The 72,089-nt window shown below is 38.8% G+C and overlaps 3 protein-coding genes across 14 annotated transcripts in view; all 3 read left to right on the top strand.

Moving 5' to 3' along the window:
• LOC141592079 (pentatricopeptide repeat-containing protein At5g48730, chloroplastic-like) overlaps positions 1–2,798 on the top strand; it is a 4,772-nt gene extending 1,974 nt beyond the window's left edge. The window contains exons 2-3 of the mRNA XM_074412657.1: positions 553–959; positions 1,775–2,798. Coding sequence (XP_074268758.1) covers positions 553–959; positions 1,775–2,483 — 1,116 coding nt within the window. The 3' untranslated portion in view covers positions 2,484–2,798. The remainder of the gene's footprint in view (positions 1–552; positions 960–1,774) is intronic.
• Positions 2,799–13,169: 10,371 nt separating this feature from the next.
• On the top strand, positions 13,170–29,153 carry LOC141592077 (chromatin modification-related protein EAF1 A-like). Of its 3 annotated transcripts, none has more exons than XM_074412655.1 (23): positions 13,170–13,482; positions 15,641–15,830; positions 15,903–15,957; positions 16,058–16,155; positions 16,238–17,522; positions 17,628–17,747; positions 17,925–18,155; positions 18,799–18,993; positions 19,617–19,697; positions 20,198–20,255; positions 20,337–20,851; positions 20,967–21,020; positions 21,974–22,031; positions 22,129–22,322; positions 22,729–22,782; positions 22,866–22,946; positions 23,324–23,461; positions 23,646–23,762; positions 24,318–24,418; positions 24,543–24,722; positions 25,042–25,414; positions 26,631–27,955; positions 28,705–29,153. In XM_074412655.1, the coding sequence occupies exons 2-22, from the start codon at positions 15,688–15,690 to the stop codon at positions 27,876–27,878; spliced, it is 5,379 nt and encodes a 1,792-aa protein (XP_074268756.1). In that variant the 5' UTR covers positions 13,170–13,482; positions 15,641–15,687; the 3' UTR covers positions 27,879–27,955; positions 28,705–29,153. The 3 variants fall into 3 exon arrangements, with proteins under 3 accessions (XP_074268756.1, XP_074268757.1, XP_074268755.1); XM_074412656.1 differs by having other exon boundaries at positions 13,345–13,482; positions 15,650–15,830; XM_074412654.1 differs by having other exon boundaries at positions 13,390–13,482; positions 15,619–15,830.
• Positions 29,154–34,684: 5,531 nt separating this feature from the next.
• Positions 34,685–43,259, top strand: LOC141592076 (transcriptional corepressor LEUNIG_HOMOLOG-like). Of its 10 annotated transcripts, none has more exons than XM_074412652.1 (19): positions 34,685–34,982; positions 35,150–35,211; positions 36,034–36,131; positions 36,236–36,345; positions 36,977–37,127; positions 37,231–37,282; positions 37,385–37,460; positions 37,575–37,680; positions 38,165–38,214; positions 38,311–38,559; positions 39,323–39,394; positions 39,993–40,211; positions 40,302–40,437; positions 40,523–40,629; positions 40,778–40,927; positions 41,015–41,170; positions 41,244–41,360; positions 41,448–41,639; positions 42,704–43,259. In XM_074412652.1, the coding sequence occupies exons 2-19, from the start codon at positions 35,180–35,182 to the stop codon at positions 42,842–42,844; spliced, it is 2,214 nt and encodes a 737-aa protein (XP_074268753.1). In that variant the 5' UTR covers positions 34,685–34,982; positions 35,150–35,179; the 3' UTR covers positions 42,845–43,259. The 10 variants fall into 10 exon arrangements, with proteins under 10 accessions (XP_074268753.1, XP_074268751.1, XP_074268750.1 ...); XM_074412650.1 differs by having other exon boundaries at positions 38,308–38,559; XM_074412649.1 differs by having other exon boundaries at positions 37,575–37,686.
• The last annotated feature ends 28,830 nt before the right edge of the window (positions 43,260–72,089 follow it).

Genomic DNA, 72,089 nt, shown 5'->3' with positions numbered 1-72,089 from the left:
GGATGGTTTTGTTTCCATTTTCAGTTATTTTCAATAGAGTTATCAAGTATATGAACCTTGATTAATCTGATAATTTAGCAGACAACTATTTTGCAATGCTCATCAACGTTTTGTCTGACCTAGGTTGAGTGGTCTACAACTTCTATCATAACTGGCCTAATTTGACCCCTTGATCAAAGTAGCATTACTCTTTGGTTATAGATTATGATGGAATAAATCAAAATAGCTCACTAAAGTGGCTGCGCTTCTTTCTCTTATGAAGTAGCGGTCCTTTAATGCAGTTCTCGACGCAATTTTCATCTTGGGTCATTCGGAAACAACCTCTTTGTGTTGCTAACACAAGGGTAAGGCTGCGTACATCCGATCCCCTCTTACCTCGCAATTTGCGGTAGCCATTGAGACACTGGGGTAATGTTGTTGTTGTTGGATCAAAATAGCATTACGCTTCATTCTTCAGTAACTGTGGATCATTACTAATAAGCTGGCAAATCTAACAAGAGCTTTGACAATCTACTATGATTAATAAGATTGTCACCTTGTCATACAATGCAGGTTTTTGAGCTCCTGCGGGAGCAATTGTGGTATAGGCCCGACTCTGGCATATATGTTAAACTAATTGTCATGCTTGGAAAGTGTAAGCAACCTCAAAAGGCACAAGAACTATTTCAGGCCATGGTTGATGAGGGATGCTTCATAAATCATGAAGTATACACTGCTCTCTTGTCAGCATACAGTAGGAGCGGTCAGTTTAATGAAGCATTCACATTGCTCGAGTACATGAAGAACAATCCTAACTGCAGACCTGATGTATATACGTACTCGATCCTTATAAAATCGTGTCTGCAAGTCTCTGCCTTTGATAAAGTCTCTATGCTGCTTTCTGATATGGTATCACAGGGAATCAAGCCTAGCACAGTCACTTACAACACTCTGATTGATGCTTACGGAAAATCAGGAAAGTAAGAGATTTGCTCTTTCTCTTGTCATCTCATGCATATGCATTAGTGGTTAGCTCTGTGCAGTTAACTATTGCTTGGTTTAAAATTCTTGTCTGGATGACTGACCTACAACAAATTCTCCACATCTCTTATTCAACCATTATATCTATTTGACATTATCAATTTTCTTGTGCATACAAAGTCACTCACTGTCTATTTCAACTCTTTAGTCCTAGGCTCAGTTGCATTGGCAATGGTAAATATTTATTGGGGCTCGCTTGGCTTGGATCTAACCGTTGCGGTATAAAAGAGGTCAGGAGAAAGGAGAAAGATATGAAAATGATGGTGGTGTAGGGAAGATAAGGGCGGTGGTGGAGGAACTATTATTCTTTTAGGAGGGTAATACACTAATACATCACCCTAGAGGGAGGCGAGGGAGAGGTGGGTATTACTCCTTTATGAGGTATGAGTAGTAATTACTCTCTTCATCTCGTTTCTATCTCTACCACCATCACAATCACCACCACCACCACCTGTGAGTCCCCACTGTATTTCCCTCCACTACCTCATTAACAATTTCCTCAAATCCAAGCAACCCCTTATTTTGACTTTGATGTGTAGAATCCTTATTTGGTCCATTAAAATTATGTCATGTATCTTCAACAGGATAACCAAATAAATCAAAGACATTCGGAATGGTACACACGCGTATAACTGCTTTAGAGCAATCATCAGTAAGATAGTAACCCTATGATTTTCTGCTTTTCTTCTTGCAACCAGATGTTTTGACATTGTGATGATGCACAGTATATTCAGTTTCTCCTATTTTATAAAAGGTTTGCAGAGATGGAGTCAGTATTAGCAGAAATGCTTTGCAAACGGCATTGTGAACCCGATTCTTGGACGATGAATTCCACACTCAGAGCATTTGGTGCCACAGGTCAAATCGAGATGATGGAGAAATGCTATGAGAAGTTTCTGGCCGCAGGAATTGAACCCAACATTAGGACTTTTAACATACTCTTGGACTCATATGGTAAAATTGGAGATTATGAAAAGATGAGTTCTGTGATGCAATACATGCAAAAATATCACTTCTCCTGGACACTTGTAACCTACAATGTGGTAATAGATGCATTTGGCAGGGCTGGGGATTTAAAGCAGATGGAATTCTTGTTTAGATTAATGAAATCTGAAAAGATAAAGCCCAACTGTGTCACATTCTGCTCACTTGTGAGGGCTTATGGCCGGGCCGGGAAACCAGAGAAGATAGACAGCGTTTTACGGATTATTGAAAACACTGATGTGACTTTGGATACCGTGTTCTTCAATTGTTTGGTCGATGCATATGGGAGGATGGAACGGTTTGCCGAAATGAAAGAAGCTGTTGAGATGATGAAGAGCAAGGGATGTAACCCTGATAGGGTTACTTATAAAAGCATGATTAAAGCGTACTCTATTGCTGGCATGTCAACCCAGGCGAAAGAGTTGCAGAATTTCGTCAGATTTTCAGAGGATTCTAAAGATCGGGGTAGATATCAGTGAACTTTGAAGCTCTTATGGCTATGTTTCTCCTACCCAGCTAGTCGGCTAGAACCTAGAAGTATTTGCCTACCCTAGTATCAGGCTTAGCTATTTTACAAAAATCCCCGTGTGTTCGGTTGCAAATGAACTATTTAAATGTCAAATCATACCTATATGAGGAGTAACATACCAACATAGCTTGTGTGTTATTTGTACTTATAAACTTCCTGTTGAGCTTAATCTAGGGAGGATGTTTAGAAAACTTAGGGATGTGAATCTCTGTATACTTTTACATTTGAACATATAAGCATATAATGTAAGTGGGAATTTGTAACTTTACCCCTGTATGCGCAACTTCATGACGGCTCACACAACTGATAAAATAGAAGTGGAAATTAAAGAAAATTGTGAGAGATTTTAAGTTAAGACCATTTAAGAAAAACCTACCATTTTTCCTAATAGGGATGATAAAGGGACTAGATAGAGGCAACGAGGGTTAGGTTGGGCCCTGGAGCGATAAACTGGCGAGTGATGTCAACAAGGGGTGGTCGGCGATTTTATGTTGAAGTTGAAAAGGGTGGCGATGGCTAGTTGACCGCATTTGAACACATCGTCAAGTGATCATACTTGGACACATCATTGAAATTTTAAAAACTTCCTAATATGAGCAAATTTGTTGTTGATCTAGGTAGCTTATTTGACAAGACACTTCAGATAGCTTATTTGACCAAAGTGGTTTAATTGGCCAAAATTTTAGGTATCGGATTTTTTTGCAAGTGTTTGGTAAGTAGCTTATTTGACCAAATAAGCTATCTGAAATAAAATGCTACCTCATGTAGCTTGAGAAATAAGTTGTCTTCCATTTTTTTAGAAATTTTTTTCTAAAATGGGGCTTAATAACAAACATTTTAACGAAATGGGGTGATTTTGAAACTAATTACCCAAAATGGGTCCACGTAGGCTCGATTTTTGGCGATGCTAGGTTCAGGATTAAGGTCGCTCACCGGGAGAGCAACTTAGGACAAAGTCGCTTAGGGTCGGTGTCGCTCGCTTAGGGTCGGTGTCAGCAACTTGGGTCTTTGCAGGGAAAAAAGAATGTGATTATGCGGAATTGAACACAAGACCTTCTACGAAACTACCACTTACTCTGTAGAACTTAACCACCAGTACAAGGAAATTTTTATGTTAAACTAAAGTGTTTAAACTTAATACTTCGTAATTATTGTTCCATGTCCCAATACACATTTATTACTCGCTGATGTACATATTATAATTCTAATCGCCTACAATAGTCATCAAAGTTATCTTGGTTTGTTGGTTATTGGTTTAAGTACCTAAAGTGGGATGAAAATCACGGGTTCGAAACTCTCTGAGAAAACTAGAAGACAAGCATTGGAGATGAATATTCTTATTATTCTTAATCATCAAACGTAATACATCCTTCCTGCATATATACTGAAGCTAGCTAGGTCATATCTTTGACTATGCACAAAATACTCCTACTTCTATGGTAACTAATTATCACCAAATATTCACAATATACACTAGCCACTAATATAATGCTAATCAAATAATATGGTTACCATATAAGACGGTACCCATATTCTAATACTCCCCCTCAAGTTGGAGCACGGGGCAAACCGAGACCCAACTTGTACGATAAGTGATCAAATGACTCTCCTCCAAGAGCTTTAGTGAACAAATCCGCTATTTGTTCCTTACTCGGCACATGATGCGCTTTGATCACTTTGGACACTAAATGTTGACGGACAAAGTGACAATCAATTTCAATGTGTTTCGTTCTATCATGAAACACGGGATTTTTGGAAATGTGAAGTGCAGCTTGATTGTCGCAAAACATGAGCATGGTATTCGTGTGAAATACCCCAAGTGATACGAGGAACGACTTCAGCCACAACAATTCGCTTGTAACCGATCCCATGGCTCTATACTCCGCCTCAGCCGTTGATTTAGCCACCGTAACTTGTTTCTTCGCCTTCCAAGAAATTGGTGACCCTCCAATCGAGACAAAATACCCACTCAATGACCTCCTGGTGACGGGACACCCGGCATAATCCGAGTCACAAAAGCCACGTAGTTGATAGTCCGAACTAGCATTGAGTGTGATTCCCTTACTCGGATTCCTCTTAACATATCTAACCACCCGCAAAGCAAAGATCCCAATGTTCTTTCTTGGGCTCGTTGACGAATTGCGACAACACATGAACAGAGTACACAAGGTCGGGCCTGGTTATCGTCAAGTAGACCAATCTGCCGACGAGTCTTCGGTACTTCATAATGTCCTTCAAAACAGGCCCCTTTGCAAGTCCTAAATTATGCCGACTTTGAATAGGAGTATAAGCTGTCTTCGCACCTGCCATACCACTGTCTTCTACGATGTTTATGGCATATTTTCGTTGGTTAAGAAATAACCCATTAACTCCATGAGCCACCTCAATCCCAAGAAAATACTTAAGTTTACCCAAATCTTTAATCCCAAATTTTTTGTCAATGAATTTCTTGAAATTGTTACAGGCTGCTCGATCACTTCCGACCACTATCATATCATCAACGTATACTAGAACGCCAATAAACACGTCTTCTCGGTGTAATGTAAACAATGAATAGTCCGCCATTGATTGAACAAAACCATAATTCTTCAACGACTCAGTTAATTTCGCGAACCAATTTCTCGAAGCTTGCTTTAAACCGTAAATAGAATTCAGTAATTTACATACCTTTCTCCCTTTGTCTCTTTCAAATCCCTGTGGAATCTTCATATACACGTCTTCTTCGAGGTCGCCGTGCAAGAAGGCGTTGTTGACATCTAATTGCTCAATAATCCACTTCTTCTTTACAGCTACAGCAAGTAAGCATCTTACACTGGTCATCTTCGCAACCGGCGCATAAGTCTCATGAAAATCAATGCCTTCAACTTGTGTAAAACCTTGGGCTACAAGTCTCGCTTTGTATCGTTCTATCTCTCCATTCGCATGATACTTTATCTTGTATACCCATTTACACCCTATTGCTTTCTTCCCTTCCGGTAATTCAACAATTCGCCAAGTTCCATTATTTTCTAAAGCATTAATTTCCTTTGCCATTGCTTCACGCCATCTTGCATCTGTAGCTGCTTCACGGTATGAGCCTGGTTCTTTATGTTTATCAATTTTGGCAAGAAAACAGGTATGTGACTTCGAAAAATAATCATTAGTAACATAATTGATTAATGGATAACGAGTACCTGGTGTAGAGGAAGCTGACTGTGTGCGGTGCGCATCTTGATTCGGGGTGATTACTCTTGTTGACTTACAGTAATAATCCTTTTTCCATGCTGGCTCATATGTTTCTCGAGCTCCACGACCCATTCTGTCATCTCTGTTTTGCCCATCAGCATTTGTCACTGGTAATGCAGTCTCCCTTATCTCGCCACTGTCAGCAAGTTCATTTTCCACATTCGCATCACCGATTGCGCCACTGTCAGGGACGACTTCAGTCATGTCTGGTGATGTATCATCACTCTCACCCTCATCAACACTCCCCCTGTCTACCCAAGTCCTCTCATTTAATGACTCATCAGTATGCAATTTCGAATTACTGTCATCAATAGTCGCATATGGGTAAACATGGTCATAGAACTTAACATCTCGAGAGACAAAAACACGTTTCTCCTTAAGGTCATAAACCTTTCATCCCTTCTTACTATGCGGGTATCCTATAAAAATACATCGTGTTCCACGCTCCTCAAATTTATCTCTCGGTTTTTCATTGTTGTGTACGTAACATAGACATCCAAACACTTTCACATTCTCAAAATTTGGCCTTTTTCGATAAAGAATTTCAAATGGAGTTTTTTCATTCAACAACGGTGTAGGGGTTCGATTTATCAAATAAGCAGCGGTCAAAATGCATTCCCCCCAAAAATGTAAGGGTAACCCTCCTTCAAAACGTAGGGCATGAGCTTTTTCTAATATGTGACGGTGTTTCCTCTCAACCCGACCGTTCTGTTGGGGTGTACCAGTATTGCTAGTTTGGAATAAAATCCCATTTTCCTCATAATATTGCTTCATTGATCCCGACAACAATTCCGTACCATTGTCGCTTTGAATTTTCTTAACATGGGTCTCGAATTGGGTTTTTATCATTTGACAAAAAAATTTCATAAAATAACCAGCCTCACTTTTATCTTTCATAAGGTAAACCCAAACGGCTCGACTACGGTCATCAACAATGGTCAAAAAATAATGGGCCCTTGTCAAACTAGCAACCTTATACGGTCCCCAAATATCGCAATGTATTAAACCAAACAAAATATCACACCGTTTATTATTCAACTTAAAAGGCGCACGAGATTGTTTTGCCCTACAACAAGAATCGCAAACTGTATCCGATGTCCAATGTAAATTATTGCCAACTAAATCAGAAAAACTAAGAAAAATACTCTTGGATGGGTGTCCGAGCCTCTTATGCCACAACCGTGCTTCCTTTGTGACGACAGTTCGAGCCACTACTTCTTCCTTTTCCAATTTGTAGTAATACACCCCATGACGATGCTCACCGCGTCCAATCATCATCCTCGTACTCAGGTCCTGTATTTCACAAAAATCGGAATGAAATGTTACTGTGCAATTATTTTCACAAATTAATTGCTTAACGGATATTAAATCGCAAGTAAGGGTTGGTACAAATAAAACATCCTTCAACACGAATTTCTCGCTCAATTTGATTTCGCCATGTATTTTTGTTTCAACCCTCCTGCCATCGGGTAGACTCACAGTTGAACTCCCATTTTCGACCCAAACATTCTCCAACAATTCTCGCTTTCCTGTCATGTGATGGGAACATCCACTATCTAACATCCATTCAACATCAATAGTCACTTTCATACCTTTCAACTTGTCATCTCCTTCGGGGCTTCCTTTGAGCAATAATTTCAATCGCTCGAATTCTTCACTGGTAAACGAATAGCTTTGTTGAGTCGAACCTGATTCTTTTGTTCCGGAAAATTCTCGACAGACATTCGCTTGGTGAGCCTCTTGATCGCGGCCCCTTCCTCTCGCCACGATTGCCACGGCCCGAGCCTCGCCTTCCTCGTCCTCTTCCGCGTGCTATCACGGTATCATATCCATGCTTATCATAGCAATTTTCTTGATATGATAATACTTTCCGCAATGAGAGCACCGTGGTGGTGGGTCTGCGTCCTCATTCTCAGATTTTTGACTCCAATTCCTGCCTTGTCCTCCAGTACTTCGAACTGCCATGGCTGCCTCCACTCGATCTTCCTTGTTTTTCGTGATTGAGGCATGCGTCTCTTCCCTGAGAACAATAGCATAGGCCCGATTTAAATCCACAATAGGATCATCCATTAATAAATTTGTCCTCACATGTCCATATAATCTGGAATCCAATCCCATAAGAAATTGGTGGACTTTCTCCTCTTCTCGTTCTTGGGTGATTGATTTAGCCGCTCCACAAGTACAAGCCTTTATTTTGCTATAATTTCCCAACTCATCCCATATAGTTTTGAGTCGAGTATAATATTCTACTCTTTGTGTCGCTCCCACTTGCACTCTCGCTGAGATCGGCTTTTAATTGATGAACTCGTGGTGCGTTGCCAGTAGAATACCTAGCACGCAATTCTTCCCAAATCTCTGCCACTGGTTGCGTAAATGTGATACTCGGATGTAATTTCTCATCGATCACATTACGTAACCACGCTCGTATCATTGCATTGCACTGCCGCCACGCGACAGTTTCGACAGTCTCCTCCCCTCCTTATAATTCGGGTTTGACAACTTTTCCTTTCAAAAAATCTAATTTGTTTTTCGCATCCAACCCGTTCTTAACTGCCTCTGCCCACAAATCGTAATTTTTTCCATTGAATACAATTTGTGTGACATTGAGGTTTGGACTCTCCGAAGGGTGGAGATACAAAGGCGATGTTGTTGGGATGATCTTTGGACCACCACTGTTAGTTCCCTTCAATTTATTTTCACCTGTCATGGTGTTTAAAAATTATGTGTATGTGTGTTTTCGAATCGAATTCTAGCTCTGAGATACCATGAGAAAACTAGAAGACAAGCATTGGAGATGAATATTCTTATTATTCTTAATCATCAAACGTAATACATCCTTCCTGCATATATACTGAAGCTAGCTAGGTCATATCTTTGACTATGCACAAAATACTCCTACTTCTATGGTAACTAATTATCACCAAATATTCACAATATACACTAGCCACTAATATAATGCTAATCAAATAATATGGTTACCATATAAGACGGTACCCATATTCTAATACTCTCTCATGCTACATTTTCTTCGTTGACCAGCTAAGCGACTTTGTCCCAAGTCGCTCTCCAGCAAAGCGACCAATCCTGAACCTAGCATCGCCAAAACCGAGCCTACGTGAACCCATTTTGGGTAATTAGTTTCAAAGTCACCTTATTTCGTTAAATTGTTTGTTGTTAAGACCCATTTTGGAAAAAAAAAATTCCATTTTTGACCCCCTTAATCTATAATATTAAATAATTATTATATCCTTTTACGTCATTTTACCAAAATCATCTATCTTTTCAGCTAGTTTGTCAAACACATTTTTATATAATCAGTTACCTTATCAGGCCCTAATTTTCAACTATCTTATCAGTTACCTTTTAGGTTTCAGTTACCTTTTTAGTTTTCACTTATCTTTTCAGTTAATTTTACCAAACAGAGTCTAAATGTTACAATGAAAGGGTACTAAATCAAAAATATTCCGTACCTCGGTAATTTTAATTTTAATTTATCTCATATATTTTCTTAGTCAGATAATTTATTTTCCTATGATTAAAATTTTCAAATACCCATCACAAAGAATAGAAAAAGTTCTAAGAATGAAAATGGACGAGGTAAATATTTACTATTAAATCATCTCATATACGTCTTTCGACAAATCATTTGTTTTTCTTTGATTAAAATCAACAAATGCAACACACGAAGAATAAATGAAAAAAGAAAAAAGAAAAAAAAAGGTAAACAAATAATTGAGATGGTAGAGGTAGATTTTTTTAGTCGGGGTCGTTTGATTACTTACTAAATAACACGGGAATTCCAATTCATGTAAATTGAAAAATGTTTAAGTTGTTCGGTTACCCTAAACCACACGACTTGGAACTTCACATGAATTCAAATCTATATAATAATATAAAAAGGCTTCTTGAGCCCCCATTGAGTTGCCACGTGTCACCCCTCAATTGTCCGCCACCTATCACTTAAAAATCTTCCCATCTACCTATTAACATAAACACCCTTAAAAAATAAAAAAGCCCAAAAAAATACCGACATAACTCTCACTAATTCATCTTCCTTACCTCTATGACTCTTCGTATAGCTTCACTAAAAAATAACTGCAATTTCAGATTTAACGTCTTAATTGATCACCCTTTATTACATCTTCATTACCAACCCATTATGTATTCCATCCATTAATTGGACAACAACTCTATTAAACGTTCCTACCTATATATTGGGATCGTTCCCTCGATCAAATTACGTTCCTACCTATTTCACGATCAAATTTGCGTAAACAATTGGCATGACACACGAAACAATTGGCATTCTCCTACTATATAGATTGGTATGACAACTTCTAGCGCCTTCCCAAATCCCAATTAATTTCTTGATTTTTCAATTGAAGAATATTAGTAGATAAAAAATGATTGTCGTTGTCGTTGTGGGAACCGTCAAATGTGCCACACTTGACATTTTGCTTTCAATTTCTGCAGGACCAAGTTATTTCATATTATAAGGTATAGGAACTAATGATTAAGGTAATTACTAATTACTAATTGGGTTTTTCTAGATTTTCCTATAAGAAACAACTAGAATGGTACCGAGTAGAAGAGTACTTTATAATTCTGCAGTTACTCAGTTACTATTTGTTTTGGTTATTTTGCAGGCACATTTAGATTTAAACCGTAACTTCCAACATTAAAGGGTACGAAGTAATAGTTACCAACGAGTATCTCTTTTCTAATTTCCATGGAAGAGTAGGACGTTTCAAGTTGTTGTGTTATGTAAGGCAACTATGAAAATTGCCGCCTTTCTAATATCAACCTCTATTCTAAAATTTTCACATTAAGAAAAAATTGGAAAAGAAAAGAAAACTCTTTTATTTTAGTTCAAACCGTTTTCCTTTAAGCTTTTTCGCTATAGGTCTCATGAGAGATCGTCTTCCACTAATTTAGTGGGGAGACATAATAGGGGACAAAAAAATTCTGTGAATCCTTCACCTCATCATGTGAGAGGTCTCTCAATAACGCTATTGAGAGACCGTCTCTCCAGAGTTTTTATTTCAAATCGTTTTCCTTTAAGCTTTTTCGCTACTAACCTTGGTAAATTGCAGATAAAAGGTAACATTAACATCTACTGCGTGTTTAACTTGACCCCTTTTTTCTTCTTTAGCTTTCAAAATCAATGTTTTAGTAGGTGTATGATTAAGGTTTGTTATCTACCGTATAGCAAGATAAAGGTTTGTACATTTCATTCGAGTCAAAATCCTCTCCATTTCCTCAAAACAAATGGAGAGGCCATTACTAATATTAACCCAGTTGTATCTGGTCAACATCGAACGGTTTACAATTTATGCATAAAAATAAAGGGTTAATGAGTATAAAGGAGATAATATTATTGAATGAATTTGTGAGAGGAAATGGAGAGGATCTTTGTTGATTTCATTCAATAAATATTTTACCGAAAGTACAATTCTTTTAGTCCTATGTTTGCAAACTATTGGAAGCTTACAGGGTACCATCTACTCTCTGTGTGTGATTCTTCCAAGTTATATGTAGATCAAATGACCAATAACGATGTTCCTAATTCCGAATTTCCAACTTAATCGTCGTCGTATCATTAACAAGGATATGGCTATTTTACCAGAAATATTTTTCTCCACTTGTGTATTTGGAGTAACTTTTTTACATTTTACTTATTTTTCTTTTAAAGTCCACTTGTGTGAGACTGACCTTACTATGATTGAATTGAGTTTCATAAAATGCATTATGGCTTTATAAATTTAGACCGTCTTAGACAAATTGTTATGAAAGTATGATTTGGACAATATTTGGTACCTAAAGTCCTGACTCTGCACTGTGAAGTGTGAAGTAGTGGTCTTCAGGCAGTAAACACGTGGCAACTCAATGGGGCTCAAGAAGCCTTTTTATATTATTATATAGATTTGTATTGAACTGAAAATTGGATAATTGTATCAGTATATTGAAATTTAGGGTTGTAAACAAATAAAAAAAATGAAGAGTTGGGGTTCAAAACTCACAAATTCGATGCTACCCATCAAAGAATCGAAGTAAAGATAGTTTTAGGTAGTTCCACATTGTCACTCATTGAGTCATTGGTAAGTTATCTTTTTTTTAGTCATTGTCAAGTTATCTTTCTTTTTTTCCACATTGGAAAGATTTGATATAAAGTACGGACTTCAATGTATTTCATAATCGTGCTAATTAATTACCTCCTCATTTTTCGGGGAATGGATGTCGGCTCACTCTATCTACCGACTGTTTTACTCCGGACTTGCAATCTTGCAAATGTGCTTTATTTATACCGACAAGAAAACCAACCATGACACTATGACAAACAACATTATAACGTGTCTCTCTACAAACCAAAAAAAAATATGCATTGACGAACATAATCATGCTACAAAAAAATGTCATCAACTAGAAATGAACCCGTGAATCTCACGAGTAATAGAACTAGTTCTTCTATAATAGAGTAAATTGTTTACCTAGTCTCTCTAGGCAAGTGGAAACGCCTATATGAAATGCATTTAACATGAATTCTAAAATCGTGTGATCTATCACTTTCTAGGCTGCGAAAGTGACAATTTACCTCCTTAATTTTGTTAAATGATGAAATTAGGACCTTTAAGTTTCCTTGTAGTAATTAAGCCTCTTAACTTTAACAAAAAAATTTAGACCAAAAAAAAAAAAAACCTTTAACAAAAAAATGAAATTAGACCCTATTATTTTTTTTTTTTATGAAACTCCACCAAAATTCATTTTTATAATCCAATTAATCGAATAAAAAAATTAATTTAATAACCTAATAACTTTTATATAATATATAATTGTAATACTAGGTATTGTTTTTATAATTTTACAATTTTTAGACAATTAGTTATATATGTAAGAATAGTTTATAAAATATTATCATATTTTTATTTAGTTTAATATGGATGAGTGTAAAATTATTATTTAGATGAATAATTTAATTTATATATAATTTTAAAATTAGTAAGTTTTATGTGTTATTAGTTGAAAAATATAAAATGATTTTTTGTTGAGATTTAAGTGAAATGTAAAAATTGGGGTTGAATTTCACTTTTTTGTTAAAATGAGGGGGTTTGATTGTAACAATTGGAGCCTAATTTCACCAGTGAATAAAAAGTTAAGGGGACAAATTATCATTTTGAGACAATGCAAATTCCTTAAGTGCAACCAAACGACTCCGGTTGTTCCTAATATTTTCTTAAAGTTCCCCTCCACATTTATTCATTTAGGAAGCCAAGAAAAAAAAAAAACGCACGAGGGGGAGAATATAATATTCTTAAACAAAGGAGAAAACAACGTTAAAGTCCGAAAATAGCCTTTTATTTTTTTCTTTGACCCAACAAAAAAAAAGGAAAAAGAAAAAAGCAGCAAAACAATTGTTTCGATTTGGGAACGTGATTGCATGCTTCGACATTTTTTAACCCTAGAAATTGAATTGAATTAAATCCCTCTTTTCTCATTTTAATTTCCCAAATTTTCCCTCTCAATTGATTTTTCACTCAATTGATTCCAACATTATACATCCTTTCAATCATGTCGATTTTCTGAATCGATTTGTAAGCCCTAAAAAAAAAACCCTAGTTTTCGAAATCAATTAGGGCACGGATTTTCCGACACTTGATTGATCGAACTTGAACCCTAGCTTTCGCGGGTTCGGATTTCGCGTTTGCGAGTGGTTTGATTTTGCTCAGGTGATCTTCTCGACTTCCAATTTTGACCTAATTTTCGCAATTGATTGTCGGAAACCCTAGAATGTGGAGAACTAGGGTTGTGAAATTGGGAATTGGTTTATTTTAGTTTAATTTCATGGGGGAAAGTCAATTGGCGTGTTGAATGTTGCTGAAATGGGATTATTTATGCATTGTGTTGCGCAATTGTTGCTGAGATTGTGATGGAGTGTTTGAGTTTTGCTTGTATTTGTGGTCTGTGAGCTTGTTTATGTGTGGCATTTGTTTCAAAGTGTTAGCATCAGTATGTTCGTGTTCCGAAATGAAGTACTCGATGTCTAGGTTTTACTTTGATCACTTACTTTATGAAATGTGGACTTAATATCAAGCTGGTATCGCTGTGATTTTAATTTGTGTGGGATTAGGTGACATTGTTTGGTTTATTGGTGCATTTGCGCCTATGATTACTTCGTATTTGAAGTTGCATTTCAGGTTCCATTGTGTACTTTGCTGGTAATAAGTATTCATTTTCTGCAGCTTCTGTGGGCTTTCTGGCTACAGTATTGTGTCAGTCGTGTTAACAATCTCGCCATTTAAAGCTGCATTGGTAATCGGCATTTGATAGATGCGGTCATACTTCTTATTTTCCACATATGTCGTAGAAGTACAAAATCTTACCGTTGCTGAACGTTCTTTCCTCTTATATATACAGATATACCATAGTTGGGCAGTGCTTGATGCATTAAACTATGTTTGGCCCCGCTAGAAGGATATTATCGAACTAATGGTGTGATATTATGAACTGAGAACTTGTTAGTGTAATTTGTTGATTGGGCTGCCCGCCGACCTATGTTGCTCGGACTCGTTTAGAAGTATTCGACATGGGTGCGTGTCCAAGTGTCGGATTCGGCTATTTTAGGAAAAAAATTCAGGTGTTTGGTCTTAAATGAAGTGTTCGAGTGTCCTACCCATATCCGAGTGTTGAGTGTCCGACACGGGTACGTGAGGTAATATTCAAGAGTCCGAGCAACATAGCTGCCGACCGTATTTTTCAAGAGTATATGTCTTGAGCTTGATGAGAATTCTTTGTATTTTGCTTGAGTCGTATTATATATGTCAAATTTCCATTCAACTGAGTATCCAGATGATTTAGCAAAGGAGCTTTAAACCCCTAACTCATTTATTGCAGGATCAATTCTAGATTTTAGGGTGCTTCTGTTCATCTCACACCATTGATGATGCATAAACAATTGAGTGTTTTGGATTTGTTGACTGGATATACTGATTTTTTTTTTCTTTTTTGCATAAAACAATAGTTTTTTTTGTGTTTGATGTAGATCATGCTTGTCATGCCGATAGTCGGATGTCCAATAGACCTAGGATATAAATTGCAAAAAATGTTTTCCGTTAACTGTGCACAAGTGAGGAACTGGAGTGGAAAGAGTTATCTTTCCTTATAAGCATAGGCATGGTTTTTGTTGAATTCATGAAAAGATTAATCAACAATGAATGTAAGGGTCACACTATACTACGTAGTTCTTTTTTTTATTCTTTTCTGTTGCGTTTATACTTTATTACCGTTGATATTTGATGATTACTTAGTCTTCCACGTGTGTATAGCTCCTTAGGCTTTTAAAGTTATAGTAGTGAATAAGATGATGATAATGCTTGGGATTAACAACCAGCTTTTGATCCATCAACAGCTCGAGTTCTGAACATATTGTTTAATGGCTTCTTTTTCGATTTCATTTGATTTTATTGTGCTTTGTAACACTCAAGAAACCTCAGCAACTATTATGTAATTTGATTTTGGCGGTGACAAATGTAGAGTCTATGTCTAATTGAAACACTGCAATTTTCTCTGTACAACTTCACTTGTCAAAAAAAAAATCATTGTACAACTGTTATTTTCCCTTAAGTAGTGCATGCAATTTTTCACCTTTTATGCCCTGTATTTTTGCTTTGACCTGGTCCTTGTAAGTCTTCTATTAGCATACTTCTTTGTCCTTTGTCATCGCACTAAATCATAACTTTCATTGAATATGTGCTTTCCTTTCGTGTTTGGCGCGGCAAGCACCTATTAGTGTAGCGTCTGGTTGAGTACTGGGATTTTTCCCTTTAGGTTTATTATCTGGTTTTGAGATGTCTGCTTTCTGTCAGTTTTTTTCTGAGACCTGTCCAGATTCTATAGGCAATGGAAGGGGAGAACTTATAGCTTTTCTTAGAGGAATGCATGGATTTAGTTCAGGATCTACTTCCCTCATAAATGCTGAGCCAGATGCCATGGGAGGAGTTCTGGACGGCGATGTTGGTATTGGCACCAAGCCCTCTCCGCGCCGCGCAGCAATAGAGAAGGCACAAGCTGAGCTAAGGTAACAAGGATTTTTTTCTTGACAATCATGATATCCGTGTTGCTTTACGTACAACTTTTGTGTTCATCGCAGACTGGAATATGATATTCGAGAGGAAAGGAAAAGAGAGCTCGAGTTTCTTGAGAAAGTAAGATTAGCTCTGCTTTTTATTCTGTATGTCAGCATTTTTTTTGCTGTGCATTCATATTTTGCTAAACTTTTGGAGGGTTGACTCCCTTTTTGTGCAGGGCGGAGATCCTCTTGATTTCAAATTTGGTCATGCAGTATCAGTCAGTGTCCAGTCTACATCACACACTGATCAACAGCTGGATCAAAATTTGACTAGGTAATTTTCAAGCTTGAATTTGTTTCTGCAGGTATGCAAATTGTGAACTGCAATATCACTGGCTACTGTGTTCTTGATGCAGTGAAGCAAAAGGTAGTTTCGCATTGACTCCATCGCCTCATGGAGATTCAGTCGAAAGTAGCGGGCGATTGGGGGTAACTACTACATGTGAACCAAATAGTGCTGATAACTTTGATTGTGAAAATGAGATACTTCAAAGTGATATGAAGCCACTGTGTCCTGGTAGAAGCAACATTCCTTTGTTAGAGCATTTTTCTCAGCTTGGTAGGGGCCAGACTGTGAAGAATTTAGAAGATTGCCAAGCATATAGACGAAGGAATCGATCTAGGCCAAATCATGTTGACCTTCGTTCTAGTTCTGCTGATATGCCTTCTGGTGAGGGGCATGACTCTTCTATGCCTGCTCGTCATGGGATACTTTCTAAACCTGTCGCATCTGAGAATCAGATTGAAATGGAGGTTGATGGCACACATGTGATGCATCCTATGACTTCAAGAGTCACTAAGTTTGCTGAAGGGAAAAATTCATCAATTCAAAAGGAAAAGCTGGAGGAAGTGCGAAATATGTGTTTAAAAGCCAATGAGGCTCTTGATACCGTAACAAATGTTGAACCTTCTATTGATGTAGGAAGGGATAGCATAGTTAATTTAGATGTTGATTGTCCTCCCTTCCTGGGCGCAGAAAATACAGAGTATAATGCTGCTGCTTCACACCTGAATGAGACTGGTAAAGTTGATGGAGATGACAAGCGTACGACAACTGATGCTCTTAATAACAAAGTGCCTGGCGTAACAGAGGGCTTATTTTCCGAATCCACTTCCAGCCACACTGCCATTTTAAATGGAAATGGGAATATCGATAGTGATTTGCTTACTAAGTTAGATAATGTAGATAGTAATGGAGCCCTTAAGGGACAAATGGTATCAGTTGGAGAGAAGTCAGTCAGCAAAGATATGCCAAGTGAGGATCATGTCACTAATGCCATGGAAATTGCTCCTTTTATTAATGAGGGCCAGGGTCCTACTAGCCACCAAGGAAATGGGTCTATCAAACAAGATCATGCTGAAGTTGATAAGGACAAATCTTTTCTGCAGGATGAGGCTAAGGGCGTCCCGTGTGTTGAAGGACAAGAAAAACATGATAGTGCTGAAATAAAATCAGAGAAAGAGCTTGGCCAGCTTGATAACTGTGGTCCCGAGGTGGAGACTTCTTGCCCTGTGAGACCTATTCTGGATCTTGCTTCCGATTCATCTGTGTTAGAAATTCTACCTTGTACTGAAAACCAGTCTAAGCCACTGGACAGGGCACAAGAGGATAGGATCTTGGAAGAAGCACGAATGATACTGGTGATTTTGAGTTTCTTCTCTTTTTCTAAATGATATCTTTTCTTTTTGATGGCGGTATATTGTTTTCATCTGGTGCTAACGAATTGTAGTGGCTTATTTTGATAGGCAAAACGAAAAAGGATTGCTGCATTATCTATTGGTTTGTTTCCGAGAGAGCACCGACAGAAATGTCACTGGGACCTTGTGCTGGAGGAAATGTCTTGGTTGGCAAATGATTTTGCACAGGTTGGTAATTTGTCACGGACCTCCCTCCCTCTTTCTTTCGCCTGCATTTTAGTCTTTGCAGTGTTTTTATCTTTATTCGTTATATGTAATGACGTACTGTATACATTGTGTTGCTAATCAGCCGACAAGATAATTAGTCGCTATTTCCAATTTAAAAGTCTCTGTGCTAATTTCCAGGAGCGTCTCTGGAAGATGACTGCTGCTGCTCAAAATTGCCGCCGTGTAGCTTTTGCTTCTCGAATAAGATTGGAGGAACAAAATAAATTTTCAAACCAGAAGAGTGTAGCCCATACCTTGGCAAAGGCTGTGTTGGAGTTCTGGCATGCAGCTAGGCTCAGTGTTGAGAAGGCCGATAGTTCTCAGCTTGAGAAATGCAAGCATGAACTTCCACTGGAGACTATTGATATGGTACAGACGAAAAGCAAGGGTGGACATTTCACTACAGTTCTGATTATTGTTGCATAACCCATGAATGCTTGGGTTCATTATCCTCCAATTTTTTTTCCCAATTTGGTCATTTCTCAGATTTAATCATACGAATCCTTTACTGCTGTTGTGACAGAAATTATAATGTCTTATCAACTCTGGACTAACTGTTTATAGTGTTTAGTATTAGGCATGTATGTGACATCCTAAATGCATAGTAACTATTTTAATCTGTCAGCTTGGAGGGTCATACACGGGTGCATGATTCACTTTTGGACACAACTTTCTCATTAGATATAATAGTTTTTGGCTTAACTGAAGTGACAAAATTGTTGTGTTATGTCAGAGCATCACTCATAGAAATGCAATTATGTGAGGGTTTTAGAAAGTTCTCACTACCGTGATAAACTACAGAGAACATAACTTGAAAATGAAAGCAAAATTTGATTCTGAAAAGCTAGTGTAATTGTTCATTTATAATTTTCTAGCATATCCTGCATTCCCATATCTAAAAATTGGGGAGTGTATATCATTTTGCTGCATAAGATCTTAATTGTTAATGTTGAATAATAGAGACAGCTATGCCTTAAGAATGTTCTCTTTTTTTGTTGCATGTTGCAATCAGGATAATAAGGCGTCTTCAGATATGATGAAGTCTACTAAAAGGAAACAGAACCATGCTATTTATGGATATGCTGTGAGATTTGTACAGTGTAATAGCCTTTCAAAACCTCTTGTAGAAATTGAAGTTCCCGAGGTCACAAATGTTACTTGCGATATTGGCTTACCTGAACTTTCTTGGGAGGATCAGTTTTCTGAAGTATGCTTTATTTGTTCCCTGCCTTGCATTTTATTTATTGTTCATGCTGTTCCTGAGAATGATTAATTGCTAATTTGCTACTTCCGTTGTCCGTGCACATTGTTTATGTTCCGAGCCATTAGTTCATTTCCTTCCCAGGCACGCTTGTGTGGTTGAGTGTGAAATGCGAACCCTTTTTATGGACGTGGGGCACTCTTTTGTTTGTGCTTGTTAAGTCAGTTGTTAGATTATGCAGTTATGATTCCTTGTTCAAATCAGAGCAACTTGGTTGGCGTTAGGATTTTTTTTACCTTAAACCATTGTGGTCAACTGTATATGTCTGCTCAGATATGAATCAGCTCTGTGGCAAAATGAGTTTGTAATGATGTTTTTCTTAATCTCTATGCCGTACTGGGATCTATGTTTGAATCAAGTATATATGTCTGCTCAGATATCTTCAAGTTGTTAATTAATTAATTTACACCTGGAACTCTGTGGTGTATGCTTGCAAACCAGATGCTCTTTTTCCTTTTATGTTAGGTGACATGCTTTTTAATATTCAGGACATAGTTTTCATTCGTAACATTGCATGCTTTGTGTACGGCAATTGTTTCTATATCTTATTTCCTATTTACTATTATCAGGAAAATCTTTTCTATGCGGTTCCTCCGGGTGCAATGGAAATGTACAGAAAATCAATTGAGTCGTGTTTGGAGGAGTTTGAGGTATACACCCATTATCTTTGCCATTTGCATACTAGATCCACAAAAAATAAGTTAGTCCAAATAAAGCAATCAGCTCGGATGCTCGGTTTTGTTCCAGAAATATTCATCAGATTTCTCTTCTTGATTTTGGATTTTTTTTCTTTTGATCGTGCTACTCCAAATTCAAGGATCTGGAGATTTTGGTTGCACGTCAATCTCTGCATGAAAACAAGCAATAATCTACTGTACAGCAGACTCATTAAGATCATAGGTTCAACTGTTCAAACCCTAGTGCTACCACTGCTTTCTGTAACCCCACAAAAAAAGAAACTTTCCCCAGATGCTTATTATCTCAAGATAGCTCCAACTAGTTTTAGGGTCCTTGAGCTTTGGACGACAAATCACTTGCTACTTTGAGATATGTATCATGGATACAGCTTCCAGTGAGTCTTTTAGTTTCCATTCGCTGTTGTAACCTTTTACTTTCTTTTTCATGTGCTTTGTTTGTGGACTTTGTGCAGAGGATTGGCAACAGTACTCTAGAGGAAGTTGTTACATCAACCCATAGTGCAGCAGCAGGTACATGATTAGGTTGACGAGTTTTCTTCTATTTGAATAATAATTTGGCATTCAATTTTCATTCTTGGCTTACTGTTGTAGAATGTGAATATGAAGATAAAGACTGTGAAGAAAATGAAGGGGAAAATTTGTATTATCAGCATGGAGCATTACATACTGGGAAGCCGTCAAAAAAGAAACTGAAAATTATAAAGTCTTATGCTGCTAGATCTTATAAATTTGGAGATGATTTTGGCTATGGGCACTGTGCAGAGACCAGGAATGGGCCCACACAGTTGACTGTAATGGGAAAAAGGCCTGCCAACAATCTTCATGTCGATCCTATCCCCATCAAAAGGATGCGTACTGCCTCTAGGCAAAGGGTTGTGGGTCCCTTTGGTACCGGCTCTGTTGGTGTTGCACCAGTGCTAAGTAGAGCGGACGCTTCCAGTGAAGATACCAATTCTTTCCAGGATGATCAGAACACTCCGCATGGTGGGTCAGTTGGCCTAAGAGGGTTAGAGGTTGATTCAACAATGAACTATGAGAACCAGTCTATGTTTGATTCTGCAGAAAAGTCGGCAAAACCTAAGAAAAAGAAGAAAATTAAGCATCAGGTATGTTGAGTCTCAAACCACAGAGTCCTGGTCTTTCGGTGTTAATTGAGTAAATCTATATTTCATATTCCGAAATTTGTCCTTGCTCATTGTTGGAAGTCTGTTTATGATACAGAGTTTATCACACGACCAGAGATGGCAGTTGGACTCCACCATGCAGAATGAACAGGTGAACCGTCTTCTAAATTCAAAGACCTTCATTTGTGTCTAATTTTTATGTGGCCGTTAGTAAATATAAGTGTACAACCCTTTTAAAAGGATGGAACAGAAGTTTAAGTGGTGGAGGAATAGAACGTAAGAGAGTCCCAGCATTTCATAAAGCAAATGCTTTTTTGACATGAAAACAATGGCTATAATCTATGCTCCAGATTGCCTTTTCGTTCTGTTGTGGTAAAGAGTATTCAGTAGACAGATTGTTCATTAGTTGATATCCTAAAATTGTAAAAGTGACAAATCTAGACATAACAAAAATTAGTTGTGCTTCAAGTTCCATTTATCTTCTTGGAGCATCCCCCGGTATGAGTAAAGATCTTCTTCCTTAGCCACCTGCTAAAGGTAGCAACAGAACAAAAGCGTGAAGGAACATGTACTGGCTTTATTAGTTTAGGGAAGAATAGAGTAAGCATTGAAGCAAAGGGTAATTTTTCATTATAAGAATTGAAAGTAAGCAGGGTTCATACCATAGAAAATCAAATGAAGGCCAAGCGATGATAATTTTATAGAAACAGAAAGAGTGTGTACTGAAGAACACGGTGATTTAACCTGTTTAGCTATTAGCTATCTGCCAGAGTGCCAAGCTGCCAACTAATATACATGAAATTGGCTCCCTAAGACATTGTAAAAGTGATTGAAAGATACAAAAGCAAGATTCTTTGGTTGTGTTCTTGCAGTTCATCTGTTCATGAGAAGTGTTTGCATGTATTCTTGTAATCTTGTTTAGTCATCCTTTTCTTTTCAGTAGATTGTAAAAGTAAGTGGCAATATTTATCTTAGAATGAGATTGTTGTTAGCTTCTATGTTTGTACTCTGTGGACTTAACCTGCATATCTTGTAAGGTCCTTCTACAAACTTCTGCCTGTCGTCTCCCATTCTCAAACATATGGATGATTTTTGATGATGCAGAATGATCTTGTGAGAAAGCGATCGGTCAATCACCAGCCTGAATCCAATGGAAATAGCAGTAAGGCTTATTTTTTCCTAGTTAAATTTGTCCGTTCATACTATTACTTTTTCGAGCTAACTAATTATTTTCAACCTGCCTCCTCCTCCATCATTAGGTTTATTTGGTCAGCATGCTAAGAAGCCAAAGTTAGCAAAGCACTCATTGGATAAATCATTTGATAATGCCACCCTCATGAGTGGGTCAGCTGCTTCACCAGTGGCTTCCCAAATGAGTAACATGTCCAGCCAAAATAAATTGATTAAATTTATTGGTGTTCGAGATAGGGGTAAAAAAGGCAAAGGACTCAAGGTAATGTCTTTCTCGAGTTGCATGCTTAATTATTAAATCAAACGGACAACAGAACCTTTAAGAGGAACACTCCCCTTTCTAATTTCAACTAGTTTGGGCATCGCTAAATTTTGTTCATCAAGAGTTCTCAGACTCCACATATTTTGGGTTTTGGTTGTTAAATTATGATTTCCAGTTTTGGTGGAGCCGAAAACTCAATAATCTTTGACATTGTTTGGAATATGATTAAAGCAAAATGATTACTTAATTGTTTGCACTTATTTTGTAATAATTGGTCACATAATTTTGACATGGGTAAAGTTGTGTACACTTAACCTTCATACATGGCCATATGCAAGGCACTGGGATAATGTTGTTATTATTGCTTTAGTTATTATAAGAATTTAACTCTGAATTCTACTTGTAGGTGTCTACAGGACAACTTGGTTCAGGAAGCCCATGGACTATTGTCGAAGATCAGGTTCTTTTTCTTCCTTTTGGGTGTACGATGCCTCCATTTATGTTCGGAGTTTTCCTGAGTTCTTCTATCCTCTCATTCCTCAGGCCCTTGTTGTGCTCGTTCATGATATGGGTCCAAATTGGGAGCTTGTGAGTGATGCTATAAACAGTATTCTGCAATTCAAGGTACAAACCCCTCCTCCCTTTCAATAGCCTTTTCTTTCTGTCTGGCAACTGCGCATTTAGATTAGTTTTTTTAAATTATCTAGTGTGGAATATATCCTTACGCAAGAACCTCGATGATAATATTAAATCTAAAAAGGGTTTTGTGCAAGTTTTTTACGATTGTGAGGTGAGTTCTACAATAATCGGATAATTTGTGAATTCGTAATCATAAATGAATATTGCTGATTATGTAAATACTCAAAACTTTCGTCAAAACGTTTAAACTAAACATGTTTTATCCATTAATTGTTGTGTTTATTGTAAATTTTGTTTTTACTTCTTCTATAGAATAATGGTAGAGGAGGTGATCAGTCTATTGTTGCCTCTTTTTTATGCAGTGCATTTTCCGCAAGCCTCATGAATGCAAGGAGCGGCACAAATTTTTGATGGACAGGCCTTCCGATGATGGTGCTGACAGTGGTGAAGATTCAGGATCTTCCCAACCTTATCCTTCTACATTACCTGGGATTCCAAAGGCAATCTCTTCGTATTTATCCCACTTTTTTTTCATTTTTTTTTTTTTTTTTTTTTTTTTTTTTTTTTTTTTTATATATATCGGGCTTCACCATCTTCGTGTAAAATTGGATTTACCCTATCTGGTTTGTACTCTGGTTTTAGAAGCCTGGCTTCTGCTCAATTTGTTATATTTCATCTATTCAGGGTAGTGCAAGGCAATTGTTCCGAAGTCTTCATGCACACGTGGAAGAGGATAACATTAAGTCCCGTTTTGAGAAGATTATTCTTATTGAACAGCAACTATTTTTTCGAAAGAAAAAGGTACTATGTTTGTTGATGAAGAGATTAGAAGAATTGTTTTTGTTAACTTTTGGTCAACTGGCAAATATGGAAGCATATGATTGTATCCTCTTCAGTCCGGTCAATAATGTCTTCGTGTACTAAACACATTTGTGACGTATTAATCTTCAGCTTGCAAATAAAGTACTTAACTAGAAGCTTTTTTGGAATGTGAACTTAAATTTTAATTCTTCATTACTGTGCTCTTTCTCGAAATTAGTGGAAAATGGTGAGATAATTGGCATTCCCTCTTCACTTTTTGGTACTTCGCTATTGAGTGATTGACCCATCTGATGCAAGTTTTCGAAAACTGCCCTGTTAGGGAATTTCCCGAAACTCCCAGAGAAAAGGGAAGTGAATCAGACACCCATAAATCTCTTCTAAGGATTCCAATCTGTAACTTATGGTGTATTACTACTTCAAAATAATGAAGAATGCAAGCTTGTATAGTGTGATGATGCTTTTAGACTTGTAAGCTTAAGCGTATGCCTATGGGCTTGCCAGTTTTTTTTTAACTCACAAATCCCTGTTTTGAAGAATGATAATCAGGATTTGAAGCATATAGCACCTGCTCACGGTTCACATGTTCTCTCACTCTCCCAAGTCATCCCTAATAATTTGAATGGAGGAGTACTGACGTGAGTTGTTACTCTATCTCTCAGTTCATTTGGTTATGTGCCAAGGCTGGAATTATCTTTCGAAGAAAATCTTCTAATTTGGCACAAGTAACTCAGAACCTTTATGTTTTCTCCTTTTTCACAGACCACTTGATCTTTCTGATACTGCTACATCCAATCAAGAGAATCTCTCTGCTGATGGGTTAGGCAGTACACCTGTAATAAACTCTACTAGCGGGCTCAATTCGCCGCTCCAAAGTCCTCAAGGTTCACAAGGCATGTCTTTAGCAAACAATCTGGCATCCCCTCAGCTCACTAGTTCCCGGTAATTTGTTCAACAATTTGAATTATTGGTATTGTGTAGAAAAATGATTGACCAGAGAAAACCGACCCAAACTTCCCTGAACTTGACCCTGTAAAACATGAAAAGTTTGTGAAGCAGAACTGTCGTGACCAATAGGCCAAACCGACCCAATAAGACCCATGACCCAATAATGCCAAGGTTTACTCTTTCCTAGACTTGACCGACAAGACAAGAAAAATTGGTCACCGGAACTGACCCAATTTTGCTCTAGTGTGGTGGTCTGCTCTTTTATATTTGATATGTTTGCATACTTACGAGTTGAGTCTCTTAATCTTGTTAGGGATGCTAGATACTCAGTTCCTAGGCCCATTGAGGAGCAGCAGAGACTCCATCAGTTTAATTCCATGCTTCCTGGAAGAAATGTTCAGACACCAAACTTCTCTTCTCCTGGATCGCTTTCTGGTTCTGATAGGGGTGTGCGTATGCATCCTGGTGGAAATGGTGTTAACGTGATGCCTGGTATAAACCGAAGCGTACCAATGGCAAGACCAAGAGTTCAAGGAATTCCATCGACACCAATGCTGAATTCATCAAGTATGACCTCCAACGTGGGAGGGATGCCTGGTAACATCAATGTGCACTCTGGAACAGCTTCAGGTCGCGGAAATGGAAGTACTATGTATAGACCTCGTGACTCACTGCATAGTGTGCGGGTAAGTTTTCCAGTATTTGCTTGATCCCCCCCTCCTCCTCTGTGGATGTGCTGCCCACTGCCCAGTGACACTAATGTATTGTCTATATAGTATGTTTTGTTCTGATTGATACTCTCTCTGTTTCAAAACTACCTTCCATTTTCATATTTATATAAGAACTAAATAGAGTAGGATTAGAAATATCAATATTTATGTTTTTTTTGTTTTTTTTAGCACCTCTATAACAAATATAGTATATTATTCAAAAGTGCAAAAAAGAACAAAAGTACAATTATTGATATTTCTATGCGACTAATAAATTCGTAGACCGTATGAAACAGAGGGAGTAAAGTACACTGGAGTAGTTGATTGAGGACATTAGGATTAGAGTGACTAAAGTCTATTATGCTCTAAGATGATTAGGTTATGTTCTGTTTTTCTTAATTTTACTGAAATTATATTTGCTGAAGCTGTTTTTTTTTTTCAAAAAAAAAAAATTAGCAACAAAAATTGAAAGAAGACCGTTTCGTAAATCTTAAGGTAGAACAAAATATCAGTGTGTTAACTCTTCAAGTGGTGTGGCTCAAGTAACTACATAATAACTCACTATCCGAAGAAGAAACTTGTTAAAAAAAACTCAGGTCTTTCATCCTTTTATATTGTCCCCATTTTGACTTGACTGGTCAAACTATTTCTACTTTTACCGATAATTTCTCAAAATATACAATAGTTACAAATATTAAAAAAATTTAATCCCTCTCTCCAACCACGATTTTCTTACGTAAAAATTTTCACTCGTATATTTTGATTTATGTGAAGATTATTCTTGGATGGAGAGAGTAATTGTTTTTGTAAAGCAAACAGTACAAATTTTACATTCTATATCTATTCTCGTTATATTTGGAGAAATTAATGGTCCAAATTGACATTGGTCAACAGAAACAATAATTTTGGGGTGGAGGTAGTAGCATTAGCCAATAGCCTTTGGGCCAAATGGCTATGACTATTTAGTATTCCTTGTTACTTTCCTTTTGGCCCTTAGGAGGTTGGGGATGCCTTGATGGTGGAGTTTTGAGGTTGAAAATGTTGATTTGTCATTTGTTATATTACCTAATTGATACTTATACATCGTGCATTTCCTGGACATGTGGATACTTCTAGTAATATTCTGTTAAAATTACTGATTACCTTGCTAACTCTAGTATGCATCGTTGGCCATTTCGCTCTTGTTAAATAGTCTGGTCAAAGTTCAGAACATCAGAAGCCGATGGCTTTGCCAGGAGTCCCTGCCTTTGGAGGTCTCAGTCCTGGATTCTCTAATAATCAGGCAACTTCACCTCTTCAAGCATATCCTGGCCATCAGCACTCTCATGTGCTTAACAGTCCTCAATCTAATCTATCAACATCAAATCACGGTGCCATTCCTGAGCAACAAGCCTATCGCATTTCAAGAGAGAGGCAAATGCAACAGAGAATGTTGCACCATCAACATCAACAGCATCCTATGTCATCTCCATCTTCATCTCAACCTGTCCCATTGCCTTCTCTAACCACCTCACCTCCAGTGACTCATGTGGATCCGGTGCCACATCAGCAACATAAGAACGTGCAAGGACTTGGGCGAAGTGCACAAAATGGTCCCAGTGGAGCGATAAATCAAGGGGGTAAGCAACGGCAAGGGCAAGCGCAGCAGTACCAGCAATCAGGCCGGCAACATCCACAACATCGTCAACAATCACATTCTCAACCGACTTCTAAACTTATGAAGGGAACTGGAAGAGGTAACATGGTCATACATCACACTCTTACTAACGATACATCACATTTGAATGGGCTTAGTTTAGCCAACTCCGCAAGCCAAGTTGCTGAGGAGGTATATTCAGGGTCTACTCTAGATACGCTGCCACCATCAAAACCTCTAATCCCGCACTCAACTAAGCCTGTTCAGCAAATATCTTCTCACTTAGAGGGTGTCAATCAGGTCAAGGTTTTAGGTTCAAACCAAGGTCCTTCGTCGACAGTTGTGCTTTCTCGTAATCGTCAGCAGTTGCAAGGAAAGCCAACATTAAAAATGGTGACTCAATCTCAGGCTTCTCTTCAGAGAATAAGTCAACAAAATCGTCAAGTGAATTCTGATTCCTTAACCAAGTCTCAAGTCGATCACTCCTTAACAGAGCACAAGTCTTCAAGCATTGGCCCACCATTAGCATGTGTTGATTCTGCTGGCAATGTTGGGGAAAGAAGTCGGACTTCTGTGTGTGATTCTTCAATGACTAGTGAATCCCCACTAGTAGGCCCTAGTACCAGCCAAGGTGTCACAAATTCATTGGGTATTGAGCCTTTTTCGTTAGGAAGCCAAGGTCTTGTCGTGGAGAAGCAGCCATCGGGTAGCAACTTGATATCTCATGAGCTTGAAGCACAATGGCAACAACAAGAATCACAATTGCTACAAAAACAGTCACAGATTCAAGGTGGCTTGACGTAAATCAGAGACTGAGTAATTTGCAGCACACTTGTTCCCTCCTTGATCAAGTCTGATTCCCTTGTAACAGCTATGTACAGGTATGGAAGATCTCATATCCCATATTGATTTGATCAAGTCTGAGTGATTAGATATCTGAGCGTGATAGCAAACTGCATCTTTGCTTTGACGTTAAGTAGCATACCCATATTTTTTTTCTAGGATGAAGCATGCATTGTGTTTGTGCCATCTTGACAGCATTAAGAAATATGACCTCATTGACCCCCGCCCATCACCCCTTCTCGTAATGATAAAGTTGATACTCATCCATGAATTAACTTCTTGATTTTCGTGGATGACGATGAACAGAAGTACCACTAGGAATCTTCCCTTTTGTGTGTTATGTGTGGCCATTATGATTTGTGAGTTGTGAGCCATCATCTTTACTCAACTTGCATTTTCGAGCACATTTTAGTTCTTACTATACTTGTCAGTTTTGATGCACAAGAAACTGTAAGTTTATTCATGAACATAGGAAGTACATTTTGTAACATCATAAACCACCATGGTCCAAAGAACTCCGTATCCCGTTGCTACATAGTACTGATTACTCTGTATTTGACAAGTGCAGTCTAATTTTGGTTAATAGTCCAATAGTATTAAGTCTATTACCTTACCGGCTTACCCTTATCCCCCAACCTCCTCTCGCTCATAGAACTCCTTTGTTCTGATGAAGCTAAGGGTGCCTTGTTTTCCTGTTTATGCTTTGAATTTACGATGTCCGTTACCTGACTGACATAATGGTTTTGTTTAATACTTGAGATACTCTTTCTTCCCGGCTATGTTTCAGATGAAGCTGCTAGTTTTGCAAGGCCATTACAAGCAGAAGCATATCGGATGATGATGATGATGATTGTTATTCCCAGGTTACTGACTTGACAATTTAGGCGAGGCTTTTTTTTGGGCTAATCTTATTCTTGTATATTATCACTGCTTAGAGCTTCGTAATGATAGAGGATATAGAGGTAGGTACGTGTACAGACAGGCCTACTACAGGGTGTTGTCCCTCTATATCATTAACCCTTCCCCCATCCTTTTTCTCACACCCGATTTTGGGTTTCCGGCAACTTAGTTTAGGGCACCATTCCTTTTCAACCCAATAGTTTAGTTCATGTATTATTCTTTTACTGGGATCAAAGGGGGTAGCTTACATTGTTATAGGCAAAGGCCCATGAAAATTTTTGTGAATATAACTGTGTAGTGTTAATGATATCCTTTTAGTCATCATCTTGGTTTCTGTTCGAGCCTATGTTGGTATTGTATAAACCTCTACTCTTCATGCACTCTGTTCATGTAATTTTAGTAGGATTGCTTATGCTATAGCTACGTCTATAGCCTAAGACAGCAATCTTTTTCACTCTGACAAAAAAAAAAAAAAGGTCTCAAATGCCTTCTGTTGCCTTTTCTTTTTTTTTTTTCTTTTTTTTTTTTTTGGGGTCAAGGGAGCAATGAACAATTTTAATATTGACGGGTTTCAAATCTCGGGTCGAGTACCGTCATTCCTGGACTTTATTGGTGAATTTATCTGCATCAAACACCTTGTGATTTTTGAAAAATTGATCCGTTCAACATCGCACTTGTTCGAATTATGTCACCAACCCTAAAGAAAAGGGTAGTGTTATTTCCAAGAGGCGAAAGCCCATTCACCACTATGGACTATAACCAGCTTTGGACATGGGTTCGAGTGTAACCGTAGCCTTAAAGTCAGGGGATTGTTCGTGATCATGTTGGACCTCTCATAAAATACGGTAGAGACTAGGTTAACATTTTACTCGAAATTACCCTCAAAATAATGCTATATATGACGAGGTGGTATTCATAAATCATTAACTGAAAATTAAACCTGGCAGACATATCGAGTCATGTCTGGTTTGTTTTCGCGTCACATGTAAGCAGGTCATGAATCCTTCAAACCAAACTCAACCAAGTTAAATCTCGTGTTGTGTTAGTGCTCATGTCTACCTACTTAAATAAACGGGTCATTAAATCCCAACCCTAAATCGCTAATTTCATGTCTGGTTCATGTCGTGTTTCGTTTCATGTCAATATTTGGAACATGTAAATTTGTTTATGTGATGGACAATCGAGAAAAAATAGGATTTATTTAGTAAGTAGGCCTTTCGTGTCAAGTTCGTGTTTAGAGAGCTCAAGTCAAACTCGGCCCACTTAAATATTGTGTCGTGTTTATGTCGATCCATTTATATATGGATAATTAAACATCAACCAAAACTCGTTAATTTCGTGTCGTATTTGAGTCGCGTCATTATTTGTCAACTCTACTGAAAATGAGTCTTCGTTTAATCATGAAAGATTGCAAGCGAATTTTTCCATGATGCTAAACTTTTGGGGATTTCATAAAATTTCATGACGAGTTTGTGTTTTTTGGCAGCTTTGTACAACTTAAAAGGTGAAATTATTATTGAATAATTGGTCTATCTTAAGACAAACATATCCTTTCTATGATGACTTCATGAGAGCATTTAGTTTGGACCTATACAAAATTTAAACCGATCTTGTGATTTAAGATTTGTAAATGACCTTAATACGTTGCGGTGTTTGATGTTGTATAATTCTAGGTCTCCATTAATTTTAGTCAATATGAGTGGTAAGGGCCATCTCTTAAACTGTTTAGGGGTTTGATTCTAGACTCTCATAATGTATATAGGTTGTTGCACTGTACGATTTTATGGAGATAAATAGGTTCTTCCAATGAATTTAATAAGTTCTTTTAATTAACGGATTTTTCCCATGATACCCTTATGTTTTGTCACTTTGTCCATGGTACCCCTCTTTTTAAGACGTGTCTATACTCTATAGTGCCCCTAAGGTTCAATATTTGTGTTAATGATACCCTTGTTGGGTTATGCACATTAAATTAGGAGTAACGGAGTTTGATTAAGGCAAACTAAATTTGGTGAGAAAATTAAGATTTTATCAATTTTATTCAAAAATAAAGTTTGTACCAAATACCCCTGAGGTTTGCAATATATACACTTTTCCCCTTTAGTAACTACTCATTATCTATTTCATACTATAATACACATCCAACACCTCCTCATAATACATATCCAATACCTCCATTCAACAGTTATATTCAAAGTTCATTCATCCAAAAAATTACAACAAATCATATGCCACCAAGAAATTACAAAGTTCATCCATCCAAAAACTACAACATATGCATCCAAAAATTGAACCCCAGGGTACCATAGACACATTAGACGAAGTTTGAAATCAAAATTTACTTTTTTGGTTTGTGTTTGTGATAAGGACTACAAGTAATTGGGATAGGTGATTAGGAAGTATAAGAGTCATTAGATGAAGTTGTGCCGCTCAAATGTAGGATCATAACGGAAGTTGTAACGATAGTGACACACCAGGCACAAATATTGAACCTATGGGTACTATAGACACATTCTTAAAAAGAGGGGTACCATGGACAAAGTGACAAACCACAAGGGTACCATGAGAAAAAACCGTTTAATTAAAGTTGTCTTAGCCTTTCTTTGGAAATAAATTGATTAAATGGTCGTGAACTTGTGATTTATTAAGCAACTTAAATAGTTAGCCGATTTTTAATTAATGCTCACATTTATAAAGATGCACGACTTTGAGTTTGTGCAAAATTATAGGCACCTAAAATAGCTGATTTAGATTACTTAGACCTCTATTACCTAATAATTTTGTGATTTGTGATTAAGCTTAAACATCCCAACAACCTTTTATTTGTTTATCGGAATTAGGACATTACTAGTACAGTACTATATACCCAACTTCATTTTGGAGTAAACACAAGTAGAAGGACCTAAAATATTATACAATGTGGCTTTAAGGACCTCAATTTTTATTGAGTAGCTTTAAGGACCTTAAAATTGCTTGTGACTAAAATACCCTTGCATATTGACATATATATGCAATTTTGTGGTATTAGCTTTATTTTCGTCAGACACCATTATTAGATCACAAAATCTCATTGAAGACGAACACTATCCGTCAAAAGTTGAAAACGGATAGTGTCCCTCTCACAAGATGCAAGTGGCAATATGCATGGGTGCTTCATTTTCCCTCCCCCTTGTCAACCCTGATAGGTCTTCCGCTTGTGACGGATATTGTCTGTCACAAGCAAGACGCTTTGTTATTAGATTGATAATCAAATCGAAACATATATGCTATATTTTGTGGTATTAGCATTATTTTTGTCGGACACCATTATTAGATTTATAATCAAATCGAATTGCGACGGATTTATTTTTTATATGGATGTTTGGATTTCGTTACGGAGTATTTGGTATTCCTGGGACATTTTGGCTTGAGTGGAAATTTACTACAGACTATATGAAATAACGACTGATTTTCCGTCTAAATTTGTCCCACATCGGCAAGGAATGTTTATAAACCGTCTTTAACGTACTTGTTTGAAAAAAAAAATTGTCAAAATTTAATTAATACAGAATTTTCTTAGAAAAATAGTAAATTGTAGCAAACTCGTATTTGTAAGGGAAAATCATGATTGACCGTTTGCGACGACTTTTCTATCGCAAAATACTTTTAACGATGGATAGGGTCATTTTGTAGCGGGAACGATCCGTTACTTTTAACGCTTTTCTTAATAGTGAATATATGATGATTATTTTTAACTTAAATTACCAAAATATTATTATAAATCACGTAACATCTTTTGTTCGAATTTGGCAATATTATTTTATGATGTAATAAATATGCTAAATATTTAATTTGACAACGTATATAATTTAGTCTGATAAATGAAAATTTGTCCAAAATACATTCAATGTTTTGTCTAATCCCGAACAAGTGATTTGGCTCTTCGTAGAAAAATAAATCCGTCACATTTGCTCGATTTTATTAGTGTTCAATCTGATAATGGTATTGAATCAGAAAAATCTAGCAAGTACCACAAAATATAGAGTATATATGTTAATGCACAAGGGTAGTTTGGTCAAGAAGTAATTTTGAGGTCCTTAAAGCTACACAATGAAAATTAAGGTCCTTATAACTACTTTATATGATATTTGAGGTCCTTCTAATGGTGTTTACTCCTTCATTTTGTTGACTAGCATCATCGTGCAAAGTAGCATTATGGTATCTGTTGAAGGGGTTATCTAACCACCGAACCTCAACTTTTGCGGTCTCTAACCAAATTCGTTTGTCTTATACTCCATCAAAACCCGAATTTGGCTTATATCCAAAACCCTGAATTCGTCATCAAAACACGAATTCGTTAGTTTTATGTCTAAAACCCGGCGTTGTCCGGCCTATATTCACAACCTTCCACTGCCACCACCTTGGGAATTGCATCAAACAACTACCATCCTTATGGTCACCATTAAAATTATGGCTACAACCCTTTCAGCTATCAGCAAAACCTACAAAACCTGGTCACAACCCTCTAGGCCAGAAAAACCTAGCCACCCACAACTCGTTTGGCTATTATCAAATTTATCTCATCATCGTTTTGTCACCCACCTGGCGAGTTACGCACCCCATTATGCACTTGCAAAATTTATCATCATCAACAATGCAACCAAACAACTCATCATTCTAACTAACACCTTGGAGTCACTTCTTTTGTCCAAGACTGCACTTACTCTCCGATCGTACGTCTTGCGGGAGCGTATTGGAAATATTACCTAAATTGTCTCAAAGACTATTTCCTAGTATTTTGTTAATAGAATTTCTTTATCATATCTTTACTTTTCTTATTGTGAATAATTGTATTATATTAGGAAAACTACAACTCATGTGAATATTGTATTTCCTTATTAGATTAGGAAACTAGGTCTCTTGTATTAGCATAAATAGATATCTTGTATCACATTGTTATTTATGCAATTTCTCAATAAAACCTATCTTGGTCTCTAACTAAATTGGTGGCTCTGATAGTGCTTATTGACTTCATTGCAAAAGCTCATATATCCTTAAAAGCAAGCAACCGACTAATCAATCATAAATAAAATGAGGTTTTATTCTAAAATCACTTGGTAATAAAAGTGTACTCTGCTAAATTTTAAACTGTCTTAGAGCTCTTAAATCTGACGATGTTGAAAAATGCCTTGTTATACACATTGGAAAAGAAATCTCAATATGTATCGTAAACTAGATTAATAATATCCCATGATCTATATTCTGCTCATTTAATTTATGATAAACAGATTTCCACGTTAAAATGAGGGTCATACAGTCATTAAGTCCTGGTCATGAAAGTTCAGGCTCCACCAGACCTAGCCCACTCTTGACTCTACCTAGGATTTTCCCATAAAAGGAACAGAACTGAGCCAAACTAACTCAGGTTAACCCAAAATCGGCATGAGGCTTGATCAAGCTAAGCCAAGCTGGACAAATTTTTTGGTAGGTCACGCTAGGAATCTGGGTTCGTAACTGCCCATGATCGGCTAGGAACAGGTCACAAGGGCCGGGAAAAGTTGACATAAATTCGGGTATGTTCGGACCAGCTTCTCCATATAGTCACCTCTATTGTCATTTATATATCTCACATTCTGAATAAATCACGTGAGTCGAAGGAATTGATCATTTAGCCCTCCTTTTTTAGAAACAGAATCTCCAATTTTTAAAGAGATTACCACTAAACTAAACTAAGAAATATTCATTTAAAAACGAAGTATTGGCAGCATCCCACATAGCATACCCAATGCTTAGGTTTATAGTCACACTCGTCTTAACCACTTGACTAAGAAATCTACGTCCCGGAACAAAGTTGTGGCAACACCCCACAGGACACACCCCACACTCGTGACTAGTATTAAAATAGACTTAGCTGTACCACATCACACAAACACCCTTGATATTATTTTCCCACATTATTCTTCCTCACTTTAATAATTTAATTATCACTTTCTGCATTTTTTTTCCAATTTCCTCAACAATCCCATGATTTTCTCCCAATTTTAATTTTTTAATCACACCTTTTTTTTAGAAATAAATCTACATAAATACACACATAAATACATAATCATCATCATCATCATAATAAACAATTACTTCTTCACTCCTCTTCCTCTCTTTTCAGTGATCATCTTACTTCTATTTCAGGTTAAGATCTTTTATTATTAATTTTTTGTTACTTAATTTTATCGTGTTTTGTTTTTGTGATTTGTGTTAGTGGATCTTGTAAATTCATGATCTTTTTCGATTTTTATTTGATTTTGATATGTAATTGTTGATTTTACTGAATGTTGCAAAAAGTTTAAATTTTTCAGGTAACAGATTAAAAAATAGGTGGAGAAATAATGTCGCAGAGTAACTGGGAAGCTGATAAGATGTAAGTAAAACTGATTTATTTACACTTTTTTTTTGTGTTACAGAAGTTTTAAATTTTGATTTTTTTTCGTTAAATTATTAGGTAATATTTGTTTTGTATGAACATATGATTGAAAAATGTATTAATTATTGTTAGGTTTTCGGGTTTTGAGTAGAATTTTAGGAAATTTTAGGAAATTAGGGATTTAGAAGTCAAAATTTAGTTAGCAAGTAATGAATTGATGTGACTATTTAAAGAAAGATGCAAGCTTTTTCTGTTTCGGTTCGAAACGAGGGATTAAAGGCTTGATATGATTAATGTAGAAGGGGTTTTGAACGTGGAGATATCGTACCTTAGTCTTAACCACTAGGTGGAGACCTTGTTGTTCCAGATTGATTTTTTATGAAGTGCTTTCACGATATCGTGTAGTTCCAGAATGTCTGTATATGTTTTTTTAATGTTTAAGACTTAAATGTTTTTAGCCTGGTTTTGGGAGGAAGGTTCGAGGTTGGCTTCTCGTTGTTCAAGATCGATTTTTTATCAAGTGGTTTGGACTATATTGTGTTTTTTCAGAATGTTGATCTGTATTTTTATTTTCTGTTTAAGAACTTTTTTTGCCTGGTTTTGGGAGGAAGGTTTGGCGTTGGCTTTAGTTTTATTAGCTTCCTTGATGCTCTGTACATATAGTATATGACTAATGCACGACATTTTTGAGCTATAAAATACACGGAATAACTTTGTTTGGTAATAGTATGTTACATAGGGTAAGTTGCATTCATCTTCAGCCCCCAAAACTGTACTAAAACGCTTAATTCACGTTGTTTGACTTGCGCTACCATGCAGGCTGGACGTATATATCCATGATTATTTGTTAAAAAGAAAACTGCATAATTCTGCGAAAGCCTTCATGGAGGAAGGGAAGGTGGCTACCGATCCAGTTGGTAAATTACCATCATTTACTTCCAAATTATGTAGATTTGTTGTTGTCCATTAAGTTTGCAGTCATCACCGGCTGCAACATGTTTAATTCCTTAAGGTTTTGCAGCTATTGATGCTCCTGGTGGTTTTCTTTTCGAATGGTGGTCTGTTTTCTGGGATATCTTTATTGCTAGAACAAATGAAAAGCACTCTGAAGCTGCAGCAGCTTATATCGAGGTGTTTTTTCTTCTACAGTTAGTGCTCACCTTTTTAGTCTTCACCTTTTTGCTGTATAACCTATATATATATATATATATATATATATATATATATATATATCTGAGCTTTTATGAATTTAATTAGAAATCTAACTTCTAATTTTGTAGCATTTTAAAGGATAGTTTCTTACGTAGAAAGCATGTTGCTATTTGGCTGAGGATTTGTTTTAATGGTTTAGAAATAGAAGGAAGGTGATCTTTAGCAGGACCTTTTTCACCTTGTGCTAGACTGCTAGCTTTACTTACCTGAGAGGCTAGACTGCTAGCTTTACTTACCTGAGAGGCCTCTCCCCGACACTATTAAAAAATTGCTACTATTTTACTGTTGAAATCTTCAATATTTAATTTTTTATTCTTATGGATCATATAACCACATGCACTATTTTCAACACATGTACAATTTACTGTGTTTTTGGGAGGGGGAGGAGGAGGGTGATTCCTAAGAAATAATCCTGGCTACTATTTAGCATTAAATTTGTGTATTTTTAGATGTACCCCAAAGATGGCAATCCTCGGATACAGTAGCTTCCATGCACAACTGTTCTGTTGAAACTGGATTGAGTTGTTTTCTCCTATAAATTTATTATCAGACGCAACAAATGAAGACCAGAGAACAGCAGCAGCAGCAGCAGCAGCAACAGCAGCAGCTACACATGCAACAGATGCAAATCATGCAGCAGCGGAACGCTCAGATGCAGAGAGGTGGGGCTATTCACCCTCCGCTTGGTGGACCTGTTAATGGTATGAACTTCTATTAGATGACGGGTTTATCTTAGTTATGTGTGCTTAGAATTAGTGAAGGTTGCGCGAACTCTCTCATCAATTGATTCAGATGGATTTCCAGGTATGATGGATAACAGGATAGCCCTTCTAAAACCAGCAGGCAATCAGCAAGGGTAAAAATGTCTCTCCTTACCAAAATTTATGTGTCTTAGCTTTTGCAAACGCCTCTTCTTAGACTGGAAAGCTTGTTATATTTGCCATTGTTCTTGATTCAGCCAGTTGGTTCAAGGCAATTCTGGGAACATGTCTGCAGCGTTGCAGCAAATCCAGTCACGACCTCATTTGGCCACGGTAAGTAGCAAATCTTTCTTATTTTTCACATATACTAACTATTTTTTTTCTTAACATTGACAAGCATCCTCCCAAGTATGACAAACTATTGACTTGTAACGTATGACATAATAGGAGATCAAGACAGAGGTGAATGTAGGTGCATCTCAAAAATCTATGCAGATGGATCCTTCATCAATCTATGGACAGACAATTTTGCAATCCAAATCTGGGCTTCCAGGTGCAGGTCTTAATATGATGACTTGAATTTGTTTTCTGTCTTCCTATTTGTTCTTGCAATTATTACTCGTATTAAATTGTCAAGAGCATAGAGCAAATAGGTTTAATGAGGCCATGTGAATAAACTAGAAGGAGAAAATATGATTTTAATTCTTTAACAGATCAATTTGGTTCCTACATGTCTTAATTATTACTCTGTATATTTCTTTTGATTATACTCTCTCAATTTTTCGTTTTTATTTTATTTTGTACTTTCACCAGCACTTGCCTATTCTCTTTTTATGTAGACGAGAAATACGAGATTGCTTATGATAGCTTAAGAGCTTAATCATCGAGCTCGCCTTTTGCATAGGTTGTCAAACCCTTAGTATCTTTTGTTGGTATTCCATGTTATGTAAAAATATTGTTTACTGAATAGTTTATCTTTCAGTGTCTATTTATCAAATACGGCTTTTAATTTTAACTATGACGAGAACTTTGCATAGGTATAAATTCCGGTATCAACAATCTACCTCTGAAGGGTTGGCCCCTAACTGTAAGTTTCCATTCTTTTCAAGATCATCTAACATGTTTGGTCTGTGGTCATATTTCTTGATATTTACTTGGGGTAAGTACTCTGTATTTTAAGCAGGGAATTGATCAGTTAAGAATGCAATCACAAAAGCAAGCACCACTAATGCAAAATCAAATTCTTTTGGCGGCACAGCAGCAACAAGTCATGTCACAGGCTCAGGCACAAAATAGTCTTGGAAGTTCACCAAGTTATGGAGATAATGATCCTAGGAGGTTTGGTGGACTTCCTAAAGGTACCTTGAATATCAAAGAAGCCCAATCGACAAGAAGTGACGTTTGCTCTCCGATGCAATCTAGTTCACCACAGGTCTGAAAGCTCTTTTCACCATTTGCTTTAATTTGCACTGCTTCCATCCAAAGTAGACTGATCACTATCTCATCTTGGTTTGTCCCAAATAAATGGTATTACAAATTTGTAATTGTCTTATATCACCCTCTATCAAAAAGAGCATACTGCAAGGGATCAAATGAGAATAGAGCTGAACTTTGTGTAAAGATGGCTGTTAGGGATATTAAGGATGTTTTCATCAATCTCTAACCCTACATCTCATGTTAGATATTGCACTCATGCTATGAATGTTTAACATCGCTGTAGCCGAATTACTGACATTGGCAACAAGCAGTTGGTATGTTGGAATTATTCAAATTTGTGGGTGACCAAGCAAGTTTCCTACTGACTAATATAGTGGTATTATGGTAGTAACCTGGTTATATGCAATGTCAATATAGCATTTTTCAAAAAAAATTGACAGCTATGTGATCAGCAGGCACATGTATCATTTTTTTTCCTGTTTTTTTTCAGTGAATTTAAACACGTTCTCGTCTCTTCAAATCTCTGTATTTTTATTTTTCACCTTATGGAACACGTTAAGCATGGAAATGCTCTTCTGTCTATCTTTTGGAAAGCAAAAAGTAGATGTAGACTGATGTAGCATCATATTCCTCTGGTTAATCTTCAGCATACACTGTCATCTTTTTCACTTTTAGTAGAATTTTGGATCTTTTATTATATGTCCATCTGGTTTTCAATCATTATTTCATTTCCCACATTCTTTATCTTTATTTCACAGATGAAGATGAGCCAAATCCAACAGCCTCCTACACAGCAGCAAGAACAGTTACAACAGCAGCAAGCTCAACAGGTTGTGCGCCTTCTCATGGAACTTATCATAATTCTCTGTTAATATCATATTTTCCTGTCTAATTGTTTATTTTCAAATTGAGACCTTTTTTGCATTTATGATACTGAATTACTGACTCCAATCGTACGTCTTGTCCACCTTGTACCGGATATGATCCGTTTTTATAGGGGGTATCCGGGTATGGCGTATTCTTTAAAATTCTACTTCTCTCTCATTCGCCGTTTCTAGCTAAGATTGGGTACTCCCATGTCCATACAAAAATAGCATATATAGTTCAGTCCTCTTAAATTGTGGATATAATGTCATTTAATGTAAACAAACCAGTATATCTTTTGTTCCAACACTCGTTGTAAAAGTTATGCTCTCCTCAGAAGTAGCCTATTTGTGTAGCTCATATAAATGAAGATGTATTTGTGTATATGACTATATGATATGACCATATGGCCAAACTGTATACCTCACTTCTCCATTTTTATACGCAGTATGATGAAACGTAATCATACTTTAACAAGTGGACTTTTTCATTTAATTTGCAAATGACATGGAATGAAAGAGCTATTTTGCTCCAAGTCTTTTTAATATTATTTTTATGCAACAGAATAGAAAAAGGAAACAACACTCTTCATCTGGACCGGCAAATAGTACCGGCACAGGCAATACAGTAGGTCCTTCACCTAATTCTCCCCCTTCAACGCATACACCTGGTGATGGCAGTGGGACAGCCAACAGCCTCCAGCAGGCCAACAGCATGCCTAAGAGTTTAATGATGTATGGCGCCGAAGGGACTGGAGGATTGGCTTCTTCTTCAAATCAGCTGGTATCTTCTTAAATGAATACCTTACCTGTAGGTGCTGCGTTTGACTTATATAATCTCTGCATGTCGACTGAAATTTTTCTTTTGGTTCAGGACGATATAGAGCATTTTGGAGATGTAGCCCTTGAAGATAATGTCGAATCATTCTTGTCACATGATGCAGGGGATGGAAGAGATCTTTATTCGACACTTAAACAAAGTCCAGCTGAACCAAAGGAGGCCCCCAAAGGTATGTGGATTGTATAGTAAATAATGCATTCCTTGCAATGGTTTTGAAATTTTGAACTTCATGTAGAAACTATTTTTTTTTTCAGCCTTTTCATTTGCTGAAGTGGGCTGTATACGTACAAGGAACACTGTGACAAGCTGTCATTTTTCATCAGATGGGAAGTTTGTAGCTAGTGCCGGCCACGACAAGAAGGTGTGATACTTTCTACTCAACTTTTTCTGTCACTAATATCTCTGCACACCCAATGATAACGTTGGTAGTCAGGGAACATGGCACACGCAATGGTTTATATATGTTTGCAATAACAATGTAATTTCTGTTATATCCTTTTGTTGCTTAGGCTGTCCTCTGGAACATGGATACCCTGGCAACAGAGAGTACTCCGGAGGAGCACAAATCTGTAATTACAGATGTTCGTTTCAGGCCAAATTCAACCCATTTGGCTACAGCTTCATTTGATGGATCTGTGCGGCTATGGGATGCATCTAATGTTGGTTTTCAAGTTACACTTAGCTCTTTTCTGATAATTTGCTTGAACTTCAATACCTAGTTGACTTTTTTTGTCGTCTTCATGCAGCCGAGCTATTGTTTGAATGCCTACCCTGGGCGAGGTGCTCATGTGATGTCTCTGGATTTCCACCCTAAAAAGAACGACCTTTTCTGTTTTTGTGACAGTAACAATGAAATCCACTATTGGGCCATGAGTCCATTTTCCTGTGTTCGTGTGTCTAAGGTTAGTACTCCATATCTTTGGCTTTGAGAATGTTTTTGCAGTGGTTTGAGATACTTATAGTTGGACATATCAGGGTGGTACTGCATTAGTGAGATTTCAACCCAGAGTAGGACAGCTTCTTGCAGCTGCGTCAGACAAAGTTGTGTCCATCTTTGATATCGAATCAGACAGACTGATGCATTCCTTCCAGGTTAGTTTGAGTTTACTTGTCATTTGTTGGCCAAGCTAACACCTTTGCTAGACCTAACCTGTCCACATGGTTAATGTTTGAAAATAGGCACATACTGATGTTGTAAACTATCTTTGCTGGGATGCAAGTGGAGAACTTCTGGCGTCAGTTAGTCAAGATTGTGTAAAAGTTTGGTCCTTGACATCAGGAGACTGCGTTCATGAGTTGAGTGGGAATCAGTTCAATTCATGCGTCTTTCATCCTAGTTACTCAACCCTATTGGTTGTCGGAGGGACACGGGTAAGTTGCTTTTTTTTCCTTCCTCGAAAGATCTTATAAAATCATAATTCAGTGAAACCTTCAACAATGGCTTTTTGTGTGTCCAATGGACTAATGGAATGCGAGTGTTATCGTTTCTGTTGTATACACATGGTATGCCTGAAAATACCCTTCCTAATCAGTGATGTATTGAGAAAATACCCTTGCTAATCGATGATCTATCTGTATTTAGATTTGAATAGGTCCTATCCCTAAGGCTCTGTTAGATTCGGAGGAAATATTCCCACGGAATATTATTTGCTTCAATGTAAAAAGTTATCACTAGAAAATAGAGTTCCAGGCTTTCTTTGTTGCTTAAGAAAAATGGGTGGAGAAGGGAATGATTGGCATTTTTTGAAGGACAATAGGCTACACTTGGGACAGTTGGAAGGATTTATATTTTTTGTTTTCAATTTTTTTTCCCTTCATTTTACCCTTCATCAAACAAAGAGAATGGGGGAAAATATTAAATAACTAAAAATTTGGTTGTTGAAGTCATTTATGTGTGTAAATGTATGAAACAAAGGAATATTAGTCAGTAAGTTGTAATACCAATACCCTTCAGGAGGAAAATCAATGTTACATGGATGCCTGGATGGTTGATTAACATAATAATTCGACATGATTGGTAATGAAAGAATACCCAAAAAAAGCACCAGAACATGAGGGCCTTGATCCCAAAATGGTTTTCTTTATTTAGTGTTGAACAAATTAATATAGCTTTTCTTTATCCTATATCTGATTATCTGATTCGAGCTGCTAATCCATTTGTATCCTATCCGAAAAAAATAGAATTTAAAATAGAATTTCCGAAGTGGCTTGGATCGGACAGTGAAAAGTTGGATTTTCGAATATGGATATCCGGTACAATAGTCAGATTTGGATAGGACATTCAGTCCAAGCGCTTTCTACTTGCAGCACATGTGAGATTGGCATTGTCTCTGAAACTAGAAATTGATGAATGGATGAATTTATTCGGTTTCTAGTAAAAAAAGGCATCAATAATTTATCCATGAATAAAAGTTTGGTAATTTCAACTTGATCAGAATTTGGAGTTATGGAACATGGCTGAAAACCGGAGCATGTCAATTCGAGCGCATGAGAACATTGTATCAGCGTTGGCAGCGTCTTCCACTGGAATGGTTGCTTCAGCAGGACATGATGGCTCTGTTAAACTCTGGAAATAATAGTTATATTCAAATTACATATCCTTAATTCATATTTAGTAATATAATCCTGAAATTTCAGACAAGTCTGAGAAATAAATGTCCAGGTGGTAAGCCGGGATCAGCAATAGATACCGTGGCCCTGACCGCAGGCTTCTGTTACTATTTATGGCATTCAAGTGTGGTCAATGGAGGTGGTCTAGACATGAACAATGCAGCTAGTGTTTGATAATGAGAATATGTAGAGCCGGCAATTGATGTTTATGTTGATTTATGTTCGTGGTGCCTAAGGCAAATATATAGTCGTCCTGTTGTATTTAGTCCATCCAGTGTTTTTAGTACATCTGATCCACTTCTCATAGTATTTTTGTTCTGGTCGAATTTCCTTGTCGAATTCTCTACATCTTTTAGCATTATAGCAAAGGCTTTGTTGAAATTCTTGTCGAATCCTCTTAATATTATTGGTTTTGAAGCAAAGGTTAGTTGATGCGTTGGATACTGACAACGGTTGCTGTGTCCGCATTTTGATGCCACAGTAACCTACTTTAGATGCGGTATTAACTCATACTTGAAAAATCATATTGAGTACTTATAATTTTTTCACTGAAGCAAGCCAATGTACTGAATTTGGTATCCCTATCTTCAAATAGTCAGATTCGAAATATCGTCATGTTCCTAATCCTAAAATCCTAAAAGCCTCCAACGTTACAAGTTCTTCGCATAGCTCTGTTCATGAAATACTAGATTCAAGAATACTGGAAAGGGTACTGCGCAGTCGCGCAGAGACAGGAAGACGAGATGGTTGGGTTTCGAGTAAGAAAGAAGCCCTTGCAAACCCTTCCATCAGTGAAAATGCCTGTGCAAAAGGCTGAACCAAGGAAGACTGTTGTGTTTCACTTTAAACCAAAGGTCTGTTCAGCAGTTCAGGGCACGTGTTGAGCGCTAACCAAGCTCCTTTTGATCCTCTTTAGTCGAGTTAGACCTCTGCTGAGCTATTATAAGTAGGAGGATGACGGATTTCCCTTTCAGAGCTGATGGAATCCCCTTCAGTGAGCTAACGGATGAATTTAGACAGCATTTAGAACATGTATCTGGTACGTTGGAATGTCCTAGCCAGAGCTAGTGACTAGTGAGGAATGCACACACAAGATACATTTCTTTTCTTAAATCCATTGAACATACATTCCTGAGAGCGACGGAATTTACTCTTAGAGATACATGTGCATTATGAAATATACATCGGAACCATATTTAGCATTTGGTCGTAACTGTCTTTCAGTCTACTGCAGGAGTAATCTCTGAAATCTTTGTTACTTTGTGATATATCCTACATTTTCTCTCTCGTAAAATAAGTCACAAGGACGATTTTAATGCTAACGAATTTCAAACTTAGATTAGAGTTATGAGTAGAGTTTTTTTAACAAACAAGAAGAATAACCATACTCTTCCTGAGATAACCATTTAACTGCATTGCTAAATAATTTAACTATACGCGGCTATATTTGAAAAAGTTTCCGCCTAAAATTAAGTGTCGAAGTGGTGCTTATGTTGACATGAAGACAAAGTTAACATAGATCAGATTTTCAACCTTTGGAGAGTATTATGAATGAGTAATGCGCCCACCTTTCAAGGAGTACCAATGGGGCATTGAAATGATAACCACTCTTTCCTTGTATCTTCAACTAGGATTCCATGAAGGTGAAGTCAAGCTCATTTACAGTTGAGGGGCCGCGGCAAGCAAGTAGAGTTCTTGCTATAAACCGATAAGTAAGCCGGATGATAGGATTTTTTATAAAAGAGGCCGAACAATCTTCGATTTTGGACAAATCACGACCCGTCAATGCTCGCCAAAGCGGTGCTACACTATAGTTCCGGGGTTTTGAGGAACGAGTAGGAGATACATCAAGTCTGAATACATCCGCAAATTCTACAAGGGTCATCATTCTTGTTGTGTTCTCAAGTCGGAATTCCACACAAATCGTCTTGTTTAGGGTGGAGATTTTCAGGAAACTTAGGAATTCAAGAACTAATGGTCGATACGTAAGCTCATACACGTGGAATAATGTCGAAAGACCAAAAAGTTCGAAAAGTGCCTCGGTTTGGTGGTATATCCCTAATTTCCTTAATGTCTCATGGCAAACAAATTTTGTTGGGAGAATATTCTTACCTAAGAGACGGTGGAAGACGATTCTCTGAGCATCATTAACAAATTTGATGTTTGAGAACGCATTTAACCTTGAAAGATCGATGATTTCTTCGTTTTCCCTTCTCAATATGTTGAGATGAGAGGTTGAAGAGCTCCCTATGACCCTTGTTCTTCTCTTTTCTTTTGGTAAGGATCCTCTTGTCCTCATCTTGAGTGTATATCAAGAGTTTTGCTTGTCTAAGATGGAGGATTAATCTTTGTAGTGTAGATCCTTTTGAAACCCTAGGTTTTGGGTATTTTTAGATACAATTGGGTGTTTTGAGTGTTTGGGAGAGGATTCTTTGTTTTATTGAGGAGGAAAGGATGATATGTCTTTATGTGTGTGGTGGAAAGAAAGGTATGTTTTCGAAAATAGAAGAGTCGCACGGGAGGGAGACGTGCGGCTTGAGTATCGGGACGAGTGTTTCCTCTCTATAGAAAAATTATACGAACAGGTAGAGACGCGCGGATTGGAGTCGGCCCGAGCGTCTTGGATCTTGGGATGCTCGTCCTAATTTCAGGACGCCCGGATTTTGAAACAGCGAGAAAATCTTCATCTGAAGGGATAGCGGGGACATGAGTCCTGTTGTTAGTCTGCACAGATTCATTTCCAGGGAAAATTTCTTTGGAAAAGTAGTCAGGGACGCGCGGATTGCTGTCAGTACGCCCGTCTTGGATCTTTCGACGCCCGTCCCAACAATAGGACGCCCGGATTTTAGAGCAGCGTAGAATCCTTGATCCAACTTCTTCACAGCTCCCACGAGCCGAGCCTAGCCCGTGGGGATCCTCCTTTTTGCTCTTCTTTTTCCTTCTTTCATGAATTGACAAGGGTGTTTCCCCACACTTGAATCGTCATATCCTTCACTCGTCAAACAAGATTAGTAGCACTCCCTTACTAACTCTCATGCCAAAATCATGCTATAAGGAAGTAAAGTGAAAATGCAATGAAGTTAAAAATACAAGTAAGAGGGGTTAGTATATTTACAAGTGGTGGTTTAGGGAGGACTCCACCAAACTGTCTTTCATTTGATGGTTTCGTCATGGTGGGAGAGGCTCGAGGCGGATGACCTCTACTTATCCTATGAATGCTCCTTCATAGTAAGGTTTTAATCTTTGACCGTTGACCTTGAATTTATTTCCATCCTCCGACTTTATCTCAAAGTCTCCATACTTTCCCACTTCGGTGATCACATAGGGATCCATCCATCTCGAATTTAGCTTCCCGTGAAAAAGTCGATATCGGGAGTTTAATAGAAGGACTTTGTCTCCTTTGTGCAAGGCCTTTTGCTTAATCCTCTTGTCATGAAGCAATTTGGTTCTTTCCTTGTAGATCTTTGCATTCTCGTAAGAGTGTAGTCGGAATTCCTCCAACTCTTGAATTTGCAAAATCCTCTTCTCTCCACTTAGCTTAGGATCAAGGTTGAGAGCTTTGATTGCCCAAAAGGCTTTGTACTCCAACTCAATTGGCAAATGACATGCCTTTCCAAAGACTAGCTTGTAAGGAGAGGCTCCTATGAGAGTCTTATAGGCCGTCCTATAAGCCCAAAGAGTGTAATCAAGCTTCATGCTCCAATCCTTACGAGTCTTGTTAACAACCTTCTCAAGAATTTGCTTGATCTCTCTATTAGAAACTTTGACTTGACCACTTGTTTGAGGGTGGTATCCCAAGCCGGTTCTATGTTGAACACCATACTCTGTCAAAAGGTATGCGAGCTTCTTTTCATGGAAGTGTGTCCCTCCATCACTAATAATTGCTCTAGGGACTCCGAATCTTGGGAACATCACTTTATTGAAGAGCTTAGTTACCGTTTTTGCGTCATCGGTTGGGGTAACAATTGCTTCTACCCATTTCAACACATAATCAATGGGTCCATGATGTCCTCCATATGGTGATGAATGGCATCCTTCTAAAACACCTTGAACTTCCCATTGGGGTACACACTTTCGGTAAAGTCCATCACTACATTCCTTGTATAGATTGGGATCATCCCAAAAGTATCTCTTCACTTCAAACAAGAATCTGTTTTTTTGATTGTAGTTCAAGTTTGGGGGAAGAACTCCTCCCACAATGTAATTGGCATAATCGTTGAACCACGGTGTTGTGTGTTTCTCGAGTTGTGAATGGATGGCCATCAAAATATCATCGGGAAAAAAGTCATTGATGGGTGTTTCTCCCTCATTATCATGGAATAGAATTCTTGACAAGTGATCCGCTACCACATTCTCGGCTCCCTTCTTATCCCTTATCTCCAAATCAAATTCTTGACGTAGTAGGATCCACCTCAGCAATCTTGGTTTTGCTTCTTTCTTTATCAAGAGATGTCTAAGAGCACGGTGGTCTGAAAAGACAATCGCTTTTGATCCAAGCAAATAGGAACGAAATTTGTCCAATGCATAGCAATGGCGAGAAGTTCCTTCTACGTGGTGTCATAGTTCACTTGGGTGGCATCAAGAGTCTTACTTATGTAATAGATATCATGCAAAGCCTTTCCTACCCGTTGGCCAAGGACCGCTCCAATGGCGTAGTTACTTGCATCGCACATGATCTCAAATGGTAGTTCCCAATTTGGTGGTTGGATGATTGGTGCCGAGATTAGGACTTCCTTGATCCTATCAAAAGCTTCAACACATTCATTAGTGAATTGGAATTGGGCATCCTTAAGTAAAAGTTGGGTGAGAGGTTTCGCGATTTTGGAAAAGTCTTTTATAAAACGGCGATAGAACCCCGCATGACCGAGAAAGCTCCGACTTCTCTAACATTTACGGGAGGTGGAAGTTTCTCTATCACCTCAACTTTAGCTTTGTCAACTTCGATGCCCTTTTCTGAGATTAAATGACCCAAGACAATACCTTCATTGACCATGAAATGACTCTTTTCCCAATTCAAGACAAGGCTAACATCTTCACACTTTTGCAATACAAGAGAAAGGTTATGCAAACAAGAATCAAAGTCCTTTCCATAAACGCTAAAATCATCTATAAAAACTTCCATTATGGTTTCTAAATAATCGGAAAAGACACTCATCATGCATCTTTGGAAAGTAGCGGGAGCATTACATAGCCCGAATGGCATTCTCCTATATGCAAAAGTACCGTAGGGACATGTGAAAGTAGTCTTCTATTGGTCATCCGGGTGTATCAGGATTTGAAAGAATCCCGAGTACCCATCAAGGTAGAAAAATAATTTGTTAGAGGCAAGCCTCTCAAGCATTTGGTCAATGAATGGTAGGGGGAAATGATCCTTTCTTGTTGCGGAATTCAATTTACGATAATCGATACACATACGCCAACCGGTGATCTTCCTTGTGGGTATTAGCTCGTTCTTATCATTTGTTACCACTGTGGTACCTCCTTTCTTAGGTACCACTTGAACGGGGCTAACCCACAAAGAATCTGATATAGGATAAATGATTCCCGCATCAAGTAATTTCATAACCTCCGCTTTCACAATTTCTAGCATGTGAGGGTTTAGTCTCCTTTGTCCTTGGATGGTAGGTCTATGGTCTTCCTCTAGATGAATCCTATGCATGCAAAAGTTGGGACTTATTCCCTTAATATCATCTAGACTATAACCTATAGCTTTCTCATGTTCTTTTAACACATCAAGCAAACTTTTCAATTGATCCTCATCAAATTTTTCATTGATAATCACGGGTTTGGTTTTAGACTCATTAAGGTAAGCATACTTCAAATTTGGGGTAAGGGGTTTTAGAGTTGGAGTTTATACCTCACTTTCTACCTTTGAAGGTTTACTAGGAATATCTTCCACCTCCATTACACATTCCATTCTCATGACATGTTCGACTTTGGTTGCTTGTTCTTCTTTAGTGGATTGTGATGCTGTAATACTCCGTATTTATGGTCTTGGGGGTACTCTATCGAGTAGCCCTTACTCTGTCGAGTAAGGGTATGTTGCAGAATAAAATAGTTTCTGACCTGTTGGGCACTCGATCGAGTAGCTGGGGCACTCGATCGAGTAGGGGGGTACTCGATCGAGTACCTTGGGTACTCGATCGAGTGTCCGGTTTTACGGGGGAGTTTTCTCGGGTTTTGTTAATTACGCGATTAAGGTATTTAAACCAATTCGTCTTTGTTCTAAATCACTTTTTACAAAACCTAAAACCTGTTTAAGAGAGAAAGCAACTTGTCTTCTTCCTAATCGCGTTCTTGACAATTCCCGGAGTTCAGACGGTCGGATCATATCGTAATTCGTGTCGTTGGATTCCTTGCGTCGAGGGTAAGCTTCTAATATAATTTATATACTGTTTTGTTAAGATTGATGAAACCCTAATTTGGGGTTTGGGGGTTGTTATGAGCAGTATTTGAATGGTAGTCTTTATGTGTTATATGTTAGGAGGAAAATTCGTAGAAGAGGCGTTTTGAGACAGCTGTAGATACCGTCTGCGTGTTGTGCTTTCCAGGTAGGATTTCCTACTCAGTATTAGTCCCATAATGGGATATTGGTGATGTGCTGTAGTTAGTTGATTGATATGATGATTGTAATTGTAATTGTGATTGTGATTGTGGTTGTGTTTGTTGATGGTTCTCGAGATGCGTTCTCGGCTGAGTGGGGTCACTTGCGGGAGTGATCTCACGCCCTAGTTTCGCCCTTCGTGGAACCCGCCACGAAAGGGGATGTGCACATTAATGGACAGGGTTATCGCTCGTACGATGAGCGGGGCTTAGGTGGGAACGGCTGCCGGTCCCCATCGCGAGGGGCTGGTCCCAAAGGACGGTCGATATTGAGATGATGGGAGTTGGTGGTGTTTGTGTGTGTGTGATTCATTCGATTTATGTCTTTTGTCTTATTGTTGTTATCTATTTTGATTGTGTGATTAGTAATCGACCGGTGTTGTTTTGTAAAACCTGCGGTGATCCATTCGGGGATGGTGAGCAGATATTGAGCAGGTATAGAGATGATAAGGGGATAGCTGGGATGGCCACGACATGACGATAGAGTCTTCCGCTGTAGTTTAGCTTTTATTTCTATTCCAGTTGAGAACAGTTAGTTTGGGATAATGTATTGTACTTTCAGTTTGGGTTTCAAGGATTGTACTTATTCATTAAATTACTTATAATAAATGTTGTTTCTGTTTTTGTCTATTTGATTATCATACCTCGGGCAACCGAGATGGTGATGTCTTCATACCTGAGTGGTCCTGGTAAGGCACTCGGAGTATGGGGGTGTTACAAATGGTATCAGAGCGACGATCCTGAAACCTGTAACCAATGAACTTAATGAACATAGGGAGTCAATTAAAATGAACCCGGGGTAAAAGTTGTAGGAGCTAGTGCAAAGGCTTGGGAGACGTCCTAAAGTCGCGGGGGTCGCCCTACAACTTTGAACCGGTCACATGGGAACGTGTTTGTTGAGTCGTCTGTGTGATTGTTTAACTTGTGCAACGAAGTGATGAAGTGTGTTGATTGTTTGGTGTTGAAGTAGGAGGTTGAGCATGTGAAAGAGAATGATTATATGTTGAACATGTTAATGAGTGATAACAAGTTGAATGATTTACGATGTGGCTTTTAATAGCGTAATGAAATGATTTCGTAGTTAGTAGAAGGATGCGTAACATGTTTATGGTGATATAATATGATTTATAAATTTAGCATGTTAGTATGTAACGTAATATGCGGGTAGCTTTTGCGTATTGGGGGTACTTGATCGAGTGAGGCTGACTCGATCGGGTAGGTTTTTAACGATTTTGAGTCCAGAATCGAGTTTTGGGGCACTCGATCGAGTAACCAGGGGTACTCGATCGAGTAGGGGGTCACTCGATCGAGTAGCCTAGATACTCGATCGAGTGGGTTAGAGATCAGAAGGTCTGTTTGGTTCTGGAGTTTGGGTACTCGATCGAGTACATGGGGGCACTCGATCGAGTAGCCCGTTACTCGATCGAGTGGGTTTGGATACTCGATCGAGTAGGTCCTATGCAACGCGTTTTCGTGTTTTGAGGTTTAGCACGCGTGTTCATGTTTATCCCTTTCCCTTTATAGCTTCAAGATGCCGCCCAAGAGAAATGCCTTGTACGCGAGAGCTGAGCTTATGACTACGGATGACATCGTTAAGATGTTGGAACACCAAGACGCTCTTACAGAGACCCTGAAGAGAGTGAATGAGGACAAGGATAAGAGTAAGGAGAAGGAGGTTGACCATGCTAAAGTCAGCCTCTATATCGCGAGGTTTAACCCGAAGGAGTACAAGGGAGTTGAGGAGCCTAACCACCTTGATAGTTGGCTGAGGGAGATGGAGAACATACTTGTGGACAGCGGGCCGCCCACGGGGGCGCTTGGGACGAGGGGAGCTCGGGAAGAACAAGCGTTTGCATTTTGTAAGGAGTCGCCACCAATTTTTATGGGAAATTGGAACCGTTCGAATACCTCGTGTCATGTCAAGACACAAAGTAGTGACATGAACACTAAGCAATCGTTACCCTTAGCATTCTATGTCTAGAATGACTCTCGTGGATGCCAATGAACACGGGTGCTCACAGATATCTGGAGTAAGGGGTGAGGGTACGTATTAGGAAGCTCTTTTGATCGAACACCTAATCCCGCCCGCCTCGATAGCGGCCTCTACTAATGATTAGGGAAGTTTATTTATACTCGATATATCGTCGGCTATATGCATGCAATGCAACATCCATTGAATTAATCCTAGCATGTGAGAATTAGACTAAGTCGGTTGACAATTGATTTATCATGCAATTTGGTCGAAGTTGGATTTAATGTTCATTTACATGTGAAAGCATACAAGAAATAGGATAAATAGAATAACGATAAATTACAATAAAGGAAATTACAATAATTACAACGGAATAGGCGATTTATGTCGAAAATACCTTTAAAACGGACGATTTGAGAAAAAGGAATAAAAGAATAAAACAAAGAAAATTAAATAAAGTAAACGAACAGAAGTTAGTGATAATACGGGTATTAGTTAATTAATATATAGACTAACTAAACTACGTCAAGGCAGAAAAGGAGTTCGAGGCAATCACCCTGAAAGTAAAAGAAGAAACTGCGCCCTTTGAAGAGGCGCAGCAGTTGCTGCGTCTGTTCCAAGGGTGAGTTCTGGCTGTGAAGCCGGAACTGCAAACCGTTAATGTTATTTGGTAAATTAATGGATTGATTACGACAATTGACTCGGATGAAAGTGATTAATTGGATTATTTACATATGAATGGGTCATAAAACAGTAGGACATGGATAAGATGGATTAAAGACGGATTAATTATGTGAAGGGTCGATGTTAATGAACGATTAATTAGTGACATCGGTGAAACAAACTAAACAATTAATTAGACTAAACACGATGAATGACGACGAATATGGAAAAACTATACCAATGACGAATCCCAGAAACCCAATATGAACAAATTGAATCTCTAAAAATCCGGGTTTGAATATTAATGGCGAAAACCCGTAAATATTGATTATTTAGGATTTAAGCCGGAATAATGATGAATTAAGCATGTTAATGATGAATGATAATATACAATATACATGTGAATTGATATGTTATTATGATGAACGAATTAATGAACAAAAGGAAACAAATAGAAAACACGAATACGAATTACAGAGGACGGAGGAAGAAGAAAAGAAGCAGGAACTGCGGCAGCCTCACGAAGAGGCGCAGCAGATGCTGCGCTCCTTCGAAGAGGCGCAGCAGTTGCTGCGTCTTTTCTCGACGTCTGTCTACTGGGAATTAGCAAAAAAGGTTTTAAAGACGGTTTTAGAAATCGGTTTTAATGGTGTATTCGACATAAACCTTACAATTGTTATACAATAAATAAAAGAACAATAAATAAAAGAGAGATAATACACCCTCAGACTTACATGTTGACGGAACGAGAAGAACTAAGAAGATCGATTAGTGATGCTCGACGCGAATGCAAGGAAAGAGTGCCCTCGAAAGAGGAAAACGATTTAACAAATTGATTAATTAGATTGATTGAGTGTAGTGGTCAAATTGGTCGGTCATGCAACGGAAAGGCTGGTACCCGGAAGGATCCGAGCTTACGTGGTCGAATGTTCAAGCACGTAGGCGCCAATTAGTAAGAACAAAGTCTAGAATGCAAAGGGAGAAGAGAAGGGCGGACACTCGCGTGAGAAATATGAGGAGCGAAAGCTCCTATTTATACTAATCACACGGAGGAATAGGGTTTCGGAGACTCTTTGGAAGTGAATCTCGGAAAGATATAAGAAAGATACGTAAATCATGCAAAGAAGGGCCTGGGAAGAGGCGCAGCAGCCACTGCGTCTCTTGGAAGAGGCGCAAGACTCCCTGTTGCGTCTATTCCCAGGAGGTTTCCTCCTGTTTAAGAAAGATTTCCGTGTTTAAGTTATGGTAGGACGGATTTAATTCGATTATCTTTTGAATATTACGGGATATTATTTGCCAAAAGATAAAATTTGAGAAATATGGAATAGAAATATCCGGAACATTCCGAACATTCGACTCGGGATTTAACATTATCGAAAAATGGAGACGGTTTTTGACCCGGACTCCGAATGTACTCTAATTACTGCCAAAACGACCGTATCGGTACGTAGATGACAACTAAGAGGTTGACATTAATATTTGAGCAATCACTTGACGATAATCTTACGAACTGTCACTAATCGTTCCGCGAATCAAACATGCGGCCCAATCATCACCGGGTGGTTTGCGAGAGGTGCAGAAACGAGGTGTCTACAATACTAGATTTAGTTCGTTGTCCTGATGAGATGAGAGTGGATCAGGCTGCATTCTATCTGAGGGAGGCAGCTGGCAAATGGTGGGATTCAGTAAAAGTGAGTGCCAAGGAGATATATACCAACCAGGGGTTACCTGCTATACCTTGGGAGGAGTTTCGTAGGGCTGTGAGGAAGGAGTTCGTACCAGAACATGTGAGGAGTAAGTTGAGGGAGGAGTTCGACAAGTTTAAGATGACGGCTGAGATGTCTGTGGCTGAGTACTACAGGCAGTTCAATGAGAAATCCAGATATGCTGAGGACATGGGTTTGAGTGAGGAGAATCTGGCTTTGAGGTTTGAGAGAGGGCTAACCACGAAAATTATGGATAAGTTACCCGTGGGAGTCCTTACTGATGTGAAGGAAGCATATGAGAGGGCTGGGAGAGCTGAGAGGCTAGTGGAGATGGCTCAGGAGAGGTCAGGCGAAGAGAAGAGGAAGTCGGAGAGCGAGGGTGGTGGCCAATCTAATTTCAAGAAAGGCAACCACAATCAATCTAAGGGATTTTCTTCCAGTTCCGGGTTTAGTCTTTGGAACTTCCTTTGGGCGAGGTCGTGGGAGTGTGAGCAACAGCTGGGGAGTGACCTGCTTTGGTTGTGGTGGCGTAGGCCACAAGAGACATGAGTGCACGAGCGCACCAGGATCTTTTCAGAGACCTGCACAGAGCTTTGCGAGCAATAGGCCAGCTGGATCATGGCCAAACCGAGGAGGTCAGAGCTATCAGAGTGGAGGCAACCGCAACGGCGGTAATTCTTATCAGAAGACACCGATGAACAACAACAACAATCAAGGGTCGGGTGCTAAGCCGATCGCATCGCCTAGTAATCTTGTCCAGGAGGTGGGCGAGAAGACCGATGTGCAAGTTGTTCATGATGGACAAGAAGGCAGGTGAGGAGGATGCGCACGTTATCACCGGTACATTCCTTGTTAATGGTATTCCTACGTTTGTTTTGTTTGATTCGGGGCTTCTCGATCGTTTGTGTCTTCGAGTCATGTAAAACAGTTGGGTTTGAGAGTATATGAGTCTGTTAGGGAGCAAGTTTTCATACCTTCAGGTGAGTCTGTATCGTGTGGGAGGTTGTTTAGAGATGTATCTTTGATAGTTGGGCAAGTCGATTTCCCTGTAGACTTGCTAGAGTTTCCTTTTAATGGCTTTGAGATGATAGTTGGGATGGATTGGTTAGGAAAGTATAAGGCTAAGATAGACTGTCATCAAAAGAAAGTGTCCCTAAGAGGTCCTAAGGGTGTAAGTGTGTCTTATCGTGGGTTTCTAGTCAAACCCAAAGTTAAGTTGATTGCAGCTGTCACTTTGAAGTCGTATCTGAGGAAGGGATGTCCTCTGATTTTGTGCCACGTGAGAGATGACCGGATGGAGAGCCCGGCGGTTGAGGAGATACCAGTGGTGGGAGAGTATGCAGATGTCTTTCCTGAGGAGATTCCGGGGTTGCCACCGAAGAGGGAGATAGATTTCACCGTTGAGTTGAAGCCAGGGACGGGGCCAATCTCTAAGGCACCGTACCGTATGGGTCCTAAGGAGATGGAGGAGCTTAGGAAGCAGTTGGATGATTTGATAGAGAAGGGATACATTAGACCAAGTGTATCGCCTTGGGGAGCACCAGTTCTTTTCGTGAAGAAGAAGGATGGAACGTTGAGGTTATGCATAGATTACCGGGAGCTGAACCGGGTGACGATAAAGAACAAGTATCCTTTGCCAAGGATAGATGACCTGTTCGATCAGTTGAGTGGTGCAACGGTCTTTTCTAAGATCGATTTGAGGTCGGGATACCATCAGGTGAAGATTAGAGATGTGGACATACCGAAGACAAATTTTCACGTCGAGGTATGGCCATTATGAGTATGTGGTGATGCCATTTGGGTTGTCTAATGCGCCGTTGTTTATGGATTTGATGAATAGGATCTTGAGACGCTTCTTGGATCAGTTCGTAGTAGTGTTTATCGATGATATCCTAGTCTACTCTAAGACTAAGGAGGAGCATGAGGAGCATCTGAGGATAGTGTTGCAGACTTTGAGAGATCATGAGTTGTATGCTAAGCTGTCTAAGTGTGAGTTTTGGTTGGAGAAAGTTGCTTTTCTGGGGCATGTAATCTCTAAAGAGGGTAGCAGTGGATCCTGGCGAAGATTGAGGCGGATGACAAAGTGGGAAGCACCAAAGAATGTTGTTGAGGTGAGGAGTTTCTTGGGTTTAGCTGGATACTACAGGCGGTTCGTGAAAGATTTCTCCAAGATAGCTAGACCGATGACAGCGTTGATGAGGAAAGAGAACAGGTTTCGTTGGGATGAGAGTTGTGAGAAGGCGTTCCAAACCTTAAAGGAGCGTTTGACCACGCTCCCGTCTTGGCATTACCCGAAGGGAGCGAGAATTTCGAGGTTTATACAGATGCCTCGAAGAATGGGCTGGGATGTGTGTTGATGCAGAATGGTAAAGTGATTGCCTATGCTTCTAGGCAATTGAAGCCTTATGAGGAGAACTACCCTACTCATGACCTGGAGTTGGGTGCAGTGGTGTTTGCTCTCAAGATTTGGAGACATTACCTTTATGGAGCAATCTTTAAGGTATTTTCTGATCACAAGAGTCTCAAGTACATCTTCACGTGAAAGGAGTTGAACATGAGACAGAGGAGGTGGATGGAGCTGATTGGTGATTACGACATGGAAATCATCTACCATGAAGGAAAGGCCAACGTTGTTGCTGATGCTTTGAGTAGAAAGAGTGTACATTCCTTGTGTACAGCTCTATCTTTGATGAGGCTGAGGGATGAGGTAGCGAGCTTTGGGATTCATATGATGCGAAAGGAGATACCATGAGTGATATGACAAAGACATATGGAGTTTTATGATGACATTCGAGGTAAACAAGGCTTTGGATCCTAAGATAGTGGAGTGGAGAGTCGAGTAGAGAAAGGGACAAAGTGTCCTGTTTTCCATTCATACAGATGGTAGCTTGAGGTTTGATGGTAGGTGGTGTGTTCCTAATGACGAGGAGTTGAAAAAGACAATCATGACTGAAGCGCATTGCACACCATATTCAGTTCATCCCGGTGGAGACAAGCTTTACAAAGATTTGAAGAAAACGTTTTGGTGGCCTCGGGATGAAGAAAGAGACAAATTGAGTTTGTGTCCGTTGTTTGACATGCCAGAGAGTTAAAGGGGAACAAAGAAGACCACAAGGTAAGATTCAGTCTTTGGAGGTGCCGGAGTGGAAGTGGGAATCCATTTCCATGGATTTCATTGTGGGTTTGCCAAAGAGTCAACAAGGTAACAATATGATTTGGGTGATAGTGGATCGTTTGACCAAGTCAGCTCACTTTGTTCCAATGAAAGATACATGGACTAAGGCACAACTGGCTATGGCCTATCGAAAGAACGTGCTTAAGTTACATGGAGTCCCTAAGGACATAGTGTCCGACAGAGATGCGAGGTTTATATCAAGGTTTTGGAAGGAGTTGCAGAATCGTTGGGAACACTTTGAAGATGAGTACAAAGATTTCATCCTGCGACAGATGGGCAGACCGAGAGAACAATCAAGACTCTTGAGGATATGTTGCGAGCTTGCGTGATGGATTTTGGTGGTAGCCGGGAGCAGAGGTTGGACTTGATAGAGTTTTCTTACAACAACAACTATCACACTAGTATTGGTATGGCACCGTTTGAGGCTTTGTATGGAAGGAGATGTAGGAGTCCGATCTGTTGGGACGATAGTCTTTGGCAAAGGGTTTTAGGACCAGAGGTGGTACATGAGATGGTGGAACAGATTAAGATGATCGGGAACGGATGAGAGCAAAATCGGGATCGACGAAGAGTTATGCGGATCTACATCGTCGGGACATAGAGTTTCAGGTTGGGGACAAGGTTCTTCTGAAAGTGTCTCCTATGCGTGGAGTCATGAGATTTGGGAAGAAAGGCAAGCTAAGTCAGAAGTTTATAGGGCCTTATGAGATCGTAGAGCGAGTTGGGGAAGTGGCTTATCGTTTGGCTTTACCGGCTGCTTTGGAGAGAGTGCATAATGTGTTTCATGTATCGCAGCTGCGGAAGTATGTGAGTGACCCGTCACATGTGTTGGAGGCAGAGAGCTTGGAGCTTGATGAGTCTTTATCATACCTTGAGGTGCCTAAGCAGATCCTAGACCGAAAAGTTAGAAAGACCAGGAGTGGTGAGACAGTGTTGCTTAAGATCCTTTGGTTTAACCATGAGACCGAGGAAGCTACATGGGAGGCGGAGGATATCATGAAAGAGCGTTACCCTTTCCTTTTTGATCGGGTATGTATGGTTACGGGGACGTAACCTTGTTTCTTTTAGGGGGTAGGAGAGGATCGCGAGAGTTTTTAAGAGTTTTTACACCCCTTGTATATGTTCATCGGTATGTTTGTCGGGATAAGTTGGGTTAGTAGCATGTTTTACGTTGTGTTTATGTTGACCTTCGAGTCGGGAAGCTTATGGGAGTACCTTTGTTTGGTAGTGGTTTGAACTTCGGGGACGAAGTTCCTTTTAAGGAGGGAAGACTGTAATACTCCGTATTTATGGTCTTGGGGTTACTCTATCGAGTAGCCCTTACTCTGTCGAGTAAGGGTATGTTGCGAGAATAAAATAGTTTCGACTGTTGGGCACTCGATCGAGTAGTCGGGCACTCGATCGAGTAGGAGGGTACTCGATCGAGTACCTTGGGTACTCGATCGAGTGTCCGGTTTTACGGGGAGTTTTCTCGGGTTTTGTTAATTACGCGATTAAGGTATTTAAACCAATTCGTCTTTGTTCTAAATCACTTTTTACAAAACCTAAAACCCGTTTAAGAGAGAAAGCAACTTGTCTTCTTCCTAATCGCGTTCTTGACAATTCCCGGAGTTCAGACGGTCGGATCATATCGTAATTCGTGTCGTTGGATTCCTTGCGTCGAGGGTAAGCTTCTAATATAATTTATATACTGTTTTGTTAAGATTGATGAAACCCTAATTTGGGGTTTGGGGGTTGTTATGAGCGATATTTGAATGGTAGTCTTTATGTGTTATATGTTAGGAGGAAAATTCGTAGAAGAGGCGTTTTGAGACAAATTTGAGATACCGTCTGCGTGTTGTGCTTTCCGTGGTAGGATTTCTACTCGGTATTAGTCCCATAATGGGATATTGGTGATGTGCTGTAGTTAGTTGATTGATATGATGATTGTAATTGTAATTGTGATTGTGATTGTGGTTGTGTTTGTTGATGGTTCTCGAGATGCGTTCTCGGCTGAGTGGGGTCACTTGCGGGAGTGATCTCACGCCCTAGTTTCGCCCTTCGTGGAACCCGCCACGAAAGGGGATGTGCACATTAATGGACGGGGTTATCGCTCGTACGATGAGCGGGGCTTAGGTGGGAACGGCCGCGTCCCCCATCAGGGTGGTCCCAAAGGACATCGATATTGAGATGATGGGAGTTGGTGGTGTTTGTGTGTGTGTGATTCAAAATTGTCTGTTTGTCTTATTGTTGTTATCTATTTTGATTGTGTGATTAGTACGACCCGTGTTGTTTTGTAAAACTGCGGTGATCCATTCGGGGATGGTGAGCGATATTGAGCGTATAGAGATGATAAGGGGATAGGCCGGGATGGCCACGACATGACGATAGAGTCTTCCGCTGTAGTTTAGCTTTTATTTCTATTCCAGTTGAGAACAGTTAGTTTGGGATAATGTATTGTACTTTCAGTTTGGGTTTCAAGGATTGTACTTATTCATTAAATTACTTATAATAAATGTTGTTTCTGTTTTGTCTATTTGATTATCATACCTCGGGCAACCGAGATGGTGATGTCTTCATACCTGAGTGGTCCTGGTAAGGCACTCGGAGTATGGGGGTGTTACAGATGCTCCCTGAGAATGTCATTTATCCACATGGATTGCTCATGGGTGAGCTCTTTGTTGGCTAGAGCGGCTTCAAGGAGATCTACTTCCAATGCCCAATGCTTGTCTTTGGCCTCACTTGCTTCTAAGGCTTCCAATGCTTGCAAAGGGTCTTTGATGATAGTAGTACTCACATGGTCCTCTACACAACAATCTATAATATCCATCTTGCAAAGTAAACAAAGATAAAATGGTGAGAAGTACCTTGAGGAAATGCTCTCCCTCGAGGTAAAGAAAGACACAACTAAAAACAATTAATGAAAATAAATCAATTGAACATCGTCCCCGACAATGGCGCCATTTTTTGTGTGTAGTCGTTATTGCTCGTTAAAGCTTTTAACCAAAATAATATTTATATCTTTACAAACTACTCTTAGTAGAGTGATAAGCAAATGTCGGATCCCAAGGTACGGGTATCGATTTAAGATTTCAATTGCAAGTAGTTATGTCTTAGGGTGTCACAATTTTGGGTTGAGATGAGATGTAATCTAAACTAATCAACAAGATGAATGAAAACAAAGTAAAGCAATAAAAGGGGTTTGTAAACAATTGATTAAGGGCACTAGGGTGTCATGGGTTCATAAGGGAATCATGGAAATAGATCATACAAACATGTTCTCAAATAGATGCAAGCAACTTATTATTGTGATGGAATCGAGTTAGTATATATCTTACAATTCCTAGGAAGATTTAGGTCCCGGAGCCAAGTCGATCAAGACTTTACAACACCTACAAGTCGACTTAGTCTCTTCCTATTCAACTCTATGCATGGTCTAATAAGGCTTGAGTTGTCTTATATCTTATAAACCTTATTGAAAAGATAAGAGATGGGTAAAAAATGCAAGGTTTCATAGTCTAGCATTTCATCAAACATAACATTTTATCAATCACAACAAGCAAGCATTAAATTATGAAAGCATATTAAATTAAGCATAGATCTAATCCCATGATTGATTCCCTAATTTCCCATTAACCCTAGCTAAGAGACTACTCACTCATGATTAAGTTTAACATGCTAATAAGGATGTCAATCATATTAACAAAGCAAAACATGATGAATAAGTAATGTAATTAACAATAATTAAGCAAAGGTAAAAGGGATTATACCAACTTGAGATGATCCAAATATAAACAAAAAAATAATAGAAGGAAACTTGATGATTGATCGAGAGTTGTCAATCTTCCAATAAACCCCAAATAATCTTCTAATTACCCAACTAAAACTAAGAACAATTGAGAGATTAAGGAGAGATTAAGATGTGATTAATATTGAAATGTGTATTACAACTTGGATTAAGACTAAATTAAGGGATTAGAATGAGATTAGGACTTGATTCTAAGGTTGATGCTTATCTAGGTAGTACAATAGGGTATTTATATTAAAATTAAGTACAAGTATTAGGTTTACTAAGGGCTTAAATGACGATTAAGACTCTAAGAGAAGCTTGACGATTTGCAAATCCCGTAGGGACACGCGCGTCCTGAGTAGCAACTCCCTAGGGACACGCGCGTCCTGGCTTGAAGTATGCTCGGGTCTGTAAGGGGATCCGCGCGAGCTGAGCCTTGGGACGCCCGGATCCTAGGCTGGGACGCTCGTCCTGAGCTCGGGATGCCCGGATCCTGGGACAGGGTTCCTCCTCTTATGTTGACTTCCTAACAATCCGTGGGGATTGATTTAGGGCCGTGGGGATCTTCATCATTGCCCAATGCTCTTGATTTATTTGCTTAGGCCTTTAGTATTGGTCTCCTCTTCGATGCTTGGTCATTAGATGCGATCCATTTAGCTCCATTTTGCTCCATAAATGCAAGGCTAGCAATCCTCCCCTACTAAGGACACAAAACCTCAAAGAATATGCAAAATAGGGAACTAAAGATAAGAAATGACCCAAATAGTTGCTAGAAAGCATGGGAACGAGGTTAATTCGGGGACGAAATGTGCACAAATATGAGTCACATCATTCTCTTACTTCAACCTTCAAACCCTCATCCAAAACAACAATCTCTCATCCAAATTCACCACAATCAAGTCCAAACTTGCTCAAATCAAAAACAAATCACTCCTTTATCAATAATAAGACCATTCAAACAACAATTTCTTCACAAAAATCAATCAATTTCTCTAGGGTTGGGTGAAAATCCGAAAATCCCCAAATTGATTGGGCATTCAATTGAAACTTGAAGAATAAAGGAGCATTCAAGCATATACTTAGTTTGTTGATACTAAATTGAAAGGAGAATAGCTATGTCAAGGACCAAGGGGGGCATCAAGGCAACAAAAACACCAACATTTTCCAAAAGGACAACAAGCTCTAGCATCCAAAGCATTGATCTTGGTTCAACAAAGGGAGCAAGCTCCGTCAACCGTCAATGCTATTGAGGAAGCTACTACTTCTATCCCTGAGGTGGAACAATTGAAGAATTATCTGGAGGTAACTTTCATATCCGATAAGCATAGGCTTGCATTCGAATCCCTAGCCAAGAAAAAAATTCTAGCTACAAAATTCATATGTCTAGATGCTTTGAGTAAATTGGGTGTTCTTGAGCAAACAAAGGCATTCTTCGAGTCTATGGGGTTATCAACCCTCTTTGAAATGAATGAATTGACATACCCCTCTTTGACATTGGAATTCATTAGTTCCTTGAGGGAGTATAAAACTGAGGCTCGAGATTATGTAGAATTCCGTCTCGAAAACAAGACTAGAACAATGCATAAGAGTGATTTTGCTGAAGTGTTTGGGCTTAAGAACCACGACCGATTCAACAAGAAACCTTTGGAGTTTGATGCCGAACCACTTTGGCAAGCTATCTCCGGTCGTGAGTTCACTACTTTCAAGGAGTGTCATGCCTTGTACATTCATCATCCGAGTATAAGGTATTGGCACAAGTTCGTGGCTAACACTTTGATTGCTAAGAAGGAAGCCAATCACTTGACGGAATTAGACTTTGTTTACCTTGAGTCCTTTTTGAATGTTGGTGGGAAGCCTAAAAGTGAGTACAATGTTCTTCAACTACTGATCAAGAGATAGTTGGATATTAAGAATGGGAAAGATGGCGCGGCTTTCATTGTTAATGGAGGCTTGGTGACGAGATTGGCAAGGCATTTTAACCCGGATTTCAAAAAGAATAACACTTATAAATCAGTTAAAGGAAGCCACCTTCTTGATATGAGCAATTTGATTCACAAATTTCAATGGGTCAAGCATGATAACTTAGACCATACCTATGAGTGGCTCATCAAGGACGCTAATTCCATTGTCTTACCAAGCAAGATTTGTCGCATCTCCACCTACCGAACCAACTACCTCATTCCCGTTTTTTTTAAGCCGAGACCATCATCAAGCAACAACAAAATCCAAGAGAAGAGCCCTCCTCCTCCCTTGTTACACCACCATATCCCTTTGCCTACCACGAGTTCAAATCGAGTAATGCTACGGCGGGCAATGACTACTTGACATAATTAATGCAACATATGCATAAGGAAGCATACAATGATCTGGTGAATGCCTACTACGCCCAATATCCACCCCTCTACCATCTTGCTAGGCAAGGACTCCTTGATCTTTCGAGTTCTTTGTCAAATTGGGTGGATTGGAACGTGTTCTTTCCTAATGCTTCTCAAGATGAAGAAAGGGATGATCGGGAAACAAGGATAGAGGAGGAAGTTGATGATGAGAGCGGGGAAGGTAGTGGGTCTTTTCAAGATAATGAGGAAGAAGAGCAAAGTTCAAGTGAAGAAGATGATGGTGAAACCTCCGGTTCAATGGAGGTAGATGATGATGATGTCGCGATGAGCGATAATTGATAGTTGACAAAGCTTGAGGAGGGCATCACAGTGCGGGGTTGATCACTTATGCTAGTATTGACCTATTCCATTGTGAGTCTCCTACCCCTCTTTTTGTTTTGTTTTTATCTCATGTTTCTATAATTTGTATAACATTTAACTTGCATCACTTTTAGAGTCATTTTGGGCTTTTTGGTAGTTTTGAGTTTTTGAGTCCTAGCACCATTCAAAGGACTCACACCTCGGAAACATTGAGGTGTCTATCTTTTTGCCCCCACTACAAAGAATCCAAAATGACAAAAATTCATTCATGCCTTGTGAATGAACTTCCCTTTCTTTTTGCACTAGCAATAGTGTTTTGTCCGGTTTGGGGAAGTTCACTCATAAGGAATGCAAGTTAATTCAAATTAGCTCTCCGAACAATAGAAAGAATGCATCATATAGTTTAGCTTAATTTGCATCACTTGTATATATTTATCACATGTAGATATTTCACATATAGTTTGCATCTAGTATAGAATCATGCATCATTCATTTCATTGCATTTTCTCAATTCTCTATTGTTTTGTCCATTGGGGACAATGTCCATTCTAAGTGTGGGGATGGGGAATTCTAACACTTAATTCAAAAAATGATAAAAATTTTAAAAATGTTAAAAATCCAAAAACATGTTCTTCCCTTTGTAGTGTAGAAATGTATATATTGTATATATTTGTTGTTTGTTGTCCACTCCTATCACTTGGGACCGACTACGCCACATTCGAGGCATGAAGAATATGAAGACCGCATGGTATGATCTTTCCAAATCTCCTTTTTCCTCTTATATGTTAATGACAATGTGGCTTCTTTCTGTTTGATGCGGTACAAACCATTATGATCTTAGGAGTTGCATTTAGATTATATGGCATACTAGTGATAGTAGCATTTGCATTAAGTTGTATATATGCTAGTTGCATCATGGCATGTAGTTGCATTTTAGGAAAATTTTTGTGATGTCTAGTTGGGAAGCTTGACAAGTGTATATAGGCCCTTGTAGATAATTTTTCTCCTTGAGACTTTGTTTGCTATAATACCCTCAAGACACCCTAGGATGTGTCATACTAGTATCTTTTGACCCATGGACTAAGGCCTAGTCAAGAGTACCTTCTGTTGTGATGACTCATTTGCTACCGTTTATTCCAAGGTGTCCCTTGATGCCATGCGACCGTTCTTTCATTTCTATCATCATGTTTTGCCAATACAAAGGGAATGGGCACAATAAATCTCCAATTTGAGTTCAAGTACCAAAGTGAAAGTCAAAAATTTTGCAAAAAATTACATCAATGAAAAGAGGAGCAAAAAAATAGCCTCCTATGCTTCAATAAAAGTGCCCTTGCTATAAAATGGGATTACTTTGAAAATGTTCAAAAAGAATGCAAAGAATTGCCAAGTATGAAATTGGCAAACATAAAAAAAAAAGGCAAAGAAATGTTCTCAAAAGACAAATGCCACAAGAAATTAGGGAGAAAACAAAACAAAAGCAAACTACCATTGTGAAACTCAAAGCATTTCGATCCCTTTTATCCATTGATGATCCTTTCTTTGTTGCATGGTGGAGAGGGGACGACCCTTCTTCAAATCTAGGCAAGAGGGGGAATTCCGCGATCCTACAGTGTTTCTAACACCATAAGGAACCTACTCTTGACAAAAGCATTTAGCGATTGAGGATAAAAGTAACCTAGTTTGACACAACTTGGAGGTAATTTGTTGGTATCCTTTTAGACTTAGTAGCTTGTAGAAATGATATCTACAATGGAATACGTACCCTTAGATTGCTTCCCCTTTAGATGATTTCCGCCACTTAGATGTGGAAAGTGGCTATTCTTTTGTAGATGCATCCATTACTTGTTTTGTGTGCTTAACGCTTGGATGTATCGAAATTTTGGCAAGCCCCACCTTGCGTTGTAAGAAGGCATCTTACCTCATAGGTGTCTTCTTGTGAGTTGAAGGGGCGGAGTGAGACCCGCTAATTGTCTTACATCGGCTAGTAGTATTAATAAGGGTCATAGTTTTAGTCACCTCTTTACTCGGGACGAGCAAATGTTCGGTTGGGGATATTTGATGTGACTCATATTTGTGCACATTTAGTCCCCGAACTAGCCTCGTTCCTATGCTTTCTAGTGCTTATTAGGGTCATTTCTTATCTTTAGTTCCCTACTTTGCATATTCTTTGAGGTTTTGTGTCCTTGGTAGGAGAGGATTGCTAGCCTTGCATTTATGGAGCAAAGTAGAGCTAAATGGAGTGCTTCTAATGACCAAGCATCAAAGAGGAGACTATTACTAAAGGCCTAAGTGAATAAATGAAGTAGAATGGGCAATGATGAAGACCCCCACGACCCCCCAACGATCCCCACGGATCCTTAGGCAGTCAAAGAAAAAGAAGAAGAGCTGATGAAACGTCCGGGCATCCCAAGCCCAGGTCGGGCGTCTCGAGCCTCAATCCGGGCTTCTCACCTTCAGGTCGAGCGGATCCCTGGGCAGCACGAGTTTGCTTCAATGTCAATCCGGACGGCTCCTTTTGGGACTTGCAAAGCACTAATCTTCTTCTTAGGGACTTAATCGTCATTTAAGCCCTTAGTTACCCTAATACTTGTACTTAGTATAAATACCCCATTGTGTTAGGGGATTAATCACCAAGTTAGAATTTAGCATTAATCAAGTTTATGTATTATTAATCAAGTTATATTCACTCAATTCAATATTAATCAAATCTTAATTTTTCTTTAATCATTCAAGTGTTCTTAGATTTAGTTGGGTAATTTGAAGATTATTTGGGGTTTATTGAAGACTTGACAACTCTTCATTATTCATCAAGTGTTCTTCTATTATTCTTTGCTTATTATTTGGATCATCCTTAAAGTTGGTATAATTCCTTTACCCTTTCTTAATTAATTATTGCTTTACTCAATCACCATGTTTAACTTTGCTAATATGATTGACACCTCTATTTGCATGTTTACCATGACCATGAGTGAGTAGTCTCTTAGCTAGGGTTAATGGGGGATTAGGGGAACTAAAACATGGGGGTAGATCCATACTTAATCTAATATATTTTCATAAGATTGCTTGCTTGTTGTAGTTTCAACTTATTCACATGTTATGCTTGATAAATTGCTTGATTGAAAATCTTGCATGCATACATCTCTTATCCATTCAACAAGACTTGTAAGATATAAACTAACTCGAGTCTTGTTAGACCATGTATAAAGTTGAATAGGAAGAAACTAAGTCGACTTGTAGGTGTTGTACAGTCTTGACCGACTCGGCTCCGGGACCCAAATCTTCCTAGGAATTGTAAGACATAAACTAACTCGATTTCACTACAACAATAATTTGCTTGCAACTATGTAAACATGTTTGTATGATCACCACCATGAATCCCCTATGAACCCATGACACCCTAGTGCCTTAATCAATTGTTTACACACCCCTTTTTTTACTTGCTTGTTTTACTTTCATTTATTTACATTTCATTGTTAAGTAGCTTAGCTTGATACCCAAATCTCAACCCAATTTGTGACACCCTAAGACATAGCTCTCTACAACCGATAACTTAATTCAATACCCGTCCTTTGGGATCCGACCTTTACTTGACACTCTACTAAGAGTATTTAGTTAAGATTATAAATATTGTTTTGATTGGTTAGCTTAGACGACAAAGTTACAACCGAATCATTGTGATAATACACGAATTTGGAAAACAATTTACATGTTCGTAAATTTCTAGCTAATTTCTTTGTTAATATTGATTATATTCTTTTGATCTCTCATATTTTGTTTGCTCTATTAGTTTATCGGTCATATTTTTTGGTCGTTATCTACATAAGATGCTTTCTTTTTAAGATCAAAACGGGGTGAGTGACTTTATTAATTCATATCAATATCCGCCAACTCCAATATGTTTTGTGAAAAATTAGAAGTACTTTGCCGATGTTACTACATTTTCTTTCTTTTCCTAGGGCCGAGGTATTTGTATCTTGTACATACATATCTATTATTTGATCGATTCATCGTTAAAAACTTTATTAAAACAACGCAAAAGAATCATAATAGTAAAAATATAAACATAAAAAAGGCCTTTAAAAACCCCGTGATTTTCACGGGATACAAAACTAGTTAGTGTGGACGCGGGCCCACGGGGGCGCTTGGGAACATGCGTTTGCATTTGTGGAGTCGCCACCAATTTATTGTGGAAAATTGGAAACCGTTCGAATACCTCGTGTCATGTCAAGACACAAAGTAATGACATGAACACTAAGCACTCGTTACCCTTAGCATTCTATATCTAGAATGACTATCGTGGATGCCAATGAACACGGATGTTCACAGAGATCTGGAGTAAGGGGTGAGGGTACATATTAGGAAGCTCTTTTGATCGAACACCTAATCCCGCCCGCCTCGATAGCGGCCTCTACTAATGATTAGGGAAATTGTCTATAATCGATATATTGTCAATTTATATGCATGCAATGCAACATCCATTGTTTTGATCCTAACATGTGAAGAATTAGACTAAGTCGGTGAACACGTAATTTAATCATACAATTGGGTAGAAATTGGAATTAAGATTGATTACATGTGAAAATATACAAGCAATACGATAAAAGGAATACAATAATGAAAATTACAATAATTACATGGGATTAATTGATTTATGTCGAAAATACATCTAAAATGGATAATTTGAGAAAGAATAAATAAATAAATTAACGAACAGGAATTAGGGCGATAATACGATTAATAGTTAATTAATACGTAATTAATAAACTAGGTCAAAGCAACACGGGAGTTCAGGGACAGAAATCAACCAGGAACAGGCGCAGCAAAGGTGCGTCCCTTGGAAGAGGCGCAACACTTGCTGCGTCCGTTCCTTGGCTCAGTTCTGGTTGTGAAGCCGGAATTGCAAATCGTTAATATTCGTTGGTGATTTTAATGCTTGATTATGAATAATTGACTCGGATGAAAGTGATTAACAGATTATTTACATGTGATTGAGGTCATAAAAGCAATAAACATGGATGAAACCTAAATAGAACGAATATTTACAAGATTATAAGGTTAATTAATTACAAAATAACAAACTAATCAAATTAATTAGGTTAAACAAGTTATTAATGACGAATTAATGATGGTGACGATGAAAAACAGATGAAAATATGTCAACGACGAATTACAGAGACTCAATATCGACGAATCGAACCTCTAAAACCCGAATTGACTTTAATGACGAAAACCCGCAAATATTGGTTACAAGGGATTTAAGTCGGGATTTAATGAATTAATCAGCAATGAATCATTTACATGTTAGAATTATCATGTTCAAATTATTGTGTCGATGAAACAGTGAACAAACAAAGAAAACGAAAACGAACAGACAACAAAAGAAGAAAGGAAGCAAGAACTGCGGCAGCCTCACGACGAGGCGCAACAGGTGCTGCGTCCCTTCGAAGAGGCGCAGCATTTGCTGCGTCCTTTCCCGACGGTTGTCTCCTGATAATCCGTAAAAAGGATTTAAAACATGGTTTTATAAATCGGCTTTAAGAGTATTTTCGACATAAACTTTACAAGATGATTACAAAAATAAAGAACAATAAATAAAAGAAGGATTATACACCCTCAGACTTACATGTTTGACGAAACGAGATGAACTAAGTTAACGTTTAGTGATGCTCGACTCGAATGTAGACGAAAGTGCCCTCGTAGGAGGAAATTAAACAGATTGATTAAAGTTGATTATGGTGGAGTTGGTCAAATTGGTCGGTCATGCAAAACAAGGCTGGTACTCAGAAGGATCCGAGCTTACGTGGTCGAAAGTTCAAGCACGTAGACGCCAAAAAGTAAGAACGTGGTCTAGAATGCAAAGGGAGAAGAGAAGGGCGGACACTCGTGTGAGAAATATGTGAGACCGAAGGTCTCTATTTATACTAATCACACGGAGGAAGTAGGGTTTTTTCGGAGAAACTTTGGAAGTGAATCTCGAAAAGATATGAAAAGATACGAAAAAATACGCAGAAAAGAACTTGGGAAGAGGCGTAGCAGGCACTGCGTCTCTTGGAAGAGGCGCAACACTTGCTGCGTCCTTTCCCAAGTGGTTTCCTCCTGCGGAAGAAAGATTTCCGTGTTTTGGTTATGGAATAACGGATTAATCTTGTTTTCCTTAATATTTTTTGTGAATATTACGGGAAATTCTTTGCCAAAGATTAAAAGATTGCAAAAATATGGAATAGAAACATCCGGAACATTCCAGAACATCCTGACTCGGTTTTAGAAAATGAAGACGGTTTTTTGACCCAGACTCCAAATGTACTCTAATTACTGCCAACACGACCGTATCGGTACGTAGATGACAATTAAGAGGTAGACACAAGTGTTTGAGCGATCACTTGACGATAAACTTACGAACTGTCAGAAATCGTTCTGCATACCAAACATGCGGCCCAATCATCACCGGGTGGTTTGCGGGAGGTGTAGAAATGAGGTATCTATAGAGCCCCCACTTTGACTGAGGCTTGGACAAGGCGAAAGTAAAAGTATAGCTATCAGGTCAATCGAAGATTACAACCTGACGACTATGGCGACGTGAGGCAGCTCAAGGGGTCTGAACCAAGGACCTGTCGTCGGGAACATTTTAGAGTCTGTCGACTATCGGGGAGGGTCGTTTAAAGTCCGTTAGACTACGTAAGGAAGCTTGCCAGCCATAAGAAGAAACCATACCTGAAATTCCTTGAAACTCCAGGGGAAACAAAACGCAATATTGGGAGAAGACAGCAGGACATAGTCTGGAACTGTTGGGAGAAATCTGCTTGTGGTCGGCTTCAAACAAACTTCGAATAGCTCGGGGTCGATGTTGATCTCCATGTCTCGAGAGAAAATGACTGTCTGTCGTGAACTCTCATTGGGGGAACATAATCGGGAACTGATCCCCATGTCTCGAGAGGGAATGTCTATCCGTGTACTCTCGCTGGGGGAACATAATAAAGGCGTGTCGAAACACCTGTCAAAGAATAACCGCTCGTTGTGACAAGCTAGTTCTTGGCAGAACATGGCAACAGTTTGCTGTTGGCTTAGAAATACGGATCCGGGCGAAGAATATACGTCGAACGGACCAAATATGTGATACGGCATCGAGGAAGTGGCACACCAAAGATGGGCCCACAAAATAACGAACTTATAACGAATCTTCGAAAATTCCTATGGAGGGAAACTGAGGAAGAGGCGCAGCAAGAGCTGCGTCCCTTGTAAGAGGCGCAGCACCTGCTGCTTCTTTTCCTGGGCGTGTCAATCCTGCGTAAAAACCCGATGGAACAGAGGTGTTTGTTTCATTTGTTTGAAACACAAATTCTTGATTTGTCTCTCAAATTCCGACCATTTCCGTCAAAATTTGATCCAAAAGGCTTGAATTTGCCATGACTAAACGAGGTATGTGTATCAATCTTGCATTTATCTTCCGCATTTGATCAAATGGGACAGACAAAATTAGGGTTTTCGACCCTAATTAGTCGAAAATTTGGGGCTTTTCCTCCAAATGATTTGGCCTTGCAAATTTGACTTTATAAATGGCTAATTGGTAGTATAAGGATCATAACCATGTATTTGTTTCAAATTTTCATTGAGTTTTGAGCGTTTGAGTGAAATTGTGACGGTTTCACAGCAAAACCGTAAATCCCTTCGGAAATAGCCTTAGGATTGCCCATTTGTGACGAAACTTGGTATTTGGAACCCTTGCATGATGGGTAAACTTCCTACCATCTCGGAATTTTGATCTGTGACGGCTTTTTCAGGACACTTCCTAGGGCATAATCGCCGTTATAACGAAATGCTGTCGAAATTCCGACTCGAACCCATGACTAGGCTTCAACTTAAGCTTGACTTGACCCAAATTACCGCACAAGAGGATGGGTTTGTGGGTAAATTGCCAAGGTTGGCGAGAAAAGAGCGATTTCGGAGCTCCGAAAACTCGAAAATCCCCTAATTAAGGCTTGTCGTCACTTGACGCGGCCTACATTCACTTTAATTTTACAGGTGACGAGGCTTCTACATCTGGGAGAGATCCCATGGACGTGGACACTGCCAAGCGACCCTTCTCAGATGCTTGAGGAGGCGTTAGAGCAGGCTTTCACTGCTGCGGTGACGGCAGCTGAGGACGAGGTCCTTGAGGAGGAGGTTGTTGAGGAGGAGGAGGAGGCCCCTAGACGGGCCAACGTTGGACGGGTTGGTCGCCAGCTGAGGGGAGCACCTGCGAGGGCTGAGACCGGGACAGAGGGCACCGCTTTGGGGTCGAGGAGGGTCACCCGTCCTGGAGACGGTGAAGAGCTTGGTAAATCGAATTCATCGCTCTTGATTCATCTTCTTTCATTTCTGTTTGTCATTCCTTTTCTTCTTCATTTGAGCTAAAGATAGCTTTTATTTCAAATCAACATAGGAGGCCGGGAATATCAGATAGTTCTCGGGCTATACGACGGCGATGGGGTGCTGCGAGAGGCTGTCGGCTGAGGAGCGAGCCATGATCGAGCGGGGGGCGTTCGGTGCTTTGGTGCAGGCTTGAAGGGATATCACGAGGAGGAAGCTTCGGGCTAACCTCAGTCTCGTCCGAGCTTTCTTGAACCGGGTTTGGGACACGACCTCCACGT

This window comes from Silene latifolia, chromosome 7 (assembly GCF_048544455.1).
Source record: "Silene latifolia isolate original U9 population chromosome 7, ASM4854445v1, whole genome shotgun sequence".
In the NCBI taxonomy this organism is placed as follows: Eukaryota; Viridiplantae; Streptophyta; class Magnoliopsida; order Caryophyllales; family Caryophyllaceae; genus Silene; species Silene latifolia.
Note: the sequence above shows the minus strand (reverse complement) of the source record. Positions and strands in the feature narration are given on the sequence as shown.

Bases quoted from the DNA above. Each gene is read 5' to 3' on its own strand.
- LOC141592077 (XM_074412655.1), top strand. From the start codon at position 15,688: ATGCATGGATTTAGTTCAGGATCTACTTCCCTCATAAATGCTGAGCCA. The intron at 20,256-20,336 runs GTACATGATTAG...TTACTGTTGTAG, and splicing joins AACCCATAGTGCAGCAGCAG to AATGTGAATATGAAGATAAA. The intron at 24,419-24,542 runs GTGAGTTGTTAC...CCTTTTTCACAG, and splicing joins TTGAATGGAGGAGTACTGAC to ACCACTTGATCTTTCTGATA.
- LOC141592076 (XM_074412643.1), top strand. From the start codon at position 35,180: ATGTCGCAGAGTAACTGGGAAGCTGATAAGAT. The intron at 40,212-40,301 runs GTATCTTCTTAA...CTTTTGGTTCAG, and splicing joins CTTCTTCTTCAAATCAGCTG to GACGATATAGAGCATTTTGG. The intron at 41,171-41,243 runs GTTAGTACTCCA...TGGACATATCAG, and splicing joins CCTGTGTTCGTGTGTCTAAG to GGTGGTACTGCATTAGTGAG.